The sequence below is a fragment of the Mustela erminea genome, chromosome 4 (assembly GCF_009829155.1).
Source record: "Mustela erminea isolate mMusErm1 chromosome 4, mMusErm1.Pri, whole genome shotgun sequence".
Classification (NCBI taxonomy): Eukaryota; Metazoa; Chordata; class Mammalia; order Carnivora; family Mustelidae; genus Mustela; species Mustela erminea.
Genome location: NC_045617.1, coordinates 133228713 through 133300801, shown reverse-complemented (window position 1 = coordinate 133300801; position 72089 = coordinate 133228713).

Below are 72089 nucleotides of genomic sequence, written 5' to 3'. Positions count from 1 at the left end.
TGAAGACATGGGCTGGAAATGTCTCATGGTCCCTCTTAACAATAGGGGGGCTGCCCACTCAGTCCTCAAGACGCATGTTCTATATAGCTTCTCTGAAGGTCCTGATGAGTTTGAAACCCCAGGTCTACACAGTGGAACCATTTAGATGACACACCTTCTGTTTTAAATATTGGTTTTGTTTTTAATCAGGTACAGCGAGGCCAACAGATCAGGAGATGATGACAACTGAAAAGATAATTTATTACCTTTCCCAGGTCATTCAGGGCTACATAGGGCAGCACCAGGGTGGGTCAGGAGGCCAGAGCCCGAGAGCAGGAGAAATGGGAACCAAGATCTTTATTGTGGTGTTCACAGGAATGAATGGGAGAGGTAGGTAAGCAGGCAAAACTTAATTTGAATAGTTTCAGTGGGGTCCTGGATGTAAGAGCTTCAGGTAGTTGTCTGATACCCTGTCCTGGGCCAGGGGAACTGTGGCCTAGAGAGCAAGGCCCTGATAAGGAGGCTGTCTGGGGGGGGGTGGGCTTGGATATGGGTGGTTTGCATATGAAAAGCATGCTCCCAGGAGATTGAGGCATTAGCTCCAGGACTCAACTTTAACCCTAAGGGGATGGAAGTCCCTCCAGGGTCAGCCCTGATATCAAAACCTTAGAAATACAGAAAACAAACGACCTGGATAACATACCCTTGCTTTTGGTTTCTTCTTTCCTTCCCTGTTTTCACTCTATGCTCTAAAGTCATTTTACAAATAAATTACCTTTACGTAGGTTATATTCTTATGCATTGCTTTCATGAAGGGGGTGAGTGAAGAGGGAGAGGGGTGAGGGACAGGGAGTGCAGACCAAAAAGATTCGTGCCAACCAACTCAGTCCCCTCTAGATTTCACTGAAATGTCTTGGGTTTTGACCCCAGGCCTATTCTAACAGATTCATTCTCCACGACTATATGGCCTACACGTTGCATTTCTAAAGAAAGGATTTGGGAAAATAAAGATGCCATGTTAAGAGAAAAGTAGGACTCACTGGAAGATGGATTAAGAGATTAAAGAATTGCAGGGGTTTTGTTTATTTTTAATTATATATTTTTTTAAAGAAAATATTGGCAACTGGAGCCTCTCCTTGATGATGAGTAAAGTTAAATTTAAAAGCCTATACTGAACGTCACAAGGGAAATGGGAGCTAAATCACAGAGTTTTATCAAGGAATAAGAAGTGGAATGAAACGCGATAATAAAGAATGTAATCAAATAATCCCCACGTTCTGTCAGACATCCTGAGTTCTGTGCTATTTGTCAGCCTCGAGACCAGAAGGAGGGACGCCTGGGTGGCTCCGTGGGTGTACTGTCTGCCTTCAGCTCAGATCATGCTCCCAGGGTCCTGGGATCAAGTCCCACACGGTGCCCCCCACCTTTTCTCAGTGGGGACCCTGCTTCTCCCTCTGCCTGCTTCTCCCCCTGCTCCTGTTCCCCCTCTCTCTCTTTCTCTCTCTGGCAAAAGAAAATAATAATAATAATAATAATGGCTCAAAGGAATTTCTTGCGTCTTTGAACCCTGGTCACCTGGGTGGACGTATATGAGTGTTACTTCACTCTTTCTCTTTCAAAATCCTGTGATGGCAATCCCACTACAAGAAGGAAAAAGCAATCCCCAATTTACGTTGCCCGATGTTGGAGATCCTGAAAACTGGACTCCCTACTCCGCCTGGAGCACAGCTTTGTTCTCGGTCTTCTAAGCACATGTCCTGCTGTAGCGTTTTCATAAACTAACCTCAACAATGGAAAACAATGAAGGAACACCTTTTAGAAACTCATATAACCATCCTCAAATCACTGTATTGTATAACTGAACCTAATGTGTGATGAACTTTGTATGTCGACTATATGACAATTAAAAAAAAAAAACTTTAGATAGCATTTACTTTTTTAATTACTGAAAATGTTGGAGAATTAAATATAAAGAAATGCTAAATTATTTTTCTGGCTTAAACAAACAGGGGGAAGAAAATATCTACCTAGATTAACTACCCTGGGTTTCAAAATGGGAAATTCTCTGGCACGAGTCATAAATTTTCCCTTTTCTGAGATTTCCCTGTATACTTTCTGAAGGTCTGAATTTGGAAATCCAAATACATCAGGGACTAAATTATTTAGAAATTACCCTGAATACCAGATTAGTGAGATTATCTAAAAATAACTGAGGTAATGTAATTCAGAAGGTAACTAATGACCTGTAAATGCAGGTTCTTCTACAACTTTCCCTTTAGGGAGTAGTTAATGTTTCTCAAATGGCTTCTGTGGGAACTGGGTGGTTCGAAGAATTGGAAATAAGAGATGATACAGTGATTTTGCCATTATGTCCTGACTTGCGCAACATATAAACTAACCATCTTTCCAAACAAATATATTCATAAATGCTTAAGGAATCCATCAAATGTTGATAATGGCCTGGAAATCTGCACTTCTAATCAGACCACAGGCTTCCTTGGCAGAATCCATTTTGCAGAGCAGGGAGCATCATTCCTTGCTTTTCTCCAGCAATGGGCTACGCTATCACTCTAGTGTAAAACTTCCACTGCAAACAAAAGTTCATCAGAAATTCTCTCTTCATTTGTACCTATTTCAATTGGCCTTTATGTAGGTAATCAAGTAATTTAGAGACTAACACGGAGAATGGAAGACAAGAGGATTAAGAAGCATTTACTACAAGGTGCAATGAGATAAGCACCCGAGGAGAGAAAAATAGAGCTGGAAGGGGTTTATAATTGTGTAGAGCCAAGTTCTCGACTTCCTGGACCTGTGCAAAATGAAGTGAGATGGGTTAAATTGACTCGCTGTATAGGTGAAGCTCTTCCACACCCCAGGTCTTGCCGCTTTGCCCAAGGGCTCTTTCCTCTGCCACACACTGCTTCCCCTCCAAAGGCATTAGGAAAACAGGCCATAGGATCTTGTTGCAAATTACTGATACCTGGGCCACAAAAATAGCAGATAGCAGCACTAACAATTGTCAACAAGGTGGTAACCAAAGGTTTCTTTAAAAATGGGCCAAGGTGGTCCCATTGTTTATACCCATCATTGATACACACACACACACACACACACACACACACACACAAATGTGTGTGTGTATATATGTATGTGTGTATATACATACATATACATCTATATGTATGTGTATATATATATGACACTAAGAAGTGAAAAATTACAGGCAAGTAACATGACTTCTCAGTACTTTTTATTTTTTTCTGATATCATACAGAAAGGAAAATGAAGGAAATAGGAAAATGACATCTCTAGCTAATCATTTCATCGTGCTTGCTAATCAAACTAGCTTCTCTGATGTTTTATAATGGGAGAAGTTTTAAGAGACATATCTGAAACTATCATCAGACAGGTGAGTCATATCTGTGAAGGCAAACCAAAGAGTAATGTCAATGTCTATCAGTAGGAGAGGAGGCTATCACTCTTCCAAAGGAATAGCCCTGAGATTATTCACAGTCCTTTGTAGTAGAAAGGATGCAGTCTTTGGAGTCAGATGGGCCTGGAACTGCTATCCTCCAAGCTATGTACCTTATCTCTTTTGAGATAAGCAAACTCAGGTGTAACATGAAACTAAATAATACCAATCTACTCGATGTTGGGATTAAATGGAAAAATATATTTAAAGTCGGTGACATGAAATAAATGCTTGATAAATGCCAAAGATAACTATTTTCACATGTTAACAAGAAAAAAATCAAATATGTATTTAAGATTATGTAATGTATCCCTATGGACCTGTTATTCCACTTTAATAGTGAAAAACTTACAGACAAATCTCGTTTCATCTAAACCTGCATCTACTTCCACCCTTGCATTATTTGGAAGGAAAGCCTAGGCATCATTTTTTTGTCTCCAAAAAGTTCAACATGTATACTAAAAAAGATAAAGATTCTTTTATAATATAAACCTAAACCATTATCACACCCCCAACATGATACTAGTTCTTATTATCAAGTATCCAAATTTCAAATAGTTTTGTGAGTATTATGTGGGGGTTTCCCCCAGCGTAATTGAATCAGGATCTAATAAGATTGGTTGATATGTGATCACTGTGGTCATGCTGATAAAGGTTGCTAGCATTGAATGGTATATGTTGGAGATAGAAATAACCTCCATACATAATATTAACCAATTGCTACAGGAGTTTAAAGAAGGTATAAGAGTATAATCCATGACTCCTAGATTAAGCCAAATCTCTCCTTTCTCTTCTGCTCACCTCACTTCAAAAAGATGATTAACTCAATTGTCCTGGGGAAAGTTCCTGTCCTTGACCTGTACCAGACTCACCCTGCTCTTTCTCTTAGTTTGCTGTGTGGACAGGCATGTCAGGGTCACCAGAGAAAGACGAGTGCTGAATGAGGAGATCTAAGTACAGGGGAGGTGGCATGGGCATTATGAAGGAGGCTGCTGGTTTGTTCTAGTGCTCAGATTTGAGGGGTCTATATATAGTAGGACCACATAGTCTCCTCCTACAATTGTATTCAGCAACAACTGAGTTCCCACTAATAGTGTTTAACAAAGTCTAGTTTTCTCTAGAGACATAATTATTTATAAAGAACATCTAAACAAGGAAATGGTCCATCTCCTGCTCTTGGGTGTGGGGAACAGAATATGACAGTGGACTAGTAGCTGCAAAGTAAGGCAGAAGGAAAGAGAAGAGAGGATGATAGGACGGTATGCAAACTCCTGGGCACGCAATCAATAAAACTGGTAGAGGCAACCTCTTACCCCCTTTTCTCTTTCCCCCATCACCCTCCAGATAAAGGTGACCTACTTATAAATAAGAATGCAATGATATATGTCCTTGCTTTCAACTGGAGATGAGGTGACAGATAAGGAGATAAGAGAGAAGACATTCTGCCAGCTGTAACAGCCTCCTAAAGTTGACTGTGTCTAGGGTGATGTCGTTTGAAGGCCCGAGAAATTTGTCAAAGATTGAACCGAAGAAATGGATGGATGGGAAAATCAAATAAAAGACATGCCTTTGTTACTTCTACATGATTCTATAAGTCATTAATCTGAACTTGTCTACAAATAGGATTCTTAAATATTGTCAAAGTTCATGGATTGAAACTTCAGTCCCTATTGAATAATAACAAGTGGTAGATTTGTTTAAATAAATTGAACCACCATGCAATTATGTGCCAGTTTCACTGAAGTTGTTCCAGACCCAGTTGAATTAGGCTATAAATAAGGCATTATTTAGGTCACACAGTTGTTCAAACAAAGCTGAAAAGGGTGGTTTCTCTCTTAAATATTGTGGCAACTGCCATAAATTATACACTTATGAAAGGAAGGTGGGTCTACTTTACATACAAATTTATTACCTTACAATAAATGAATCATGGGCTTAAAGATAAGAAGAATATCAAATCTGAGGAAAGTTATATTGGAACAAAGATTCTTTCTCTCTTTCTTTCTTTTGCCTATAAAGAAGTTTCTGGTGTATGATTCTCAGGAAACATTTGGGCACAAATATATAAATTAACAAAGTCATGATCTGTCCTGACAGAGATGGATTTCCACCCAGTGATTTCCTGGTAAAGGGCACTAATCGCCATCTGATTTGGCAAGACGGAACTGATAAGTCATCTATAAAGGCTCCTCTTTCTTTCTCTCCATCTCCCATTCATCACCAGGTTCTGTGGCGTAGGCATCTTGTGTATTTCTCAGCTATGCTCTTTTCCCTTCCAAGCTGTCTTGTCCGAGCTGTCAGTCTCACCACTGACTAGCTGAGCAATGTAGATTCTCTACACTTGTGCGGAGTGAGCTCTTAAAATGCATCTCTAAATGTATTCTATCACTCACCCAACCCACTCACTTAACATCTCTTCTTTTCCCTTAAAAACTCTTATAGGCTTCCTATTAGTTTTAAGGTAAAGACCTAAATACTCCCAGTGACCCACAAGACCTTTCCTGTCTCCAGCCAAGCCTTTGCCATGCCACTTCTTCCCTGCCCAGAGCACCACACTGATTTTCCTGCTGATCCTCCAACTAAACACCGTTTTTCTACCACAGGCCCTTTGAATATACTGCTGCTTTAGCTATGACTACTTCCCCTCCTGAGTTTGTCAAGCTACCATTTATTCAGTTCATACTCCTGATCTCAGCTGAAAACTTACCTTTTCAGGGATGCCTTCTCTAATCTCCTAGAATAGATAAATCCCTACTGTTTATAAACTCTGGCGATACCAAGTAACTAATCACCATAGCATTTGTCACCATTATATTTTTTGCACAGTCATTTTTTTTTTAAGATTTTATTTGTTTATTTGACAGAAAGAGATCACAAGTAGGCAGAGAGGCAGGCAGAGAGAGAGGAGGAAGCAGCCTCCCTGCTGAGCAGAGATCCCCATGTGGGGCTTGATCCCAAGACCTGGGATCACAACCCGAGCTAAAAGCAGAGGCTTTAACTCACTGAGCCACCCAGGCGCCCCTGCATAGTCATTTCTTTAATGACTGACCCCATCAAGAGATTCTCACTGCAGGGAAGGTAGGAAGTACCTCTGTTGTTGTTGTTGTTGCTTTCAACTTTATATCACAACACCTAAAAAAGTAACTGATACATAATTAAGTGCTTAAGTGCATGCATTCCTTCCTATAGTGAACAGAAATGAACAAATAACTGGAACTTTCAGGATGTTGATGAGAATATTATAGACACAACAAAATTTCTACTAATTTATTAAGGAGGTTTCATGATTTGTCAAAAGCAAACATACACAAAACAATTCAACCAGCTACGACTTATACAGAACCTCCATGTGTGCTCAGTACTCTGACACACTTTTTTTTTTTATTTTTAAATTTGATGTGTGATTTAGATAGAGCAAAATCCACTCTTTGCTGTGTGCAGTATAGAAAGGTTTGGTAAACACATATAACCATGTAACTACCAGTTCTATGATGATATAGATTAGTTCCATCACCTCCATAATACCATCCCCCCCATTCCTGGCCATTTGTAACCCCCTCATACCAACAACCCATGTTCACCACTGATTTGTTTTCTGTCTTTTTAACTGCTTTTTTTAAAACAGTCAGATAAGGCATACAGTATATAGTCTTTTAAATCTGCTTTCTTTCACTTAAAATAATGCATTTTAGCTTCATCTATTTTGTTGCATCTGTCAACAGTTTATTCCTTTTTTTGCTCAGTTTCATTTAATTATATGATGTAACACAGTTTGATTATCCATTCCTAAACTGAGTGACATAGTGACTATGTTTACTTTGTGAGAATTATGAATTAAGCCAATGACATGTTTTTTTGTGTGAACGTGGGTTATCATTTCACTTGGATAAATACCTAAAAGTGTGATCGCCAGGTCTTTCAAGAAGTATATAGTAAGTTTACTAGAAACTGCTACAGCAGTTTCTGAAGTGTCTGAAATACTTTTTTTTTTCTTTCTTATTCTAACCAGAAATGTGTAACAGTTTCAGTTACTTTACGTCCTTGGCAAACTTGGTGTTATTTAGCTTTTAATTTTAACTGTTCCAGTGGGTGCTAGTGGTATCTTATTATGGCTTTAATTTGAATTTCTATAATAACGACTGACATTAAACATCTTTTTATGTGCTTATTTACAGTTTCTATATCTCTGGTGAAGTGGCTGATCAAGACTTGTGTCCATTTTCCTATTTGATTTTTTTTTTTAATTGAGTTGCTGGAGTATTTTTTTTAACATAATCTAAATAAAAGTTCTTTCAGAGAATGTGATTTGCAAACTTTTCCTCTCACTATATGCTTTTCTTCTCATTATCTTTATAGTATTTTGGAAGAGCAGAAATTTTTAATTTTGACGCAATTAATTTGTCAAACTTTTAATGGATCATGCTTGCTTGTGGTGTCATGTCTAAGATATATTTGGATAACTGAAAGGGTGCAAAGATGTTCTCTATTTTTTTTTTCTATGAGACCCATAGATGTACTTTGTATAATTAGGTCTTATTTCCAATCTTTATTTAATTTTTTTAGAAGATTTTATTTATTTATTTGACAGAGAGAGAGAAAGAGAGAGAGAGATCACAAGTAGGCAGAGAGACAGGCAGAGAGGGGAAGCAGACTCCTGCTGAGCAGAGAGCCAGATGTGGGGCTTGATCCCAGGACCCCGAGATCATGACCTGAGCAGAAGGCAGACGTTTAGCCCGCTGAGACACCCAGGCGCCCCAATCTTTAGTTATTTTTTGTGTAAGTTTTGAGATATGTGTTGCATATGTGTTGCAAGTCTCTCTTTTTTGCATATGTATATAAAAAATTTCCAGCACCATCTGCTGCAAAGAATGTTCTTTCTCCATTAAATTGCATTTGTAACATTCTTGAAAATCAATCAATTACGTATTCTAGTCATAGGTTTTTCACTGATTCCTTTTTATCAAATTAGAATGTTCCTTCTATTTCTATTTTAGCTGGGATGTTTCATCATGGGTGAACATTAAGTATTGTCTATTTTACCTAAATTGTGGAATTTATGGACATAAAGTATTCTAGTATCTTCTTGCTAGTTATTCCATTACTGTAGAGTCTTCATAATATTCATTTTTTTATTCCTAATGTTTGTGGGGTTTGTCTTATATTTTTATTGGTTGGCAATTCTGACTCTAGGTTTAGCATTTTTATTAATCTTTTCATAGAACAAATTTTAATATGATTTCCCCTTGCTTTTTTGTTTTCAGTTCAATTGACTTCTATGCCAATCTTCATTATATTTTTACTTCTACTTCTATGAGCTTTAAATGCATTATATGTTAATTTAAAAATTAAAAAATAAATAAATACTGTCCATTTTCAAGTTTGTTAAGGTGATGTCTACATCTGTGATTTGAAAATTTTTAAAATTTTTTAATACAAACACTTAATGCTATATATTTTCTTATAAGCATTGCCTTAGTTCCCTCCATGTGCTGTGTTTTCTTCACATTCAATTTATTTTATTTAATCCTCATGTGATATTTAATTTGATCTATAGCTTTATTTTATTTTATTTTTTTATTTTTATTTTTTTTTATTTATTTTTATTTCCAGCATAACAGTATTCATTATTTTTGCACCACACCCCGTGCTCCATGCAATCCGTGCCCTCTATAATACCCACCACCTGGTACCCCAACCTCCCACCCCCCGTCCCTTCAAAACCCTCAGATTGTTTTTCAGAGTCCATAGTCTCTTTTACCCTAATGATCTATAGCTTTAAAACCTTTTTTTAAAATTGCAAATATTTGGGAATTTTCCCGAATAGCTTCCTGTTATGCATTTCTATTTCAATTATATTCTGATAAGAAAAGACCTTTTGTATGAGTTAAGTTCCTTTATTTTTTAAAAAGTATTGATTAGGCCAAGAATATGGCCTAATTTTGGACTATTGCTTAATAGTCCAAGTTTACTTGGAAAAATTTTTAAACAGTATATTCTGCTCCTGTTAGGTTTAATGTCTTATAAAAATGATGATTAGGTTAAACTGGTGGTCATCATTTGGGTCTTCTACTTACTAACTTTATGTCTATTTATTTTAATGATTACTAAAGGACGACTATTGGAAGGGACAAATTGTGGTTTTGATTATTACTTCTTTTGATTCTATGAATTGTTGGGTTATTTTGTATTTTTTTTTTAAGATTTTATTTACTTACTTGACAGAGATACAGTGAGAGAGGAAACACAAGCAGGGAAAGTGCAGGAGGGAGAAGCAGGCTTCCCATGGAGAAGGGAGACCAAGGCAGGGCTCAATCTCAGGCCCCTGGGATGATGACCTGAGCTGAAGGCAGACACTTAACAACTGAGCCACCCAGGCCCCCGTCTATGAATTCTTTTAACTGTTTTGAAGCTGTGTTTTTAAATGTGTATATAGTTAGATATTCATGTTTTCTTGCTGTTCAACATTTTCATCATTATGTAATGTCCCTCTTTATCCCTGATAATTTTTCTTGTTCTGAGAAATATACTTTATTTGATATTAATATAGCTATCACTTCAACACTATTCATTCACATTTACATGGTTTATGGTTTTCCTTCTTTTTGCTTTTTACTTTTGTACATCTATATTTCACATATATGTATAATTATATATTATATATATGTAAGTATATATATATAAATTGGTTTTCTTTGGACAACATACACTCACTTTTTTTTTTCTCTTTATTTAACATGATAATCTCTGTCTTTAATTGGTTATTTAGGCCATTTACATTTAAGGTAACTATTGAGATCTTTGGAATAAAATATATAACCTTGTTAGATATTTTCTGTTTGTTCCTTTGCATGCTTGTTTTTTTTTTTCCTCTCTTCTGCTACTTTTAAATTATTTAATTATTTTAAAATTCATTTTATCTTCAATGTTGATTTATGTATTTTAAATCTTTGCAATGTTTTTAGTAGTTTAAGCAGGATTTGTAATATGCATCTTTAATCAATCACAATCTACCTTAAAATAATATTATATCACTTCATTTATAGTGTATGAACCTTATAATATAAGATTGTTTCTTAACCTTAGTGTCATTTTTGTCACTCATTTCACTTCTACCTACAAAATAAAACCAAAGTGCATCACTACTATATTTGTTTGAGAAGTCAGTTATCATTTACAGCAACTAAAATTAAGAAAAAATAAACTTTATATTTATCTTCATTTATTTTTTAATTTATTATTTTTTTAAGATTTTATTTATTTATTTAACAGACAGAGATCACAAGTAGGCAGAGAGGCAGGCGGGGACGGGGGTTGGGGGGAAGTAGGCTCCCTGCCGAGCAGAGTCTGATGCGAGGCTCGATCCAAGGACCCTGGAACCATGACCTGAGCCAAAGGCAGAGGCTTAACTCACTGAGCCACCCAGGCACCGACTTACCTTCATTTATATCCTTTACATTCCTTTTTACTGCTTTGTGAGGATTATGTTTTTGCTTGTTATCATATTTGTTCTCCTTGAAGAACTTCCTTTAACATTTCATTAAAGTAGGCCCAGTGTAATATTATCTCTTTCCTTTCTTAGGGTTTTCCATCTCTCTGGTGAGATTCACTCACCATCTAAACTGGCATATTGGCCACCTCTTCTACTGAGGCCATTAACATATTAGACATCATCATTTCAAATTTTTTCTCTGATATTCCCAACAAATGTGTCACATCTGAGATTGATTTTATTGATTGTTTTGTTTCTTGACAGTGTAATATTTTTCTTGGTTGTATGTGTATTTTATCATTTTTAATTGAATGGTGGCATATTGGATAGAACAATAGGAGTGGAAGTAATTAACATGTACGCCTGGAATGAACACACATTTTTGGGGGGATTTGGAGAGAGGGCTAGGCTTTTAGTATAGTTTAAGTCAATCCCATCAGGAATTAGGTAGATTTTGTTTCATTGTTACTGTTTTAAGACTCAGTGCATTCAGGTTTAAGATTCTGCTAGCATGGGCTCCAGGTGGCTCAGGTGGTTAAGTGTCTGCCTTCAGTTCAGGTCATGATCCCAGAGTCCTGGGATTGAGGCCTGCATCTGGCTTCCTGCCCAGTGAGGAGTCTGCTTCTCTGCCCCTCCCCTGGCTTGTGCTTTCTCTCTCTCCCTCTTGCTCACACTCTCCCTAGGTAAATAAATAAAATCTTAAGGAAAAAAAAAAAAAAGATTCTGCTAACATTAAATTATAATTTAGGTATAGCTAGTTTGCCAGAGGATTTTTCTCACTGTTAAGATTTAACTTTAGGTCTTGAACCTGTGCCTCAAAGAAGGTTTCTCTCCATATTCTTGAGTTTCTCCAACCTGTGATTGTTACTTCATACTTGCTCGTCTGGGAAAAGGAGAAAAGAAGGATTATCTCACTATGTTTAATCACTAGTCTTATCCAGGCACTGAATCCCTGAGACTGAGTAATGGGGACCTCTCTGTTGTATTGCACTGTCCTTAGCAATGGAAGAACTCTGATTATGTGGAACCAAGACATATTCCTGCCCCTTTTCCAGAGGTATCAACCTCTTTATTTAAGAATAAAGAGTGTTTGGGTTTTGATTTTTTTTTTCCTCTATGTCTATATATGCAATAGTCTTCACCTGTAGTCTTAGGGGACAGATGTCCACCTTTTTAAGGTAACTTAATTCATTTGTTCTGTAGGGGTGATAAGATAAAAGGATCTGGGTGGGTTTTCATGCCTTTTTTGTAGTGGACACTTCCTTGTCTTAGTCTGATCAGGCTATCACAACAAAATACCATGGACTTGTTAGTTTAAAGAACAGAAATTTATTTTCTCTCAATTCTGAAGTCTTAAAGTCCACTAATAGTATACTAGTATGGTTGGGTTCATGTGAGGGTCTTTCTCTTGGCTTGCTGATGGCTGCCTTCTTGCTAAGTAGGGCTGAGAGAGAGAGGAAGAGGAAGCTGACTGGTATTTCTTGTTATAAGGGCACTGATCCCATTATGAGAGCCCCATCCTCATGATATCATCTAAAGCTAATTACCTTCCAAAGACCTTATCTCCAAATGCCATTATATCAGGGGTTAAGACCTCAATATATGACTTGGAAGGACTCAGTTTGGTTCACATCAATACTGCTACCTTCTTCCAGATCTGTATAACAAAGTAGGCTTTCTAGAGACTCTCATTCTGCCACCATTCTTGCTCATGAGCTCTCAGTAAGTCTGTGGTATGAATCCCCTTGGGTGAGAAGCTCTCAGAGATTGTAGTTTCCCACACTACTCCACATTTAGCTTCTAGTAATTCATTAGAAAATCTAGCTAAAATCATCCGTTTGGTTTGTATGTTGCTTGGAATCTGCCTCAGATAGGACAGTGTTCACCCTCTTTCCTTGGAGATGCCCATTTTTCATTAGCTTTTAAGTTAGTTTTTTTGACCTTGTGATTCCAGCTTTCTGGTGGATTTTAAAAGGCTGTGATTTTGTAAATTTTCTGCCTTCTTTTAATCTTGGGAGCTAAGTTTTTCCAGCTTTCTGCATCATAAGCATAAGATAAAAGTCCCCAACATATTTTACCAAGTACAATATACTATACACACACACACACATACATATATATATGGATTTTATCATAAATATATGGCTTTGAACAAATGAAATAGTATCAGAAAGCCTTATAAAGCAAGCACAAATACAGATTACTGTTTATAAATAAAACAGAAATTCAAAACTGAAGAACCAGGGAAAGGATGGGCAGGACTACTTTTGAAAAAGATACTCATTATTTAGGTAGGATCTGAGAATCTGAATAGCTTAAATGTATGAACAATTTATGTTCATCTCCTCAAGAGGAGACATATTTTGTTAAAAATAGAATGCACAGTAGTCGGTAATTTAACTGTTAGTTTCAAGTCTTTAAGTAGGTATGACTGATTGTAGCTAGCAACATTTTGTAAAACTAGGTCACATGTGTTTCTCCTTTCTTGGCCTTGAAAATAAAAGCAACAGTGAAAGAATGAATAGTAAGACAGTCTGAATAAGACAGAACAAAAGTACTGTCATCCTCACAAAAGTTGATTAATGAAGGATATGGCAGACATCAAGCTGTACTACTGAATGCAGTTTTAGAAAGGGAATCTCACTAAGAAATTTAGCTGCAGTTAGTCAATTGCAGAAATTATAGTAAACATGGCTAAACACTCCAATATTGGATACCAAATAACAAGAGTTGTTATAGTAGGCAAAAATCTTGGTCTTTGTTAAAGGATTTCAAAGTCCTAAGTCAAGAATGAACTATAATTCATCATTAATTTCCAGCAACACAAAGTATTTGGAAGAGAGAGAGAAAGCAAGCAAGCGAGCTATCTAGTTTTCTATTCCTATGAGTAAGGAGCCAGTTATCAGAAATTTCATATTGCTAAAATCTTTATTTCACTATAGGTCAATATAGAAGAAAGAAAATATTTTTTCTACAAAGGTCTATGTTGCTGTCAGATGGCAGCACATTAAATTGTTTGAAAAATCCACATCCTGGCATGTGAGTGTTTCTCAAAGCTAACTATTCATAAAATGTTGACATATCATTACTGTAACTGTCAACAGACATGGATACTGGTATGATCACATGAAATTCTATTCTCGAAGAGACCAGAAATCACAAGACTATACTGAGCATTTTTAGAATACTAGTACTCAAAACAAGGAAATAGTCAGATTTATCTAAATCTATAAGAAATATGATGAAAAAGAACAGCTTCAAAATAAGAAATTTTGAGATAGTCACTAAGTCAGAGTTTTAAATAGAACCACAAGTCATCAGAGGGGCCTATCAATTATATTTGCAAACTTAGTAAAGCATACAGCTTTACAGGTCACTGTACATAGAAAAGGTCCATTTTTAAATATGGAAAGTGCATATAGACCTTGACGGCATTAATCATGATTCAAAAAAGTGATACACTTTGATGTTCTTGGAATAGGAAGTTTTGCTCAACTCTTTTACACCATAGCAAAGTGAAGATTTTAATACCTGTTTTCAGACCGTCACAGGGGAGTTTAGTTTGAGGAAAAGTATAAATTATAGAAGTAGAATTCTCCTAGAAGTGATTAAGAAAAATAGTTAATTTAACAGATTTGAGGTGTTTTCTTAAATATCTCCAAATTGTTTATAAGCCCATACAAGTTATTAAATCTTTAAAAAATAAATACAATTATCTTCTTTCAACATAGGTATTATTCTCTCTTTCAGTAATTTGTTTATCATCAACATTAATTAGAGCCATCTATTGTCTCCTTATTTGGTGACAAGGAGTTTTGCATATGTTATTTCATGATCAATAATGTACAACTAGGTAAGTTCTATTATTTCCCAGAGAGGGGAAAATTCAAAAAGGCACCAGCAAGAATGGATATATTATCAGTCTACTCAGATCTTGGTGATTCAAGTGAGCAAGCTTTCTGGATCCCTGGCTCGTTTTTTATTCTGTTTTCTATTCAGCATACTATTAACTTCTGCAAATGTTTTCATATTTCCTTCCATGAAATAATTAAGCACTGATAATGCCTTCCATTTGACTTTTGACTTGTCTTTTTTACATTCAGAGTGGTTCTTGTTATATACCACTCCTGGGAAATAAATGAGAAAATAGTTGCTCAAATCATGTTCTGTGTTGTGGTTCATGTGAGGAACCTGGTTAAGAAAGGCCATCAGAAAAAATAATGACATAGAAGTTGGGCTATTTGATCTCTCTTGATTCCCATTTGCAATTGGTGAGAAGCCTAAGACTAAATTCTCATGTATCATGCAATTTAATCCTGGTTTCCCTAGGCCTCATCATATTGGATTACTGAGAATGTCTAATTTTAAGTGGTAGGGAAGAAATTTAATAGGAACGTCTCATTTAGACTATTAATATCATTATAGGTTAGTGTATTTGATGAGTTATTTCTCTGGTCACAGAAGTATAGTAAAATATCTGGGCAATATTTAGAGATTAAAATGTAATCAAAGAGTAAAGAACTGGAGAAAAATCCTATGTCAGTGTTACACAAAATAAGATTTCCAGATAATAAATTTCAAAAATGTTATTTTTTTTTTTTTTACAAAGATCATCTATGTGGTTATTAAAAATGCAGATTCTTGTCCCCAATCCAGGAAGCTATTTATTAGTTCTCAGGTGGGGCTACAAAATCTGTATTTTAATAAGCATAACCATGTTTTTGCTCTTAAGAGATTTTGAACTCTTGGGTTTCTGGGTGGCTCAGTCAGTTAAGCACCTGCCTTCAGCTCAGGGCATGAGCCCAGGGTCTTGGAATCGAGTCCAAAATCAGGCTCCCTGCTCAGAGGGGAGCCTGCTTCTGCTTTTCCTCTCTTCTCATGCTCTCCCATTATGTTAGGAGCAGTAATTTTTATCTACCCAGTCATTCTGCTATTCCTTTGATTCCAAGGATATGTAACTATAAGCCCATTTCCATTCAGTTGGCGTTGAAAATTATAAAATAAACAGGCTTTCCCAAAACAATTCACATTTTTTTGTAACTGAAGTAAACGATCTTTTCAGTATGTCTCAGCACACTAATTGTACTGATTTTCTCTCTATACACTAAATATATGATCAATAAATATTGCTGAATACTAATTCTTAAAGGTAGCATCATTTATCATGCAACCAAATCCTTGTTTCCAAGCAAAACATTGAGGCAAAAAAAAAAAGGCAACTTACTTAAGATGATCTCAGATTAACTAATCACAATATGCTCTTCTTTTGCCTGTTATTAGGTTGTGAAAGAGAACCACCTGAGTCCCAACTTGTAGTCACAACAAAGTAATTGGTACTAGACTTGTCCTCATACCAAAAACAACAATAAAATTACATAAAATATAAAGGCATCTCTTTTCATATATTGAGCAATAAGTATCTCATATCTGTGATTATTGAGAAGAGGATAAAAAAGTGATCTGAATCCTACAGTAAACCCACAACTATTCTGAGTTCCTGTTAAGATAATTATCCTGCCACAAATCACAGAAGACAAGTGTCCAAGACAGTAGTAGCTTTATTGCATGAAGGAGGCAGCTATCAGAGTCATGGGCTGCTAAAGTGGCTAGAACTACTAGTATAAGGTAGTCAGAAGAGGGAGCTTGACGGAAAGGAGCACCCAGAAATCTGCATGATGATTCATATAGCTGTGGGCTTGACTGAACATATACAGCACAAGATCCCACAAGGCCTGGAAGAGATCGCATGCAGGGCTGAGAATGATGCAAGAAATTATGCAGACCTGGGTGATTTTTAAGTTCTAGCCCTATCTGAACAGAAATCGCAACAAACACCATGGATAGTCACTAGAAACTCATGATAATCTTGCCTAACAAGAGAAGACCGTAGCTTATAAGGGGCATGCTATATAACTAAGTTCAAAAATAAACTAAATCAACAAAAAAATTAACATAAACATAACAAGTCCAAAATGATTATTTAATAGTTTAACTGCCTACCAAAACAAAACTCAAAATTCTCAAAAAAAACTCAAAAAGGATGCATCATTACCCCAACTTCTTAAAATACTATAATCTCTAGAATAAATAAAAAATACTAGAGAATGAAAGAACATGAAATGTTATCCATAGTCCAGAGAAAAAGGGATAAATAAGAAAGACCCTGAGATAATGTAGATGATAAACTAGAAGACAGGGATATTATAAATATATCTAAGAAGGCACAGATATTTTAAATATATTTAAAGTCTTGAAAAATATGGTCTTAATTAATGAACAGATGGGGCTCAGTGGATAAATAGAAACTATTTAAAACAATAAAAGTAAAAATTCTACGATGGAAATTATAATATCCATGATGAAAATTTACTGACTTTTCAGTAAATTAATAATCAAAAATTGAATTGATAGCAGATCAGAGACAAAAAAAAAAGAGGGTCACTCAATGTGAAAATAAATGAATAAAGTAACCTAATATGAAAACACATGTTTCAAAGTATTAAAAAGATGGCTAGACCTTTGTGACAATATCAATAAAATCCCCAAAAGAGGGGAGAGTTAAAGATATGTATAGCAACATCAAAAACAACAACGAAAAAAAAAAGCCAAGAGGTATATTTAAAAATGCAATATAGGAATAAAAATTGAATACTTTTTCTTATCTTAAAATAAAAGGAAAAAGTAGGAGTAGAGGGATAACAACAACAAAGATAGATGGAAAATAGAAAATGAATAGCAAAATGATACAGATTTAAGTCTAACAAAATAATTACATTATATGTAAATGGATTTTCAGAATGATGGTTGATTCATCATTAACAGATACATTAAGGTAATTTACCATTTCAATACATCTGAGGAGAAAAAAAAATCATATGACTATCTGTAATACAATTGCAAATTCTTGACAAATTTCAAGACCTGCTTCTAGTGAAATAATTTTTTAAAGTTTACAGGGCATTTTCTTAATACAAATACACACACACACACACACACACACACACACATACATATACAATGCATATACATATACATATACATATACATATACATATATATATAGAGAGAGAGAGAGAGTTTTCTTCAAAATAAGCTTTCCTATGTTTATCTGGGATACTTTGTGGAGTGACATTGTTTATGCTTACTGTGTGGGCAGTTTTACCTCCAACTGGAATCATCTGATTAAAACAGATAGGACAAAATTTGTGCTTGACTTTACCTGAAGTGATCAGTGACTATTATCACATCCCTGCAAAACTTAAAAGTGAGGGTTGTTATGGATTATAGCATTGACCCAGAATTCCTTCTTGTTGGTCAAGGTACAGTCTGTGAAATTGCTAATGCATCCTTCTTTACCTGGTTTAATGCTTTGGGTCACATGGACAAGTCATTTCAGAAATGTAAAGAGAAATCCACCTGGTTGTTTAAGGTACATTATGACTTTTTATGGGAATTGTTCAGTTAACTGGATCTGGAACCCCGTAGGGAATGGTTGAAGTCAATGCTACAGATTGCTCCCAACCTGCCGTTTGGAGTCTGTTGATCGTAGTCTTAATTAAATGTTGTGGAAGAAAAACTAAATGCATTTCTTAAAAAAAAAAAAAAAAGTATTTATTTAGGAGAATGAGTGCATGATGGGGAGAGGCAAACGGAGATGGAAAGAAACTTAGACACCCCAGTGAGTGCAGATCCCTACTGGGGATCCATCCCACAACCCTGAGGTCATGGCCTGAGCTAAAGCAAGAGTCAGATGCTTAACCAACTAGGCCACCCAGATGCCCCTGAAAGTATTTTTTTCTAGCCTCTGTTGATCATATTAATTTATAACAGCTGATGAAGTGGTATACTCATGTGTATATTTTCTAGAAGGCAAAATAGAACAAAGTCCAGGTAGATTTGCTTGTAGACAATTAAAAATTCCAAGTTCTCTAAGCTCAGGTTCCTCAGCTCTCACACAAACCCATATACAGCCTCCACCTCAGTCCCCCTGCATTGCTTCCATGAGACGTGAGGGACTAGGGAACTAACTAAAACATGACACTCATGCTTCTTGCTGTACTGTGAGTAAGAAATTCCTTTTTTATGAATGAAGATTCTTGTGTCTTTTTCTAACATCCATTTCATGGATGGTGAGATATTTTGTTACCTTGCAAGGGGGGGGGGATTATTACTATTTTTCTCATTTCTAGAAGTTCCCTGTAAGTCACTTTCACAACTTCCTTATCCATTTTTTAATCTGTTTTCTTCCTTATCATAGTCACATTTTCTTTGGCCTTTTGGAACATACCCAGAAAAGCCATTTTAAGGTTCTCATCTGTTACCTTTATCATCACTGCTAATTCTGGTTATCTTTCTATTATCTGACTCTTCTACTGTTTATAAACCCCATTTTTCTACTTCTTTGTCTGCTGAGTAATTTTTTTAATTAAAATTATTGAGGTATAATTGATATATAACTTTGCATTAGTTTGGGACATCTGGGTGACTTGGTTGATTGAGCTTCTGGCTCTTGATTTCAGCTCAGGTCATGATCTCAAGGTCACGAGAGGACTCTGAAGGACTCTGCACTCAGCACGCAGTCTCCTTGAGTTTTTCTCCATCTGTCCCTCTCTGCACTCATATTCTATTTCTCTCTCTAAAATAAATAAATAAATCTTTTTTAAAAATTGCATTAGTTCTAGATGTACAGTTTAAGATGTACTGAATAATTTTTGAGTGGATGATGGAATTTTACATCGTTGGGTGTTGGATTTTGTTATATTCCCTTTAAAAAGGTCGAATTTTGTTTCACTGTGCAGTTAAGGTACTTTGAATCAGTTGACTCTTTGAAAGCTTGCTTTTAAGTATACTGACATATATTCAGGGCAGTCTTTCTACCCTGGGTAATTCAGCCCAACCACTAAACAGACACTCCTGTGAGAATTCTGCCTGAAGCCATGCATGATGAAATCTTTCCACTCTGGCTGGTGGGAATGTAAGCTATTTACAGGCCTGGGTGAGCCCCAGGTCTGTTCAGACTTCTCCCTTGGATTTTTTTTTTTTCTTAGCCTCAGGAAATTTTCTCATACAAGTATGGAAGTCAGTACTCAAGGACTCACAGGACTTCTCTATCGGTCCCGAAGGTTTCTCTTTGTGTAGCTTCCTCTTCTTCTGTACTTAATCTTTGTATCTTTCTTTTAAAATTTTTAACCTATAACTGACACATAACATTGTATTAGATTCAATGTACAATCTAATGGTTCAATATTATAGAATGATTACATACAATAAGTCTACTTATTCTCCATCACCAAAAGGTTACACATTGGTATGTGTGTGACAAGAACTTTTAAGATTTACTCTCTTAGCAACTTATAAATATACAATACAGAATTATTGACTATAGCCATCATGTCATAAATTACATTCCCAACACTTACTTATTTTATAACTGGAGGTTCATACATTTAAGCACCTTCACCCATTTCACCCACCTCTCCCCCTCAACCACTGGAAATACCAATCTATTCTCTATATCTGTGAGGTTTTTTGTTGTTGTTTTGTTGTTGTTTTTTCCATCACATATAGGTGAGATCATACAATATTTGTCTTTCTCTATCTGACTTCTCTCACTTAACATAATCCTTTCAAGTACTATTCTCTTTCTTTCTTTCTTTCTTTCTTTCTTTTTTTTTGGCAAAAACACATTTCCTTCTTTTTTATGGCTGAGTAATATGGGTCCTTGGGTTCTATGTTTTGACTATTATAAATAGTGCTTCTATGAACTTGGGGATGCATATATCTTTTCAAGTTAGGGTTTTTATTTTCTTTGGATAAATACCCAGAAGTAGAATTTCAGCATCATATGGTAGTTCTACTTTTAATTTTTTGAGAAACATTTACATTATTTTCCATAGTGGCTGCACCAATTTACATTCCTACCAATAGCGCACAAGGGTTCTGTTTTCTTCTCGTGCTTGCTAATGCCTGTTTTCTCTTGCTTTTTGGTAACAGCCATTCTCACAGGTGTGGGATGAGATCTCATTGTGGTTTTGATTTGCATTTCCCTGATAACTGGTGATGTTGGGCACCTTCTAATATACCTTCAATTTTGCACTGTGATCTCCTCAATTCAGTGAGGCTCTTAGCTCAATCTGCTGGTGCTGAAATTTCTCTTCAACCTTCCCACTGCATTATCTTTTTAAAGATGTCTGTGAAGCTGATGAAATTAGTAGATCACTTTTGTTCTTTTTTGTTTTCTTTCATCAAAGGATCACCATCCTATACTGTCAGCTGTCCAATGTTTAAATCCCTTGTTTTACATACTTTGCCCAATATAGCCTGTTACTTAAGATTAGAGGGTAAATCCAGTTCCCATTATACCGTATTGATCAAAAGAGAAAGTATGATACCATACTTTACCATACTTTACTATGATACCATACAACTACTTTTGAACAATTTTCTCACCTAAATCTGAATGTATTCAAACACACTGACCCAGCAATTCTCATAGATATTTTCTCAAGATAAATGAAGACTTGTTCACAAAAAAACTTATGAGTATTTGCATGGTGGCTTCATTCACAGTAGCTAAAAACAGGAAACAACTAAAATTCCAATCAACATGAAAATGTATTAACAAATGTGGCATATTCATATTAGAAATATTATTCAAAAATAAAAAGTAGTGGGGTGTCTGGGTTGCTCAGTGGGGTAAAGCCTCTGCCTTCAGCTCAGGTTGTGATCTCAGGGTCCTGGGATCAAGCCCCGCATTGGGCTCTCAGCTCAGTGGGGAGCCTGCTTCCCCCTCTCTCTCTCTCTGCCTGCCTCTCTGCCTACTTGTGATCTTTTTCTGTCAAATAAATTTTAAAAATCTTAAAAAAAAATAAAAACGAGTAACTTACTGATACTACACAACAGCATGGATGAACCTTACAGATATGCTTGGTGAAGCAGGACTCAAATAGTACCTACTCTATGGTGCATTTACATGAAGCTCAAGAGCAGGCAAAACTAATTTATGGTGAAAAACATCAGAATCCGATTGCCTCTAAAAAGGGAGATTAATTAAAAAGCAGAACAAAGGAATGTTCTTGTGAGATCAAATGTTCTTTATTTTTATGGAAATGTTGGGTTATGAACTTACAAATTTTTCAAAGCTCATTAAATTTTTAATTCAAACTGCATGTATTTTGATATAAACTTTCACTAAAAAAGAATTACAAATGTTTAAAATTTTACATCTTAGCATTCTTTTTCACAGTGACATGAATCAGCAATTCTGAAATTGCTTTCTATGATTTCTATATATTTCTACACTGTGTATTTCTAAGGTTGGGGAAATTATTAAATATGCTGAAGATAACAGGAGCCAGTTTTCTCATTGTTGGAAAGTATAGAAAGGAAGAAGATTAAGTTTCACCCTGTTGTATTAGATTATAATTGGGAGGGTATCAGAATAAATCCACTGTTTTTAATATAGATATAAAAATGAATAGATGTATGTATCTCTGTATATTCTCTGTTAAAGAAGCAATGACATATCAGTATGTTAACAAAGGCTCACCACCCATCTTGATTTCTAAACATGAATCCCAAAGAAAAGGAAACAGATTTCCTTGGAATTAAAAATGATTTCGGCTAAAGTAGGAAAAAGACATGGTGATCCTAGAACATCATATTGATCCAGGAAACAAGGAAGTGCTCAAAGAATTATACAGATATGTCAAAGGATGTAGGATACAACTTGATGAGGTTCCCACTATTTGAATCTCAGACAATTTGTTTATTAAAGTAAATATGATAATAACATATTAGCATGTGGTGTGCTGATAAATTAGTTTTCCAAAAGAAAAAAAAAAAAGGTGGGGGGGCGGTCTTGATTGGCAGTATTTGCTGATTTCTGCAGTGTTAATATTTCCCCATATGGGTGATCTCAAACTACCAACATTATGCCACTGAAAACAGACTTGTAAAGAGATGCTTAAAATTGTTTTTCATGAGTAAGTGTGAGCTTGCCAATTATACCATCATTATGACCATAGAGTAAAATAAGAGTACATACATTTTAGCTGATATCAATAAATGAATGATCAAATCACTTAAGGGAGAAGAGATAGCTCTTGCTCACAGTAAAATTTTAACTGATAAATATAGAAGGAATGGTGGAGTAGAAAATAATGAATAGATGCTAACATGCATGAGGGAGTTTCATGAGGACTTCGAATGTGCACAATTTCAAATAATCACTCTACAAGGTATTTATTAATTACAAAAAGGAAAGAATCTCACAGTAGAAAGACATGATGGATATCACTGTAACCAAGCAATCCGTGTTCAGATCCCCAGCATGGGACAAACTGAACTCATGTACCTCTAGTTAAGATGCACTGGGGAGGACCATACCTTAGCTCTCATGCCTTCTATGTCAGTCTGAGATATCCAAAGAAACAGAATCAATAGGATATTTTTATATAAAGAGATATATTTTAAGGAATTGACTCATATGGCTGTGCACACAGCAAGTCCAGAATCTGGAGGCAGAGTGGAGGGCTGGAAACTCAGGCAGGTTTTCTATTTTACAGCTTTGTAGAAGAATTTCTTCTTCCCCAGAAATGCTCAGTTTTGCTCTTAAAGCCTTCCGTGGGTGGGATGAAGCCCCTACTCCCATTATGCTGGGTAGTAGCCTTTATTTAAAATCAACTGATTGGGGCGCCTGGGTGGCTCAGTGGTTAAGCCACTGCCTTCGGCTCAGGTCATGATCTCGGGGTCCTGGGATCGAGTCCCACATCGGGCTCTCTGCTCAGCAGGGAGCCTGCTTCTCCGTCTCTCTCTGCCTTCCTCTCTGCCTACCTGTGATCTCTGTCTGTCAAATAAATAAATAAATAAATCTTTTAAAAAAAATAAAATAAAATCAACTGATTGTAGGGGTCAATCACATCTATAATATACTTTCAAAGCAAAATCAAGACTAGCATTTGATCAAACAAATTTGCACCATAGCCTAGACAAGGGACGCATAAAATTTAACCATTATATCTACCAAAAAGACATAGCCTGATTCTAATCATGAACAAAACATGAGATAAATACAAATGGAGGGATGTTTTGTGAAATCACAGGCCAATGGTCTTCAAAAATTTCAAGTAAAGGACAAAAAGAAGAAAGGCTAATTAAGGTTAAAGTAGATCAAAGATACATGACAATTAAATTTACTGTGGGATCACAATTTCATGTGGAATTGGATGAAGAGCATTATTGGGAGAATTGATGAAATTAGATTACAGAGTGTGGGTTAAACAATTTTCCAATTGTGATCATTTTGCTGTGGTTATGTCAAAGAAACTCGTTCTCAGGAAGTCCACACTAAACTAGCAGAAGTGGGGTGTACACCACACCAGTTCTACTGCACTCTCTACAGGAGGCAAACAAAGGGCCTACGATGCCAGCACCTGTGAGCATGTTTCCTTATAGGACAGAAAGGACTCTGCACTTGTGATTAAGCAAAGGATCTTAAACTGGGGAGACCGTCCTGGCTTATCGTGGTGGGCCCAAAGTAATCACAGGGGCCTTCAAAGTGGAAGAATGAGGGAGGAGAGTCAGAATCGGAGAAGAAGTGAGGACGAAGTCAAGTTCAGAATGACACAATTACTAGTTTTAGAGTTGCAAGGGAAGCACAAGCTAAGGAACACAGAAGCCTCTAGAAACTAGAATTGTAGCCATCAATGGAAGCCCAGGAAGTTAAGTGACAGATTCTCCCTAGACCTATCGGAAGGCCCTCCTGGCACATTGATTTTAGCTCCAGAAAACCTATTTTGGACTTCTGAGTTCTATAAGAGAATAAATCCGTGTTGTTTTAAGCAACTAACTGTACGGTAATGTGCTACAGTAGTAATAGAAAATTAATCCACCCCCAAATGATTCTGGAAAAGTATGCATTTATTTGAAACCATATAGAGAGATGATATAAAATAAATGAAGCAAACATAAAACATCAGCAAATTTTGGTTAAGAGCTTCTAGAAGTGTCCTATACTACTCTTGCCACTTTTTATTTTTAAGTTTAAAGTAATATTAAAATGAACAGGGATGAAGTTAGGTCATGAACGTTTAAAGGTGGAGAAATGGTTACACTTGAATGAGCATATAGAGTTTGCTTCCCAAAAAACCAGGAAGAGGGCAGCTTACAGGGTATGAGCAGAATCGTATTAACTTCAGATGATGGTCGCTGGGAATAGGTAAGACAGACAAGAGTTTGCTTTTACATGTGTTTCAAATTCTTCCTAAAAATAAAAAATTAAAAAAAAATTAAAAAAAAAAGGACCATTTTACCTAAAAAAAAAAAAAAAAAAAATCTATGGAAGGGACAATGATGTAATACTAACAGTTCATGTAATAATCAGTCTATCTGGGGAGCTAGTAGCCTCAATCAAAAGCAAATTTGCACAAATTCTAACAGTCTAGGATCCTATCCGTTTAATATGCCCTATTTACTTGAACAGGGAAACCAGGAAACAAGAGGTTTTCCTCTGAGCATGTCAGCCAGCGGACATTAACCTTTCTCTTCCATCAATCCTATCCTCTCTAGTTGTTTGGCTTTCCGTAATGCTCATGGTGGACGCGACCCAAAGTGTTTAGAACTCCATTGAAACTAGCAACATTTGAAGAAACTAGATGTCACTTAAAATATGATATCCTCAGATAAATATCACAGGCTGCTGGCCTTCTTACAAAATGAGTGAACACAGAGTTTGCTTCTTCCTGGCTGCCAAACCTCTTTTATTTTCCTGGAGACTTCTAGTTAGCAGGTAGTTTAAGGAGACCACTGGGAAGGAACAGATAGCATCCATTTGGACTATCGCGGTCATGTGTTTCACCTTCCCCCTCTTTTTGAATAAATATATAAAAACGTTAAGAATATATTTGCATACCATTCAAAAAAAAAAAAAAAGATACCTAAAACAGCTCAAATAGTGAACCTAACTTTGTGCCCTTTCCCAATGAGAGAAACAAATGAGAACATTCATTTCTTGGCCAGATCCAATGAATTTAAATTTTCCATTAGCATATAATAGGTTTAGATTATAAATCCCTTTGAGCGTGGGAATCAGTGAGGGAAAAAACAACACTGCGAGCGATTGCTCAAATAAGCTCTGTTATTTTAGAATATACAGTGCCTGAAAAGAGAAAGATAATAAGCTTTATGTGTGTCCATTTTTTTTCCTTTTTTCTTCTTTTTTTGAACAGCAAGATTTTTTAAAAAGCCATTGCGTCTCTGAGAGATTCAATGACCATGTTTGATGACAAGCCAGATGGCAGCCGTTCTCTAGACCCTGTGCCAAGAAGCCTGACAGGAACCGCAATTTACCTTCCGCGGTGAGGCTAGCCGCCGAAGCCCAGCACAGCTGCGGGCGAGCCTGCCGGTAGGTGCGCGCACACTTGGTTCCCTCCCAATTTGGATAGAGCAGGTAAGAGCCTGAATCCGTACCCAGCAATTACGGAATTGGCATGCACTGCATTGTTTACTCACAGTAATATTCCTACTGGACTTTATTAAAACACCATCTGTTGTCAGGGCAGACAAAGAATCCAAACCGAAATACCTAGCAAGGCACAGAGAACCGGAGCAAAGTGAGGGCGTGCGCGGGTGCGTGGGAGTCACGCGTGCTGCAGGACTCCGTGGCGTTTCTGAGAGGCCGCGGTGCATCCCGGAGGTTATCCTTTAACATGAAATCCCCCACTCGCTCAGATTTTTGTTTATTGGTTTCCACTGCCGGCCAGGCCAAAGCAATTTGTGGTCCAAATGAGGTTGGCTGGGTGTGAGTCAGGCTGGAATTGGAGGCGGTGAGCGCATGTCTGCGTGTGGAACCGCATCGCATTCGCGTTACAACAAATTAAAACCAAAATGAGGCAAAGGACCGTCGTCCCAGCGAATGATGCTCGGAGAAAACTTCCAAGTTCATGTTCAAGAATATAGGCCGAGGAATAACAGATACCTTCAGTAATCATACCTCCAGGGCACAAGGAGGAGGGACTATTTTTTTTTTTTTTTTTTTTTACAATCAGCTGTTTTCGCTCACTCTTTTTTTAATCCTGCAGATGGGGATCAGATATTTCTAATACACAGCTGGTCTCTACAAATGGCCAAGTATAATTTTTCATACACCCGCATAGAATTCCAGGTGAAATTAATTAGTCAGAATTTCCCATCAGATAATAGACTAATAAAATGTGATGCAAGTAATTAAATATGCAAATACAAGAAAGACAGCATTAAAACTCCAATGTGTCATTTCAATTTTACAAAAAGACATCTGTCTATTTGGAAATTTCATGAAAAAATAAAAAAGAAGAAGAAACTGAAAATAAAAGTGTAAACAATCCCCTATTCATGTGGCAAAATGAAAGATGCAGAAAAATGATTCTCAAACAAGACTTGGATACCTTCTGGGTAAAAGAGTTGGCTCATTTAAAATATCTATTCAAATATTATGGAGCAAATGAATTTGGAGCATTTGGGAGAAGCCAAAGGGAAGCTGGCTCAGCATATGATGTCATTGTCCGCTTTGCCTGACACTCAGACCCCCAATATTCTTGCCAAGGTATGAGCAGTCATTTTAATTTACAGAAGTGCTGTTTCCCACTTTGCAAGCCGTACCAATATTTACAGAGAATCCAACAAATGAATGAAAAGAAACAGTTGTGACTCCTTCCACCTCATTGCCCATTTCATCTCTCAGCCTGCTCCTCACTACTGTCTTATTTAGATGCATTTTGTTGAGCAATGGATGGGGTTGGCAGCATTTGATACACCAGTGCCTATTTGCAGAACACTTTGCAATTCCAATTATGAATTTCCCCTTTCATAGCTGTGTTTTACAGAGGATACTGTGATCGACTGACTACATTCTGGAATTATGTTTTAAATGGGCTTCTAAATGCATGAAACTACCTATCGCGTATTTTTTCCTAAAACTGCCTTAAGATGGTTTTAAGCCTGTCTGAAACACCATAATTTTGTGCTGATGATAACTTGCTGTTTGATCATTAATGTAGATGTTTAAAAAAATTAAAAAGACATTATTCCTACCTTCAGGGAGCTTAACATTGAGCTGGGGACAGGAGATTAGATATATACTGAAACAACAGAAAATAATCAGGTTACATAGATGACTATGGAGCCAGCTTGAAGACAGATCTGCAGGAATTCAGAGGAAGAATCAAGCAAGGAAGGAGTTATGCCAGATCTGTCTTACCTGTCTTTTGAAGGTTGAAAAGATTATGAAGAGGTAAAGAGGAAAAATGAGACATGCCAACTGCAGAGAAAAATGGAGGGGCAGCCTTTGCAGAGAGGCAGAAGTGGGGAAAAAAGAAATGGGGGTCTTTAGGGAACATTAAAGTAGGTTCTTGGCTTACAGCAGCAAGGGGAATGATGACTTAGCAAGAAACACATAGTTCATCCTACCATCCACAAAGGGACCTACCTTCCTGAGAGCAAAATGAAGGCTTGCATGAAGGAAAAGTAATAAAGTCTCTTGGAAAATATTTTTAGGCTCAACCAAGTTTCAGTGTACAACACTATCTGTGAGTGGACTATATAAATACTTGAAGACCAACGTTTACCAAGAAAGGATGAATAGGTATATTGATTGAAATAACTGTAAAATATGAACAATGAGAAAATGTTACAGAAATGCCCTTGTTGTAAATGTGTCCCTCCTATGTGGGAAGAGTTTGCTTAGATGCTAAACTAGCAACTGAACCAAACTCTGTAAGGATGAATTTTTGGTGGTAACCATGACCCAGCCCAGAACAGGTGAGCTTTTGATCAGGACAGCAGAAGAATAATGTTGAACCTGAGCCATGCTTGAAGATTGGAGTCTAACTAAGGTCAAAGACAGAATAACTGTCTCTGGGTTGAGGTCTGAGGGTGAGATCAAACCACACTCGGAGTAGAAATACTGTCAAGTCTGAACCCAGAAAGAGCTGCAATGGGTTAAGAGGTGGGCATTTGAGTAGACTAAGGATAGAGGCCGTGAAAATGATGTGGTTATCAGAGCCTTGGCTTTATGTGGTACTAAGTGGAAGACCAACCATAGGTTTCCCACATAGGGAGGAAGGAAGAGAGAGAAATATATCATATTTTACCCCATGGTATATATTTCATTAAGGTTTTTCTTTCATCCTGATGAAAATTGATCCTACCTTAAACAGAAGGATGGACTGTCTGTCCTTACTATCATCATTGAATTATATCAGTATTTAATTAACATATGAAATTAGCAAAATCTATATTAGCCATCTATATTGAATTATTAGACAGGTTGAAAATTATCTTTGGGTTAAAATATTACAAAAGAATTATTTCTACAAGATAAAACTTAATCTATTCCTTACCCTCATTTGCCACAGTGCACACTCCATTGGAAAACTCAGTAGGAATAAGGTTCTGGTTTCGAGTTTACTCTTGGAGAAAATCAAGAAAGCTCTCTTTTGTTACACCACTTTTCTTCTACCTACTAATCCAAATATGTGTCCCCTCCACTAGAATTGGTGTCTTCACACATGGATTTTTGAAATTAATTTATGACACAAGTTCATCCTTTGCTCACCAAAAGTATTTAGTTTGAAAACTTCAGAATCCGAAGGGAATATTGGAACAAAATATATTCTTTAAAATATTTCCTCTTGTATAGCAAACAAATATGCAAACAATCTCAAGTGTTTTCTTCCGGGTATTCTTGCCAATCTCAACAGTTATTTCCTTACACGTGTATGCACGTGTGCGTATACCCATGCACACAGTGCACTAATATATTTTTTTATTTTGGTCCAAAGCAAAACAGAACCTATGAGTACAAAAGGGCTGTATCTGGTCCCCAACTGTGCTGTCAAGTAGTTCAAGTAGTGTGGGGATGGCAGTTTTAAGCTGTCACCACCCACACCCCCTTGTCCCTTGGCTGAGGAGTTTTGAAGCAACCGAATAAAAATATCCCACTGGCTTATGTTTGTAACACAGGGTAATGTGTTAAGAGTATTTCATCTTGGATGGCTAAAGAAATGTCCTCTCCCTATAATGCTGGACTCTGAGAGAAGTAGGACCTGGGCATTATACACTCAAACAAACAATAGCAAGAATGCCTCCTGAGTCTTTCCACGGGTGCTGTCTGTTGTGTTGAGATGACAAGAACTGCTGAACACAAATAGAATCTTCTTTCTTCTCCTCCTCTTCCTTCCCTTTTCCCTCTCCCCCTTCTACCCCCTCTCTTCCTCCTTCCTTCTCCTCATCCTCTCCCTCCTTCCTTCCTCTTCCTCTTCCCTCTTATCCCCTCCTCCTCCCCTTCCCTCTCCCCTTCCCCTGCTGCTGCTGCTTCTTCCTCCTCCTCCTCCTCCTCCTCCTCCTCCTCCTCCTCCTCTTCTTCTCTCAAATGGTAACGATAAGTATTTAGGCAAGGGCTTCCATAGTTCTTCTTACAGAAGAAGGCTGGATTGAAACATCATTGGTGTGTTGATCAGTTCTAAATTCTAACACTTCAGCAAAAAAGCCAAGACTCTCAGGGGCAAAGTCCAACAGGCCTCAAAGCAGTTTCCAGGCTCCTCCTCTCTGGCTAGTTGCTTGGGAATGATAACCTTTAAGAAAAGTCTTCAGATAGAATGAAGCATTGGAATATGTCTTTATATTTAAGAGGCATGGATACCAAAGCTCTATTCTTGGCACTGCCAGATTACTGTAGTAAGGAATGTGCTTTCATTGTCTTTTTGATGTGTCATGTGTATCAAATTAAGGGAGTATTCCTGCTCAGAGAGAAGGAGATGAGCTCTGAATCTCTTTATATATTGAATTATTAGGAAGAATGAAGAACTCTTGGAGAATATTGAGAAAACAGTTCAAGATTGATTTTTTTTTTTTTTAAAGATACACAGGTGGTGAATAGGAAGAATGTAACACAGGAAGGGTAAAAGAGGGCTGGAGAGATCACATCACTTGTAGAAGACCATACAGCAGACATGGCAGACCTGAATACCTTTTGAAACACTTTTATCAATATGTTCTGAGATGTTAAGTAACAACCTCAGAGCGCGAGGGGATGATTTGAGAAAGAAAGACAACTCTTCACGTTGCTTGGGGACTCTTTGTTGAGAAGTAAGGACCTGGATTTACAGAGACTGATGTGGCTAATCCAGAAGTCTGCTGAGTCACTGGGACAGTCTTGCCAACCAGTCGTCTTCAACGCCATCAAGTACTTCTTACACTGGATGAGTTATTTAATGAAATCCTGGAAGGAATCTCCATTCGTGTTATCTTCATCCCAGGCAGAAAGTCCAAATATCTGAAAGCAACTTCAAATGGAATGTTGTGAGTTGGGAAAGAACAAGAAAAAAAGGATGGGAAATGAACCACTGATAATGAAGATGTTATCAAAGAACAGGATTTGGTTTTTCGGATTAGACCAAAATGATGGATTCTTGGCAAGGCTACAGAATAACCGACAAAAGCAAGGAAGAGAATCAACCAGATCAAAAGACTTTTTTTTTTAATTTTATTTATTTATTAGACACACAGAGACAGATCATAAGTAGATAGAGAGGGGGAAGTAGGCCCCCTGCTGAGCAGAGAGTTGGACCTGGGACCCAATCCCAGACCCTGAGATCATGACCTGAGCCGAAGGCAGAAGCTTAACCCACTGAGCCACCCAGGCACCCCAATCAAAAGACTTTTAAGCTGGTATTTGAAGGATAAAATATATATATATATATATATATATTCTGGAGAAAACTTTAAGGCAAAGAAGTGTGGAGAGAATGCTTATAAAAGAAGCTACAGAAAGCTTCTAACGTGAAAACGTAGAGAATGAATAATGAATTGGGTTTGAATTTCAGTGGGGGAAAAAAAAAAAATTAGAGTCCAGAATTCAACAGATAGAACAAGACCAAGGATAAAATCTGGCTGACAATGAAAAAAAAAAAACAAAAACAAAAACAAAACTCTCTGTTTGAAAATAAGTAAATAAATAAATAACAGAGTAAATAGACCTTAAAGTAGAACAAATTCCTTTATCAAGAAATTAGACCCTTAAAATGAAAAATCCTTTAATGTATAACGCACATTAAAAAGCAATGGGGCAAAGATCAAAAGACAATAAAAAACTATTTTGGTATGGAAGTAGACTACAGGCTATCTTGTCACTTGGGGTTATGGAGAGTTTCCCAAACATAGATTAAAGCCAGATGTAGATGAAAGATACATTAGAGTCAGATAATCCCGCTGCTGGGGTATTTGTTCATTCTCATTCTTCTAGGAGCAGAACATCTGAGAGATTTTCATCTCGTCTACCTACATTTCCTTAAGTCAGTAATTAGGGGAACTTATTCAAAATTCCACTCTAAGTGTCATTTAATAATTTGAACTAATGGGAAGTGTGGGGGAGAGTGTCTGTGTCATTTTTTTGTTTGTTTGTTTCGTTATCAGGGACATAAATTAATGGTGAGGATAGTCAAACAAAATTCAGATGTAATTTGCTTGGGATGGAGAAGCAGGCCATGGATCAGGCAATAAGTAGATCTGGTTTAAGTCTCTTGGGCTCAGCTCTTTTGTTTCTGAGTGACCTTTACCAAATCTACTCTTTTAACTCATATGCAGTTTACATATATACAGAATACAGTGTTATTATCATATGCTGGACTAGACCAGAAAATTTGATTTCAGAAATTCCATAATTCTTACACCCATAAGGTCACTGAAATAGAAAATGACTGCAATCATTTCAAAATCTGGCAATTAACTACATCTGCATATGGGAAGAGGAAAAATGGTCATACTGGGCCAGTTACTAAGCAACCACTTTGTAGCACCCTATCTCACCAGGCTGGGAAGAGAAAAAAGAAACAATGCTCTCCTATTAGATCCTATTAACGTCTTTCAAAGGGAAACATAACCATGCAAAGATGGCAAGTCCTTTCTTTAGTGACCTGCTGATAAATGGGATTTTGCATTTCTATGATTCTTCTTCCCATTGTCCTGTATTAAATTTTAACATTTCTTGAGACTGACTACATTGGGAATTATGAAATCTACAATGAATGAATGAATGACTATATTAAAACCTAACAGGTAGTAGGGCACATATTTTGCCCTTGATATCACTCAGATAAAACGAAACGGAGAATAATATTATTATTATTACTACTATTAATATTATTTTTTATATAGGCTCCACAAATAGTGTGGAGCCCAGTGTGCGGCTTGAACTCATGACCCTGAGATCAAGACCTGAGCTGAATTAAAAAATCGGGGGCTTAAGTGATTCAGCCATTCAGGTACCCTAGAGAAGAATATTAATACTAATTTTGAAATGCTCACTCATGGTTTAGAAATTTTTATCTATTAAAATAAAAAGCATGTATTAAAAGCTAAAAAAAAACTGTGAAAAACGGGTGATATATGGAAGTGTTGAATCACTGTATTGTACACCTGAAACTAATATAATACCGTATGTTAACTAACTAGAATTAAAAACTTTTAAAAAAAGAAGCAAATGGGAAAAATTAAAGCCAAGAAATATGAATGTTTACTAAAGACACTCAAAAATATTCCAAAAACTATTCTTAGGAGAAATATTACAATTGCCAAGACCTAATGGGGATACCATGGTTACCCAAGACAGTATATTCTTTTTCTTGATTCTATTTGAAAAGTAAATTGGAACCATGATGTCAGAAAAATTGACCACAATCCTTAGGTATTCAATGTGTATTTTATTAGCCTAAGGAAAAAATATATATATATACATATATATATATATATATTTTTTAAGATTATTCTACAAACTACCCCATTACCTGGGGCACTTTTTGAAATGCAGATTCTTGGTCTTTTTAGCATTTCTACCAAATCAGATTCTATAGGTGATGTCCATGAATATATGGTTTTTAAAAAAACACCCTAGGTCATCCTTACTTAGGTTGGTGAAAGTTTGAGAATCATTGTGTACAGTTTTAAAGGTCTTCATTAAGACGATTCTGATATCTAACCTACAATGATACAAAATTTCACTTTATTAAATGAAATGTATTTCTAACCTGGATTGCTTTATTTCTTGGGTATAGATACTCTTTATAGATTTGATTGTATTGTCCATGGGAAGTTTAAAAATGTTACAACCCCAAGGGGTATAAAACTATGCCTATCTGTGATTGTCATCTTGTTCAGTTAATAAGAAATAATAACAATCATCATCTTGGGAAGTGACATGAATTGTGGTGACCATTTTCACCTTGACAGGTGAGCAGTGGAATCTCCAGAGATTCTTTTCTGAGAAAAGCATACCCAAAGCCAAAGTCTTATTCAAAGTTAAAAAAAGAAAAAAGAAAAGAAAAGTGTCGTGACCATATATACAATATAAGTCCAACAAAACTTGAGATGTATCTTTCCTTTGACTCTGCTTATGGAATATATAAATGAACGGAATTCATTTCCTTTTCTGATCATCTTAATCCTTCAGGTTTGTATTTTTCTCTTCTCATCTCTCTTTTTCTCTCTTCTTTCCTTTTCTTCTCTTTCATCCCTTCCTTTCCCATCTTTTTTTCTCTTCTTTTTCTTTCTCCCCAGGGAAGGAATAACATGGGGAAGGGGAGGTTTGGAAAGAGGGAGCAAACAACCAAACTGCTAACTGTTCCAGAAAGAAGTGTTTTTATAGTATAGGAATCCATTTGGGATCCAACAGAAGGAAGTAAACTAATTACCAGAAGCTAACCAGCTCCCCTCCCCTGAAGAAGGCATTCAGTATTGACCCTCTAAAAAGATAAAACCAGACACATTTATTATCACAGGGGTTGGTGCTTGCCCTGAACTAGAACAATGCGGAATGTGTTGGCACTAGCCCGGTATCATGGGCTACCTCTACGACAGCATCCATACATCTGAAGATGAGTCCGTCCCACTGCACAATGCAAACCTGCTGAAGCTGCATCACATCCGTGCCAGAACTTCTGTGTCCTTATAAATCATTTCCCAGCTTTTGCTAGTGCAACAGGAAAGAAATCGCTGGCATATAAATGTAAATGATTGCATGTCCTCTGGATTAGAATAATAATCAAGTTGAGTTACTGGCTATGCATGGTTCCCTGAGAAAGTCTGAGAGTGAGGAGTGGTTTTAAGGAGGTGGAGGGCTTGGCTTTTGCTGAACCATTCACATAGAATGAAAATCATAAGCCATCCCAACTGATCTATCACAGCTTTCTGGGTAGAAATTGCCATCAATATGAGGAAATATACGGGAGTGAGAATGAGTTCCACATACCAGGTCAGTGTGATGTCTCATTTCTTCATGTCCTATTGTGGCCCAAATAAAAGTAGTTGATCCACACCAGCAGAGCGGACACTCGTGGTGTGCTCAGCTCATTTCTGTTGTCCTTAATATGTGTTTAAGTACTTTGCAGGGATCAAGAGGAAACCCAAGGCAAAATCTCTCTGACTTTAGATTCCTAGTCTTGAGAAATGCTATTGCTAGGCCTGGATGGAAAGAAATGTATCCCTAAAAGCAATAAACTTCCCCATAATTTTGGAGCCTATGCAAGTCTCAATGTTGCTCTTTCCTCCTTCTCCTTCCCCTCCCCCCTCCTTCTCTTTATTCCTTTTCTTTTTCTTCTCCTCCTCCTCCAGAACTGTACATTGTGTTTTACTCAGTCCTAGTGATAAACGGATCAAGAATTCAAGTTCCTGAACCATTGGCCTCTCTTCAGTTTTAGAAGACAACACAGTGATGCATGTGGTCGATCCAGGAAGCACAAGCTTAAACCTGAATTCCATCAACAAAGTAACAGGGAAACTACACCATCCTCATTATTCTACTTTTTTTTTTTTTTAATTTTATTTGACAGAGAAGAAGAGACATCTAGAGAGGGAATACAAGTGGGGATTGGGAGAGGGAGAAGCAAGCTTCCTGCTGAGCCAGGAGCCTGATGCGGGGCTTGATCCCAGGACCCTGGATCATGACCTGAGCTGAAGGCAGAGGCTTAACAACTGAGCCACTCAGGCGCCCCATTTATTTTATTTTACTTTTTTTTTTTAATTCATCCTCATTATTCTAGAAGTTATAAGTTTAGTTTCCTCACTTGACAACAAATATTAGAACAGTAGATTAAAAATTACAGTTTATCCACAATTCCCTGGAAGCTAGTGGAAGTTATAATTGAGCTCTTTTCCAGAAAAGGGAGGATGTCATTATTACAAACCAATGAAGGAAATTATTTTAACAATAAAAAAAAGAAAAAATATCTGACAGATGCAATCTCATATACAGGACAAAATGTTTACAACTCTGCTTAGAAATCCGCATCCCCTACTCTTTCTCTTCCTTGTGCAGAGAGATTACAAATCTGTGTTTTCCTGAAATTCACTTATCGACAAAGGGGGAAAAATACGTCATAGGTCTTATAGATGTTTGAAGGGCCTGTGACCAATTTCATTGCAAACCTCAAATATTCACTTGAATACTTAACCATATTTAACAGGTTTTGTGAATTTGTTTTTATTGGTCTTTTCTCCTAATTTTATTCTCAGGCATTTTTAGTACCATTCATGGATTTATTTATCTATTTGTTTATCTACGTACACAGATACAAATGTACATGTGTACGTATATACTTCCATTACTTTTTATTATGATGATCGTTGTATGAAACATTTTTAAATATGATTCCATTATTTTACTTGAGACTCATTTGTTAGAATAGTTGACATTCAATGTTTCTGTTATTTCCATGCACTGCAACAAGCATACAGTCACATCTGTTAATGTATAATTAGAGTGCGTGTAATTGGGTGAATCAGTGTGCTTCCTGAATGAGCAAGTCAACCTTTTGGAGAATAAGATATTTATTATCTTCTGATCATGGCTCTATAACTATCTGCTGAGGTGGCTTTATGGACAAGTCAATCTCCTTGTTCAGGTATTTCTGTTAGGTTAACTTTTAAAGTACCTGGGGAATGCTGTATAGCTCCACTTTCCACAGTTTATCATGAGGTACAATCCAAAAATTACATGGTCCGTGCATAGCGATGTCCACTGCAGTATTGTCTGCAGTAAACAATAGTTTGAAACTATACAAATGCTCAACAACAGAGGGGGATAAGTACGATTTATCATATTGAATAAATATATAACCTTTGAAATAGTTTCAAAATACCAATTTTGACAACCAGATAGCAATTAGAGAAAGAAAGGTGGTAATATAGCTGTTAAGAATAAAAAGCAACAAACAAAAGTACTTTTTTGACTATAGTTATGAGGCATGACTACAGTCAAAACCTACACAAATGTCAAGGAAAATAGCAGTTTCCTCCCACCTGATGGCTTTTATAGCTTTTAGGTTGATAGTTTTTAATCTATTATCTTTATAATTGCAACTATTTTGGGATATCAACACACTCATCATTTTAGTTATTTTTTAATGACACGGTCATGGCGTTTCTGTGACACACTTTAGAACGAAATATATTCTTGAATAGATACAATATTCTTTTTCAAATGAAATTTTAATATGTAGAGTTTTCCTTTCTTTTCTTTTCCTGCTCCGGGCTTAGGATTAGTGGCAGATTCCACCTGCTTCCAGTGGTCCCACACATCATGCCCTGTCACCCCACCCCCACCCATCCTCCATCCCCACCCCACCCCCCCCCCGCCCCGTCCATAGTGATTTCAAGGTCTCTGGTAAAAGGAAAGTAGTTTCCCTCAACAAATGCTTAGTCTAGTGTTAGTATTCTATCACTGCCTAATGAATTGACACATACTTGGAGACTTAGAACAACACAAATTTATCACCTTACAATCTCCCAGGGTCAGGAGTTCGGGGTGGGCTCTCTAGCCAACTGTCCAGGATCTCTTCAGACTGAAATCAAGGTGTCCAGTGGTACTGCCATCCCATCTGAAGTTCAGGGTCCTCTTCCTCAGATTTCTGGAAGACTTGCAGCTGTAAGCCTGAAGTCTTTGCTTCCTTGCCAGCTGGCAGCCAAGGGTGTTTTTCACTCCTGGAGCCTACCTACCACTATTTGCACCCTAGCCCCCTTTCTGCCCCTTCAAGACGAGCAAGGAAATTTCTCCCTCATCTGCTCTGACTGAGTCTGACATAACACAGTGTTGTCTTGAATGTGACTATCCTACCCCCTTGCTCATACAAGATAACCTAATAACCTTATTTGCTGAAGGGGAGGGGATTCCAAGGGGGGGCACACATACAGCAGCAGGTGGGAATCTTGGAGGTCGGCTCAGAATTCTGTTTACTCCTATCTAGGCTATAAGAAGAATAAAGATATTAAAAGATTTCTTTTTAAGAGAAATAAATTACTACACAATTTATAGACTATAGAAATAAAAATAAATAATACAGTCCCTTGATTACTATAAAGCAAGGAGAAACAGAGACGTAGAATATATTTTAATGCAATCTGTCTGTGATTTGTAGGAATAACATCATTCCCTGGGTGAAAAACTAAAAAATGACATATTTGGCTTTCTGAAGAATTTTTTTTTTTTTACTAATATATATTAAATTTCTAAAGAACTTAGTGTCTTAATAAGGAATGAACTTCTAGTCTGTAACCTGCTGCCATTTCCTCAGAGGTGGGTGTCTGTTCGGTATTTCTCCAGGGTAGGTCCTGCAGTATATGGCAGATGCTAAAATAGAAGGGCGCACTCAAACTAAAATGCATCCTGCTTCTGTTCAGCTCTGTTCTACGTGTAAGAACACTGATATTTATATTTATATATATATATATTTATAAATATATTTATTTATAAATATATATATTTATATTTATAAATATATATAAATATATGATATTTGTATTATATATTATATTGTATATATTATGTATTATATTATATTATAAATATATGATATTTATATTATATATTATATATATTATATTATATTATATATATTATATAATAATATAATATATATATATATTTATAGATATATATATATTTAGCAGCCCATTTTAGTCTAAAGCATGGCAAGGTGGCCAGCACCATGGGCACACTCGCCAAACACGTGGTCATCTACTTTCTTCCACTGTGTGGATGAAGTGAAGAAAACTGAGAGGTTTTCTGAGGCTTCATGACTGATCAGTGATTTAACTGGGATTATAATGGAGCCTCTACGTCTGCTTGTGCGCTCCTAGACACCATAAAGGAGAAGGGAAGCAACCATACTACAAGTTAGAGTTAGGAAAGCAATCTGGATACAACTGAGTTAACGATGGGAGCTTCCCATTTAACTCCTCTGAGAGCGGGAAAACCAGGAAATACCATCTTCTTATCTTACCAGCTCTTATCTTCAATGAATTTACTGAGTGTTTAGACACAAACATAGACGCATGGGTGTTTACGATCTCAGCTGTCAAATTCACTCCAGTCAGCTCCATTTAGGAACATGATTTAGCTGCATTCTAGAATGGACTCGAACAGGTTTTCCAAGTTGGTTTCTTCTGAAGACAGAGGACCACAACCCTAAAAGCAGTGCAACAATACTTAGGGTGATTGCTCAACTCTCTGGGGTTTCTGGCAACTACCATTCACCTGGAAGCACATCTTTAAACCCTTATATTTTATTTTTTAAAGTTTTTAAATTTAAAATCAATTAGCCAACATATAGTATATACTTAGTTTCTGATGTAGTGCTCAATAATCTATTAGTTGTTTATAACACCCAGTGCTCATCTCACCACATCTCCTTAATGCCCATCACCCAATTATCCCATCTCCCAACCTCCTCCCCTCCAGCAACCCTCAGTTTGTTTCCTAGAGTTAAGAGTGTCTCATGGTTTTTCTCCCTCTCTGAGTTCTTCCCATTCAGTTTTCCTTCCCTTCCCTTATGGTCCTCCATACTATGCCTTATATTCCACATATGAGTGAAACCTTATGGTAATTGTCTCTCTCTGCTTGACTTATTTCATTTAACATAATTCCCTCCAGTTTCAACCATGTCAGTGCAAACGATGGGTGTTCATCATTTCTGATGGCTGAGTAATATTCTATTGCATATATAAACCACATCTTCTTCTTATATTTTTTTAAGATTTTATTTATTTATTTGACAGACAGAGATCACAGGTAGGCAGAGAAGCAGGCAGAGAGAGAGGGGGAAGCAGGCTCCCTGCTGAGGAGAGAGCCTGATGAGGGGCTCAATCCCAGGAACCTGGGATCATGACCTGAGCTTAAAGCAGAGGCTTAACCCCACTGAGCCACCCAGGTGTCCCAACCACATCTTCTTTATCCATCCATCTGTCCACAGACATCTTGGCTCTTTCCACAGTTTTGCTATTGTGGACATTGCTTCTATGAACATTGGGGTACAGGTGCCCCTCTGGACCACTACATTTGCATCACTACTAGGTAGTACAATTGCTGCTGGGTCTTAAGGTAGCTCTATTTTTAACTTCTTGAGGAACCTCAGTACTGTTTTCCAGAGTAGTTGCACCAGCTTGCATTCCCACCAATAGTGTAAGAGGGTTCACCTTTCTCCACATCCTCGCCAAAATTTGCTGTTTCCTGTCTTGTTAATTTTAACCTTTCTGACTGATGTAAGGTACTTTTAAACCCTTTTAGTTCATCTCCATGGTAATGGAATTTTTAGCTTGTTCCCCTGTCAGCACTGACTCATAACAAATAAACATGCTTGGAAGTTATCATTTACTCATTTAGTTTTGCTATAGTGCACAGTTTTTCTTGTTTGCCAGGAATTTCTGTTTTCCAGTTCAAATCAAAGCAATTTCATTGGATTAAGGACAATAAACATTTCCTTTCAGGAGCTAACCAGTACCTTCTCAAAATGTGTTTTCTGCAGTAAACCAGAATTCCTCCTTTCGATTCTATCATTCTCTTCATGCTGTTTATTTTATTTTATTTTTTAAAGAATTTTTGTTGATTTGTTTGACAGAGAGAGAGCACAAGCAGACAGAGTAGCAGGTAGAGGGAGAGGGAGAAGCAGGCTCCCTGCTGAGCAAGGAGCCAGATGTGGGGCTCAATCCCAGGACCTTGGGGACATGACCTAAGTTGAAGGCAGTCACTTAAACAACTGAGCCACCCAGGTGCCCTTCATGCTGTTGATTTTAAATGGTGAACACCTGTTCTTTCATTTTTAAAAAATCTCATTGTTTTTTAATTCCTTCTGGTGAACTCTTTCAAATAATCTCTAAAGGCATGTCTAATACCATGCCACACAATGGTACATCTTGGCATATAATTATTTTCAAACATTTTTAAATAAGGGCACCAGTCGAGTTATTATAAAAATTGTAGAAAATCATGCAATAATGTATTACCAAAAATTCTGAAAATACAGATTAAAACTAAACTACGTATCTCATCTACCCTAATGAATGGCTTAAGCTGCAGCCTCAGCAAGCATCAAAGAAGTGATATAGGTCCTTGGTCCACACACGTAAGTAATCATCTTTATCATTCTGGGAGCATGCTGCATCATGGATTCCTCTCTCTCTGGCCCCCCAGAGATTCAGATTCAGTAGGTTTGAAAGTTTTCATGCTCTTTGATAATATGAACACCACTGAGTAAGATGAATTTTCATACAATTTTCACCGATGAAGTCATCGATGAAGATTTTTATTCCAAATGTTTTTCTTTTTTCCAAATGTTTTTCTTTTATTCCAAGTGTTCACGGAGAAAGAAGGCACTCAGAGACATTTAGTATTACTTGTTATGAATAAAATTCTCTCCATCAGGGTATACACCCTAATTAGAGTTTTTATCCAATTAATGTCGGTAACATTCCTCAAGAGAATATAGAAAATTTGCACACTCTTACTACAAACTGCATTTATGCAAGTTTGTTTTTTAATCTATCTACCTATCAATCGATCTATGTGATTATCTATCATCTATCTGTCTACCTACATATCTATCTCACTTATTGGCCTGTATTTTGATTTGGGTTGCCCTTCCTATAATGCTTCTTAAATAACTGCCTTGCAAACCCATTTTAATAAGTATTTACTTTTCTTTGCTTTATCTCCTAAAATCAGAAAAATACTCTCAGCGATCCATCACTATGTATTTTTTTTAAAGATTTTATTTATTTATTTGACAGAGATTGCAAGTAGGCAGAGAGGCAGGCAGAGAGAGAGGAGGAAGCAGGCTCCCTGCTGAGCAGAGAGCCCGATGTGGGGCTTGATCCCGGGACCCTGAGATCATGATCTGAGCCGAAGGCAGAGGCTTAACCCAATGAGCCACCCAGGCGCCCCAATCATTGTGTATTTTTTACCTTCATTTCTATCCAGTTTTCATGGGTTCCTTTTATTGGTAAAGCGTGCTTGAGTTCGGTGACCTTACACATACTAATGATTTTATCCTAGAATGTACAGTTTCCAAAAGCAACACACTCCCATATACACACAAATACAACAGCAGAAATTCTCTCAACTACTCACACAGACTAATCTTAATATGGTGTGATCCTGTTCTCTGTGGATGAGATAGCTTTGGAAATAAATTTTCCCAGAAATGAACACAAGAGAAGGGGTAAAAAGTATTTCCAAGTGTATGTTCTCTTTGCTCCCCCAGTGCCTCTTGCCAAGAAGTATGTGTGGAATCACCATCCCTTCTGTTAAGGGCTTTCTTAATTGGCATTACTCAAGTATAGATAATTGTCTGAGAGTATGACCTTGTTCACACCAGTGAACTTGTTCTCCAGAGAAGAAAACATACAGGCTTCTTTGTTATCAAAGGGTGAAGAAATGTGACAATCTGGGAACTGGTTTTAGGGCCCCATCTGCTAAACCAGAGAGAAATCAAGATTTTACAGTTCTATAAATATTTTAGTGTATCCCATCATTTATGAACTGTGGCAGCTATCATAAAACGTCTCTGACTTTTGTTACAACTGCATATAAGGCCAGAAAATTGCATCTCGTGGTAAACCATAAAAACCTAAGTAAAAGCACCATTCCTTTCAGTATATTCTAAAAATATACAACCTCCCTGTCAGTACATGGCAGACTAGTTACCATCCCAGGATGCCTGTTTCTTTCTCATTTTTTTATCTGATCTTACCCTGGTCTTTCTGAGTCCTTCTGTATTTCAGTGTCTTTTTATGTTTCATAAATAACAGTCATCACCATAGAACAGCTGAAATAGATTTTACTCTGTCACAATAGACTGTAAGCAGGAGACATGGGATGATGGTAATGTGGCCATGCAATAAGCTCTCATTCTTGACCTAATGTCTAATTGCTCAGGAGGTGATTCCTGCTTGGTCTCCGCTGAGTTCCTCTAGAGTCATGATTAGAATAGCTTCGTTACAAAACGGTCAGCAGATTGGTAAGAGGTGGCTACGCCTCAGGAAACTCGATAGAAGAAAGATATATAAAGCTGACTGGGCAGTTAGAATTAAATTAGTGATTCATAGATCGTTTCTATAACTAAAAATAACATTTGAAAGAGTGACTTATACAATGTTTCATCTCCTTATTCCACACACTCTTGTCCTCTGACTTTTTAAAATATTTTGTGATATCTGTGATTGCTTAACTCTTAAACATGTTTTAATCCCTCTGATGACCTGTGAAACAGATAACTGCTTTGGGGATCATGTCACATTTCAAGGAAGACAGACTATTCCAGTTGGTATCATTTGAACAGGCAACAGATTATTTCTCTTATTACAAAGCTATGGGTGGATAGACCCATTAATGTTAACATGGTAATAGATCCCAGGATCTGCAGTCATGTCTAGAAGCCCGAGAGTTCTCACAGGATGCTCTAGGGATCATATTAGGGGAAATTAGCAATAATACTCTCCTCTGCTCTTTGTTTCTTACACACAGATGGATACATGATTCTCAATGTCCAAATTCTGCCTGGACATTTATCATACAAGTGAAATATTACTCAACTTATTTTTAATGTGGTTTCTGACCCCCTAAAATACATCTTTCCATTCTCATTTCCCTCCCTATCAATACACCATTTTCATTTGCTGTGAATGATGCCAGATTAATACTTGGATGGGAATGTGAGTTTGAGACAAGGAGAAGCCAATTTATGGCCCACAAATATGGTCTGGGCACCCCGAGATTCAGGATAGACTTCCCTGTGCACCTGTGTTCTTAGATATAAGTGGACCTTTCCCCCAATACTCTATAAAGCCTAGCTCTGACCTTAAAAAAAAAAAAAAAAAAAAAAAAAAAATCTAACTGTCAGAGCAGAGGAAGAATCTGGAAAGGAAAACCAAACAAAGAAAAACAAAAACAAAAAAAGACAAAAACAAAAAAAGAGCTGATCAGAATGGAGAGAGAATGGACAGAACCTCAGGAAAGCTCTTGAGGTCCTGGCAGGAGTTCTGCAAACAGAGGAGGTCCATGCTGGTGTGGAGGTCCAGTGACCTCCACTGCCTGGCACTGGAACTCCTTTATAGTGCTATGGGACACCTAATAAGGACAGGTGTCAGAAGATGCCACATGCCTAGATTTTTACAGCAATGACAAAAGGAGACAATGAAGATTTGTGACCAAGACACTGGTTGTCTGGAATGTTTGATCCAAAGCTTTCTTCATGTACCAGTCAGTGAATGTGTTTGTAGAACAAAACCCCAGAGTGAGAGAAGGGTCAGTACTGTATACCACATGATGGGGACAAGTTATCTTGATTTACAAAGGTGACATATATCACAGTCTTGTGAAAGGTTTACCGCGGAAGGTTTACCACTTGCTGACTCAGATGAGTTAATTCACTATCTCAAATCCTTAGTTTCTTCTAAATGGTTTTTCCCGAGTTCCCAGTAGAGTATACTGGCAGGGCCACGTTACTTGTTAAATATTTTGAATAGGACCCCTGTCTACCCATATTTACTGTGAGAATCAAAGTATGGAAGGTAATGAAACTCTTAGCACAGTGCCTAAAGTACTCAAAAAAATCTTATCTAGTGGTATTATCACACACAGTCGGTGCTCAGTAGACTTTGTCTGAATTAAGCTGAACAGTAGAGATATACAAAAATATTATATCTTTCTACTTATGGACAATGGTCCTGGATGGGGACATCTCAGCTATCCTAAAATAGGAATGATTTGAATGAGTGTCTAGTAATGTCAGATGTGGTAGTAAGCACTGTCTGATATTTGTTATAAAATTCTCTTATTAATGCTATACGTTTGGTATTTTTCCACTTACCTAATCAGGACACTAAGTTTGAGAGAGGTAAATTTACTTACTTGTGGTTATAGAACTGAATGGCAAAATTAAGATTTGAACTCAGGTGACCTGGCTCAAAACCAAAGACAAAGGGGAAAAGCAATAGTAGACTGATTAAGGCAATAGTAGACTGATTAAGGGAAAAGCTCCTGAGTCAATACTCTCTCTATCACAATAGAAAAATAACATTATAAATGTGAATAATTAAAATAATCAACATCTTACTGTTTTGTGAAGAGTATAAAGTTCTATAGTTTTAAAAATAAGTTTTATATTAGAGACTAGCAGCTAATCAGTTCTACAGAATACAAGTCCTCTTGGGGCAGGCCATATGGTGGCGTCACAGGGAAATCCCTGTGTGTTCTAAGGAAAGGACTCTCACCTGTTCCCATACAAAGGGACAGAAGGACATTGCAGGAACAGTCCACTAGTGCCTGCTTTCATTTCACTGAACATGGTGTAAGACCTTACGTACTGTTGCTGCATTGTTGTTTAACCAGAATTAGGACCAGTGAGTAGAAATTGTAAGTAAATTTAATTTCTTCAAATAAAGAATCTTCCAAACAGTTAGAGCAGCTGCTGGCTATCATCTATTCTAGAAGAGATTTTAGCAACGGTCAGAAAAGTAAACAGATGGTGTCTACATTGCCTTTCGACTCAAAATTCTATGATTCTAAGCAAGAAGGGCATTTATTTGAAAGCAGATATTCTCCTTTAGTTGATAATCCATAATCCCATTTTTGAAAAAGAAAATGAAATCCAATCTTTATAAAGAAAATATGAAGAAGCTTGGTCACAGATGAACTCATTTAATCATGTAACACAGACTCACTGAGCACCTGATGTGTTTTGACCAAAGCATGTGTGGTTCTGTCCTTGTGAACCATGCCGAACAATGTTGGCTAGTTTTAGACGATACATCTGGTATACCCAGACTACAGACACAGATTAGTGTCTAAAGTTTTTTTTTTTTTAAAAAAAAAAGACATTTCAAGATGGCAAAGTAGAGGTAAAATTTTAATCCAAATAGATTCTGGCATGTTTTTGAGATCCCTTTTGTGCCCTTCTTGACAGTCTGTGGTTGGCTGTGCTTTTCAAATCTGAGTGCTGACAAGACCACAATCTTACAAGAAAGAGCTCCCAGTTCCATTTCCAAATTGCCTGTGTGCGTCAGAAAGCGCAACCCCTCCTCTCTCTCTTCAGCTAAGAGTTTATGATGAGCCTGATAGAAAGACCGTGGGCTGTGGGAATTCATTTCCAAAGCAGGAAGTGAGACCAGGAGGAAACACAACAAAGCTGATGCATGTTGTGGTAACAAAATCCATGTCTGTGTTTAATCAAAGGGCACTGGTGAGTCACAACAAGGAGGGCAGGGCTCTGCATTCAGTAATCAGTGGCAGAAGCCCACATCAAAATGCAGCCCCATGCTTGACTTCCTGCTCGCCATTGTTCCAGACAGTCTTGAAGTGAAAGATGCTACCTAGGTGGCTGACGTTTTTAGCCCTTGTCTTCAAGTTCCATGGCTTTGAGAGAAATGCATGCCTCTAAACCACAAAAGCAGGACAGCACGGTTGTATTTTCCAAGAATAGTGACCTTGCTGGATTTGGACCAGTGACATTGATGGTTGTCTGGACCCTCCTCCTCCAGCCGCTCTGTGATTGGACCCGAGGGAAGCACTGTGTTTCCCTCCTTGCCCATGTTGGCATCTTGCCTGACTGAAGGGGCATCCCTCCCTCATGTAAGTTATCTCTCTCCCCATGATCTCAAGGGGAGTCCAAGGCAACATTGCCTAGGGCTTTGCATTCTGAAAATCTGCCCCTAAAAAATGTTATCTTCCTGTGGCACATGGGCCTCTGCAGGAAGTTTTCTTTTAAGAAAAGCAAGTAATTTTTATTCATCACAAAATGCCACCTAAAATAGGAACTATGATGTGCATTGCAGGGAAATCATTATACATGGAGTCACCGAGCGAGAGTGAAATCAGACATCCCCAAACTACAAGCGAAAGACTGTATCGAGAGTTGCTTTTGCAAAGGAACCTAAGTGGAATAGAGGTTAGAAAAACCATCTTGTTAAAAGGCAGGCTATTTTTTTTATTCCATGAATCAAACCAGTACTTCACATCAATTTATACTGAGCAAGTTTGGAGATTTGGAATAACATTATTTTGCAAATAGTCTATTGGCATGCCCTTACTCAAAATGGGGCTTTGTACAACTTTTGAATTTAGCCATGTATTTTTCTTCAAGATTTTATTTATTTATTTGACAGAGATCACAAGTAGGCAGAGAGGCAGGCAGAGAGAGAGAGAAAAGAAAGCTCCCCACTGAGCAGAGAGCCCGATGCGGAAATCGATCCCAGGACCCTGGGATCATGACCTGAGCCGAAGGCAGAGGCTTTCACCCACTGAGCCACCTAGGCGCCCTAGCCACGTATTTTAAATTACTTCTTTGGTTGTTTCATTTGGAATTTGAGTAGCTAGAGCTTTAGAATCTTTTTTTTTTTTTTTTTTTTTTTAGAATCTTTTTAAAATGTAAATATATTCTCATATTTTTCTTTATTTTCAATGTCCATTTTATACCTCGGGGTTGCCTATCTTCAGGGAAGAAAATATCATTGGTGGTTTAGTTACATTAATAGTCTTATTTAATATTTCCTACTAATAATAGTTGACACATAGCACTTATTAAATATCCAGCCAAGAGAATCTGTAATTCTGTACCCCAGATATGATGGGATGGGCCTCAGGAGGCTCTTCTCTACTCTCAGACAAATTGCATCCCCTTATCATCAATAGAAAAGTTTATGCAGCAAATCCAAGAGTTAATTATTATTTGACAGAGAGAGAGAGCACAAGTAGGCAGAGAGGCAGGCAGAGAGGGGAGGGAAGCAGGCTCCCCGCTAAGCAGATAGCCTGATGTGGGGCTTGATCCCACGACGCTGAGATCATGACCTGAGCTGAAGGCAAAGGCTTAACCCACTGAGCCACCCAGGCACCCCCAAAGAGTCAATTATTAACCTAAGTCCAATGTGAGGAGAATTCACCCTTAAGACGATTAGTCACCCAGAAACCCATAGCTCAACAGGCAGTTTTTGCTCACAATTTAGGGCTGCTGTTGTGTTCCGCTTAGGGGACACTGGAAGAAGCGTGCCAGTGCAAGTAAGGGACATTATAGACCTCCATGCGTGGCTTGTTTTTTTACGACAAAAAGAAACTGTGGATGGAGAAAGTTATTCTGAATAGGTGTCTACTCAGCATATGAAAGACGACAGCTTCCCTAGTTTCTGAACTTCTCACAAGCTCTTTGACGTGTAGACTTTGCAGAGTGATTTGTTTCTCCCGGTTTGGTTATTCTTGTGCGGATCGCATGTTGACTGGAGGAAAGCAACTTGATCACGTAATTGCATCCAGAACAAATACTCCTGTGACCCTATAGGCTGGCGTGGGTTTACAGCATCCTATTTCCACTACCTAAAGGAAGACCACCTTACTTCAAAGCAAAATAGAGACTGTTCTACTTTAGATATATTTTTCAAAACAACGCTTGGTATATCAACAAAAATTAGAGATAGGGAATATTAAAAAGTTTCCTTTGCCTGTTTTCATGTGTTCTTTCCTCTCTGTTCTCCTTATTTTTTTTTTTTTTTCATTGCAGACCTCACATAATGGTAAATGGTCCTGCTCTCCCATGAAACTGTAAACCCTTTGCAAACCCTAGAATGAGAAGGGGTGGGGGGGACCGACAATATCAAAGGAAAGGGGTTTTAGGATAAGGAATTGATTTTGCTGTGATAGGAAAAAAAAAAAAAAGTTTTGTGTTCAAAACTTCTGTGATTGTCCATAATACTGTGGGGTTCTGCCTGCTCTTTTTTATATCCAAGTGAAGAATCACTGGGTGGGACAGAGCACCATTAACCTAATGACTTGGAGTGCTTTGCCCTGGGCCACAATTTCCATTCTTACTTTCCTAGGACATAATTTGGTTTAGCCATGACTTAATTTCTTTAGAGGCCTGAGCCCAAGGGCCTTCAATAATTTCCGAGTCCACAGCACCATGTTGTTGGTAAATAATAAATAAATAAATAAAATCCAGGGATAACCAGCAGACATGCTATACTTTATAAATAAAACTTCAGACCAAGTGCCACTGACAATTTTTTTCCATAACTGTACCTTCTCATGGGTGTTTTTACACTTACTAATCAGATCTGGCATTGAAATATAAAAGAAATACATTAGTAGCAGTTTTGCCATCTAACCTTTGGATTGAGTGGGGACGGCTTAAGAACAAAACTTCACCGTTGTAAACATTTACACTTTGAAGAACTCATAATAGAGTTTGTTCTAAGCCATTAACATGCTGACGGTAACAATATATGGGTTTTTATTTTATATTACACTGTTTCGGTTAAACTTTGTTTTTTATCAGTGCTTTGGCCGAAGAGTAAATGATTTCCAATCTGCGTTCCCTCAGACAATGCACAGAAACATTTGGGAATGGCTTTCACATTCTGACAACCTTGCAATTTTATTTAAACAAATTCTTTTCCCCCAATTCCCTACAGAGAAGCTTTTGTACCCTTTTGTTGATCGTAGTGGACATATTGCAGAGCTCCAATTACCTCCCAGTGGACCACCCACCACAAGAAGGGTTTGTCTTTGCCAGCAAAGCAGCCTTGCCAGCCTCTCCCCTCCTGGATGCTGGAGGGAGGGCTTTGTCTCCGCTCAGGTCAACACTGACCTGGCAGCTGTGCTTTTCTTGATGGAGAACAACCTAATCAATTACCCCCAAACCCACTTGGCAGTAAATACATTGTCTAACATAATAACAATTAGGTGGTAAAAAGAAAACATCATAATGTTCTTTTGGATAGGAAACTGACAGCTTCCAGACAGGAGTGGAGGTTTTCTGGACATGAAATTGTAAGCACTTGCCATTGAAAAGAAGCAACTGAGTACAATAGGGTAAGTGGGTTCCAAGTATTATGAATCGCTGAGTATTTATAATCATTCCCTTAAACTGAGCACTTCTTTTGTATTCTTCTGAAATAGGTCTTTGGGTTAGAAAAATCTCTTGTTCATGACATAGCATTGGAAAGGGTTTTTTGGATTATGAGGTTTGGATGCAAGCTACATCAAGGTAAATTGTGATTGAAAATTAACATCTTGGGTAAACCATGTAGGTTCTGATTCTTTAAATTATTTTTCCAGGTAACTTGCAATCACGTGAGTATCATTTCTGGAATGATGTCTGCTCTTATATTCTAATTTCTTTTTGGTACTTCCCTGCAGAAGTAAAAATAATTAAGTTTTAATAACCAAATGCTATTTCAGCCAGTATAGAAAAGTATTTTGAAAACATATCTATATTATTATAGTCACCAGTTACCATAAATTTATAACTTAAAATTGTTTAAGTTTTATGAATTATTAGAATAGCAGAATAAAAGTTTAAAGAATTAGATGTAGTCTCAATTTATTTTTCTTCGCTAACCTAAGAGTACATTTTTCTGATTCACTTTTCTCATCAAAAAGAAATATACATAACTCTGGATTTACATCTCAACACAGAAATGTGGGAAGAATTTGGGATTTATGTATTAAAAAGAGTTTAGCTTGGGGTGCCTGGTTGGCTCAGTCGGTGGGGCACAAAACTCTTGATATCAGAGTCATGATTTTGAGCCCCATGGGTATATAGATTATGCAAATAAATATTTTAGCACTTTCAAATACATAGTCTTGAGAATACAACTAAAATATTAATGGCTTCTAGGGGCGCCTGGGTAGCTCAGCGGGTTAAAGCCTCTGCCTTCAGCTCGGGTCATAATCCCAGGCTCCTGGGATTGAGCCCCACATCGGCTCTCTGCTCGGCGGGAGTCTGCTTCCTCCTCTCTCTGCCTGCCTCTCTGCCAATCTGTGGTCTCTGCATGTCAAATAAATAAATAAAATCTTTTTAAAAAATTTAAAAGTTATTAATGGCTTCTTAAGAAATGAGTCACAAAGAATCATATTTAAAGATAAACATAGAATGTGTTAACTGACTTTGTTCCTGCTCTTTGTTATCACTCAAGACCCAATGTTATTGCTCAGTATTTGGATATTTTTGAACCATATACCCACTATTAGAATGGAAAATACCAGATTATTGGACTTATGCTCTTTCTCAGCTGGTCATACATTAGAATTAGATATTGCTATTATGTATGGTAGAGGGAAACTGATACTCTAATAACCTTCCTCCTACTCTCTTGATCTACAAACTTGCTCAATCCCAACACTGCACATGCACACACACACACACACACACACACACACACACACACACACTCATGCATGTACTCCAGGATCAGGATGGTGTTTCATATTGATGAGCTGTATTTTGCATTGCAGCATTTGGAGGCATTTATTTTAAGACAGTAAACAAGCTGGTGTTTTGTAGTTTGGAAGGAACTGATGGTAGCAACAGTGTGCCCGCATACACATTTACATACATCTAGTTCCACTAGTGGATTCTGAACATTTATCACCACTTAGGGAACCATTAAAGTAAGATTTACCCATTCTTTATATAAAACTGAAGTGTAACAAACATACAGAAATGTACACAAATTGTACCTGGGCTGATGGATGTAATGTCACAAGATGAACACACCTTGCAGCCAGCAGCCAGATGAAGAGATAAAACAAACCTCATAGTTCTTAAGCTCAATATTTTCCACAAAGATAACCATTATCTTGAGTTCTAGCATCATAAATTACTATTTTTAGGACTTTATATAAATGGAAAATCTCATAACATACACTTTCTATCTGGCACAGTTTGCTCAATATTATATTTTGGGGATTCATCCAAGTTGTTACATGTAGCAATGATGAACTCTTTCTCAAGACTCTGATAGTATCTAATGAACAGATAATAATTTATCTGTTCTACTTTGGGGTGGTTTTCATGTTGAGCTAATCAGAAATGGTGATTTTATACAAATGTCTGCTGGTGAAGTTACATAGGATAAATATCTTGGGGGGATTGCTGAATCATAAGGTATTTATAGTCAGTAGTTTTTGTGTTTCTTGTTTTTTAAGGGAGACTTCTGTTTCTTTATTCTTTATTTTTTAAAGTTTTTATCTAAATTTCAGTTAGTTAACATACAGTGTAGTATTAGTTTCAGGTGCACAATATTGTGATGTGACACTTCCATATAACACCCTGTTCTCATCACAAGTGCCCTCCTTAATCCCTATTACCTGTTTTACCCATCTAGAGTTCGGAGTTCAGTCTGTTTCTTAGTTACAGTCACTTTTAGTAGATGCTGCCACCTGTTTTCCAAAATGGTTATACCAACTTCTACTTCACTCTTCAGTTCATGAGAATTCCAGTTGCTGGAATCCTCACCAGCACTGATAAGATCAGATTTCTCATTATAGTCGTTGTGATGTCTGCGCAGCAACGTTCCACTGTGCATATTACATATTACATCATGAGTATAACAAGTACCCCTTCAAGTATTTTGCCACTGTGGGGTCTTTTTCCTTTGACTCGTAGGAGTTTGTTATAAAGTCAGAATATGACTTTATTTATTGGGTATGAGCATTTTAAATATATTCTTCCCATTGACAGCTTGCATTTTTATTCTCTTAATATTGTCTTAAGGGCAAATTAAATTTTTAACATTAAAGTAGTCCAATGTCTTATATTTTCTTTTCAGAATTGAGGGTTTCCATGTCTTGTTTGAGGAATCTTTGCTAAACCAAATGTCATGAAGATACTATTTTATCTTTTCTACTAAGACTTTTATTGTTTTATCCATCACATTTAGATCTAGAGTCTATTTGGAAATTGCGCTTGTGTTTGGTGTGAGGTAAGGATTAAGATTCATTGTTTTTTCATATGATCTCTAATGATTCCACATTATTAATTGAAAAGATTATTCTTTCTCTAACATACTGCATTTCATCTTTATCTTGAATCACATCAAGAGGTATGTGTGGATCTATTTCTGGATCTCCCATTCTGTTACATTTTCTATTTGTCTATCCTTCCACCAATGAAGCATTTCCCATTACTGCAAAATGTTAACATGTCTTCATTTTAGGTACTGACAGTTCACTAGCTTTATTCTCCATATTCAAGATTATTAGTTATTCTTGATCCTTTTTTGCTTCACATATTTTTAAATGAGCATTTTAACTTATACCTACACATACATAAATACATAAAGTCCTACAGTGTTATATCTTTCCACTTATGTAGGTCTTTCTCAATAATGTTCTGAAATGTTCTGTGGAAAGACCTTTCATTTATGTATTATTTTAACTTAAATATTTGATGACTTTTTCATGTCATCACAAATGACATTTTAAAAATATTGTTTTCTACTTATGTATACCAGTATATAGAAATATTATTGGTTTTTATGTTGATCTTTCTTCATCTGATCTTTTTTAATTTCTTTTTTTTAAGATTTATTTATTTATTTGAGAGAGACAGACAGAAAGAGAATGGGAGAGGAACAGAGGAAGAAGGAGAAGCAGACTTCATGTTGAGCACAGAGCCTGATGTGGGGCTCAATCCCAGGACCCTGAGATCATGACCTGAGCTGAAGTCAAGTGTCAGATACTTAACCTACTAAGGCACCAGGTGTGCCTGATCTTTCTTAATTTCATTTATGAATTTTACTCATTCATTTAGATTCTATGTGTAGAATCATGTAATCTTCCTTTCTTCCTTTCTAGTTGCTTTTTTTTTTCTTTTCCATTAAACATGGATGAAAATAATAACAGTAGATTACTTATCATGTTTCCGAGCTCAAGAAAAATGTTTCAATATTGCATTAATGAGCATTATTCCTCATATAGTTTTATTTAAATACGTTTACTGGATTCAAGAAGTCTTTTCTACCCCTACTTTCAAATATTGTTATTGTGAATGAGTATTGAATTTAATAAATTTTTTTATTTATCATATTGATCGTATACATTTTCCTTTTTTTCTATTAACGTGATAAATTATAGAGATTTTTAAAATGTTGAGCCAAACTTGTCTTGCTAGAAAAAAGAAAAAGGCCTAAATTTTTCATGTATATTGTCATTTTTATGTTTCTTTGCATTCGATTCTCTAATTTGCATTTTGTTTAAGATTTTTATATTATGATAATGAAAGAAATTGGTCTGTGATTTTTCTTACTATAATCTCCTTTTTGATTTTCATATCAAGGTTATGCTGACATCATAAAAAGCTTTGATAAGTGGCACTTTTTGAGTATTTGGGGAATTAATTGTTGTGTTATCTGGGGTTAGTTTTAGGGAAGAGCTTAAGTTATAGTTTCAGTTGCATTAATTGATGTAGAAGAATTCAGGTTCTCCATTTCTTCTTGTTACTTTTGGAGACTTTCTTCTTATCTAGAAGTTTTTAAATTTTTCCTAAATTTGTAAATATATTAATGCTACAATTGCTCATGAGGCCCTCATTTAAAATATCTGGGTTTTCTTTTTGTAGTTATTTATACTTTGGCACATGGATTATATGAAAGTATATTGCTTTATTTTTAAAGTGCAGGATATTTTCTAAAATTATTTTTGTTATTATTTATTTCTTGCTTTCTCCACTGTGGTCAAAGGAATATACTCTGATAGTTTTGGTCATTAGAAAGGCAATGAGGTATGCATTACCACACTGAATGTGATCAGTCTGGGTGAGATCCAGGTGATCTCAAAATGTAAACTTTTTTGGGGGGAGGGGAGTTCAGTGTTCTAGATATGTTACTTAGATCAAGTTTGTTAATCATGACCTTCTATAGCTTTACTAATATTTGTCTGCTCCTACTATCAGCTTTTGGCAGAATTTCATTGATGTGTTTCACTTTGTGATTTTTTTTTCATTATTTCTTTTCATCCTGTCAATTTTTGATTTCTATATTTTGAACGTTATTAGTGCCTACAAGTTTAGATCCTTTGGTCTTCTGGAAAATTGTTGCTTTTATCAGTATAATTTGTTTCTCCTTACCTCTAGGAAAGCTTCTTGTCTTAAAGTCCAATTTGCCTACTATTAGTATAGCTACAAATATAGCTTACTTTTGTTAATATTTAACTATTTTAAAAATCTCAAAAATACACATTTACTTTGACGTATAAATGTTGTTGGAAAGAATGATTGTTGAGGATGTTCTTAAACTCTGACTCTTAAATTCAGAACCCAGCTAACTAAAGGCAGTATCACGCCTATAAATAGGACTGACATACCACATTAAATACTTAGTCAGTAGTCTTCAATAATATTGAATGTAATAATGAAATCAAAACTATTGTGCAGGAAGAAACAGAAAAAAATTTCAGAGGGAACTTAACTGAATCTCTTTTCTTGGAAAAAAAAAAAAATCAAAAGGAGAGGGATTTGTATTCATGTGAGTAGAGATGATGACCATGACAGGAGAAAGGAAGTTGTGATGCCTTAAAAGTGCTAGAATTTAATTAAAGACTTGGGGGGGGGGGCACAACAAATGAGCAAAGAGAAGAAAAAAAGAGAGGGCGAGGCAAACCAAGAAACAGACTCTTAACTGTAGAGAACAATCTATGGTCACAAGAGGGGAGGTGGTGGTGGGATGCTGGAAATAGGTGACAGAGATTAAGGAGGGTACCTTTTGTGATGAGCACTGGGTGTTTTATGGAAGTGTGGAATGATTCTATCGTACATCTGAAAATAATATTAAATACTATGTTAATTAACTGGAATTTAAATAAAAACTTAAAAAAATGAGGGAGGATATGGGAATACTCATATGTTTAACTCTCAAAGGGGCCAACAATTTGTAGGCTGACAACATGTTTGGCCCTTCCCTTGCAAAGGCTGAAATTATCCCAGGTGTGAGAACCAAAGTAGTAGGTTGGACAATTGTTTGTTAGCTTTATTGTGTAATGCAGTTCAATAAGAAGTTGGTGGTGGCTGGGAGTGAAAGGCCACTAATCGTCATCCAGGGTGGTGCACCCAGGAATCTGTCATTTATCCAGCCCTGAAGTATCTGCTGGAGCTGGTCTGATCTCCACACTGGGAGGAACAGTGGTTTACAGTTACTGCGATTGCTGGCATTCTGTGGAATTCCGTAGGTGAGTGAGTGGATGAAAGAGAGCGGACCTTACTGGAGACTATGCGGTGGAGTCATTGGAAGACACAAGAATATAATGCATTTCTGATACTGCCTTGACAGGAAAACTACCTTCCACTTCTAGTGAGGTTGAGGACATTAAAAGAAGAGGATCTCCAGGTTAGGGTAAAAGAGATCATTTGCTTCATGTCCTGGCAACTGACAATAGCTTATTTTTTGTATTTGAGTTTATTAGTATACTTACAACCAAAATACTTGGGTTGTTAATAAAGAATGAGGCTTTGTACCCTAAATGGAAACAATGAAGTCTGTAGATCTGTGAGACAGTTTATATGGCTGCACCATTTCCTCTGTATTTTCCTGTACATACTTCCTATACTCTTCTCCAAACTTGTTAGGTTTGTTGATGGTTTGGTTGGTCATATGTAGGCTATGATTAGGTCGTGAAGCCTTATTCTTACTCACAATATTTTACTTATAATTGGTGTGTGTATTTGCATCAATGATCCTACCAAATTCACAATATTGTGATATCAGTATGGAGTTTCAGTAACTTGAGCAAATATCCTTAAGGCAACTGAATGGCAAAGCTGAGACTCAGACATAGATTTCTTTGCAATGTCCCACTTTTTCCTCCACACAGCACTGCCTCCCTCCATTGCTGAGTAGGTATATTTTAGGCTGTCTGGCCAGGCCACAGTCCACCTACTTTTCTGAGAAATGTCTCTGTTCTGTAGGGACTAGCCCATAGAAGCTATGTCTGTTCTTACTGTGCTCCCAAGCCATATGTGACTGGAACAGTGATGAGCAAAGCATGACCTTCCAAAATCTACCTCTTAGAGTTCTTTATTTGAGATACAGTTTATTTGAGGATAATAGTTGAAAGCTATGTGAAATGAAGGACAGATTTATAGTGTAAAGGTCAGTAAAGTTCTGCTACCTGGGATTTGTCCTGGTTCCTGCACTCTCTGGTATCAGGTTGCATTTTAATTAACTAACTTATAAAGATTTGTCTTACTATAGCTCAACGCTCTGGTCTCCTTTACTACAACCCTGCCCTCCAGGTAGTTGCCAGTGTTCGTCTGTGCTCTGTGAGTTCTTATCCAGAATATATGCATAACTTCTGTAAGTCAATAAGAAAAAGACACACCAGTGGGAAAATGGTTGAAGGACTTGATGAGGATGAAAATAAGATGGTCATATTCAATTTGTGGAAATCTGTTCAAGCTGGATCTGGAAATCTGCACACTTTTTTCTGTAAGTATGTTATATTTAAATACAAAAATGTTCTTTAAAAATTCGTTAGTATGGGACATGTGGTGGCACAGTCAGTTAAGTACCTGGCTTTTGGTTTTGGCTCAGGTTTTGATCTCAGGGTCGTGAGATCAAGACCCATGTTGGGCTCTGTGCTTAGCACAGAGTCTGCTTGAGATTCTCTCTCCTTCTCCCTTTGTTCCTCTCCCTGCTCTCTTGCTCTGTTGTCTCAAATAAATAAATAAATCTTTGTAAAAGATTTTATTTTTAAAAAATAAAAATTCATTATTACTTTTTAACAGACTTAAAACGTACAGAATCATTTAAAATCATATACTCCGACTCATTAAAAAAAGTTATCAGAGCATGCCAGTGAAACATGGAGCTTCCTATATTACCTGATGGTGAAAATTAATTTGGGAGAGTTAAAGAATTATAACGTATGTTTAATTCTAACTGCACAATTAGGACTGTGGCAGATAGATCTAAAGTGATCCTCTGTGATCCTTGTATCCTGGATATAGATATATCTATATATAGAAATATATCTCAAAGAGATCAAAGATATATATATATATATATATATATATATATATACACACATATATATATGTTTTGTTTTTTTTTTTAATAATTTCCTCCCTTTGAGTGAAGGCAGAACTTGTGGCTTGCCTCTGCCAAGAGAATATGGTAAAGGTAATGGGCATCACTTCTATAATTATGCTGCATTTCATAACATTTTATTTTGTTCATGAACATGCTCTGAGATTTCCTCTTACTGACTCTGAAGAAGGGGCCATGTTGGAAGGCCCATGTCAAGTAGCTGAGGGAGGCCTCTAGCCAAAAGCCAGCAAGCCACCAATCCTAAAGTTGCAAGGAAATGAATTCCATCAACAATGAGAACAAGCTGTGTCACTGAGCCTCCCCAGCTGAGCCTCCAGATAAGAACACAGTCCTACCCAACACCTTGTCAGCAAACTTTAGAGGACCCAGTTAAACTGTGCCCAGACTTGTGATCTGTGAAAAACATGAGATAATAAATGTGTTTTGTTCTAAGCTGCTAAGTTTATGAGAATTTGTTATGCATCAATGCCAGCTCTGTATTACTGGCTCATTAGTTTTTGAGAACTTCCAAAGTTTTTCTTCTTGGTTTCTCAATGTTGAGTTAAAGAACATGGTATAGAACAAACAATATATATTTCCTTTCTGCTTAGAAAGAGCTCACACTAGTGATATAATAATTATTGCTAATGCTCTAAAATAACTACTAAGGAATTATATAATACAGATTTACCATGAACATAGAAACCAATTACAAATTTGAAACCTGGCATACAACCCCTTGGAAAAATGACAAAAATTTCTTTGTATCCTTGATTGCCTAAGCAAGATATTGATTGTTTCTCTGCCATGTCTATGTTTTCTGCCTTTAGCACATTCAAATTCAGACATTATGGGTAAATTTGAAATGTTGCAGTTAATGCCCTGCATTAAAAAAGAAAATTAACTCATTAATGAATCTTCTTTTTTAATTTTACTTTTATTGCTACTGAAAATTGTTTACTTTTCTAGGGAAAAATTACATATATATTTATCTTAGATATGAGCCCAAATCTGAAAATGGAGACCTGAACTTTACTGTATTTCAGGTCTAGCCTTAAATAAACCACTGCTTCTTAACTCTGGTTCTGAGGAATGGAGTTGCTCTCCTCCTTAGCCATATCTACCTTTATTGAATGCAAGCCTGTAGGGCATTAGGTAGAGTTCTGCGGGGAAGTACTGACTCATTCCAGACTTTTCTACAGGCCTTCCGACTGGTTGATATATATGTGCCCTCAGGTGCACAGCTGAGTTAATTATGCCCATTCCTTCCTGGCAGCCCATCATCATTGAAGCATGCAATGCCTCTCTCTTGTTTGAATCATTGTTTCTCTCACTCCCGTTCTCCACTCCTGTTCTGTTTTCCTTTCCACATGCAACCATCCTGATGTCTTTGATGGGTATTAAACCACAGAATAACTTTGCTTCTTCCTTTTTGCACTCAACACAACCAGAAATAGCACTGTGATGAGCTGGCACACTTAGTCCCTTTATGAGCCTGTTTGAGAGTCTCATTGGCACCTATATTCGGTTACACTACACTTGATTTAATTCGACTCTTTGCTTTCGAGTACTACGTAGAAAGATTATCACTCCACCCTCACACTGGTAGTGGATGAGGAAATCAGGGCTTCATTACACTCTCCCTGCTAATGATTGGCATTATCCTGCTTTCCAATGGCCAACATCCTAGCAGGTTCAAAGGGATCTCACTGTCTTAATATGCAAATGTCTAATGTCTAACAAAATTTGTATGTATCTTCATGTTTATTTGTTTTTTGAGTCTTCTGTGTTTTTGTAGTTTGCCTATTTTTCCATTAAGCTGCCTTTCCTTTTTCTTGTTGGTTTATGGGAATTTCCTATATAATCTAAATACTTATTCTTTGTTGATTTTAGATATTGCAAATACCTTTCCCAAACCTGTCATTTTTCTGTTGCCTTTGTACATGGTGTGCTTTGTTGAGCTAAAATCCTTACTTTAATATAATCAAGTTCACTGATTTACAACAAAGATGTAAAATTTATGAAATCTATGCAAATAATGCCCTCCTAAAGCAGAAATAAAGGAAGATCAAAGAGAAATCCACTGCTTTCTGGTTTTGAATAATCCAATGAAAGCAAATAAGTAAGGATATAAAAGACTTGGCTAGCTTAATCAGTAAGGTATACCTCATAAATATATCACACTTCATATTCCCTAATATATAATATGCTTTCTTTTCCATTATATACAGAACATTCACAACTAACTATATATGATATCACAAAGAAAAAAATTCTCAATAAATTTTATAAAATATAAATAATTCCAACAAAGCTGTCTTTTCAAAGTAACTAAATTTAAAAATTAGTATTAAGACCAATAATTAAAAAAAAAAGTCTTTAACTTAAAAAAGTTAGGTAGGTTTCTAATAAGTAGATCTTGGGAGAAAGGGCTTAATCAAACCAACATTTCAGGATTTATAAAACTAATCATAATGAAAACTGCATACCAGAATCTATAGGAAATAATGAAAATAGTGATGAGAGAAAAATCTAAAGTTTCAAAAACTTACATAACTGAAATTGAATAATAAAGATAAAGAATTTAGATTCATTACTAAAAAAGCTCTGCAGAAAAGATCACAAATTGAAATAAAACCAAGCATCAGGAAAATATTATAGATATAAGGTTGATTTAATGAGATATAAAACAGAATAATTCAGGGCACCTGGCTGTCCCAGTCAGTAGAACATGCAACTCTTGATCTCAGGGTTGTAGGTTCAAGCACCATGTTGGATATAGCGATCACTTTAAAAAATAAAATCTTTTAGGGGTGCCTGGGTGGCTCAGTGGGTTAAGCCTCTGTCTTCAGCTCAGGTCATGATCTCAGGGTCCTGAGATCAAGCCCCACATCGGGCTCTCTGCTTGGCAGGGAGCCTGTCTCCCCTTCTCTCTCTGTCTGTCTCTCTACTTGTGATCTCTCTGTAAAATAAATAAATAACATCTTAAAAAAATATAAAATAAAATCTTTTAAAAATAATAATAAAATTGGGGGAGGAGTCAAGATGGCGGAGAAGTAGCAGGCTGAGACTACTTCAGCTAGCCGGAGATCAGCTAGATAGCTTATCTAAAGATTGCAAACACCTGAAAATCCATCGGCAGATCGAAGAGAAGAAGAACAGCAATTCTAGAAACAGAAAAACAGCCACTTTCTGAAAGGTAGGACCGGCGGAGAAGTGAATCCAAAGCGACGGGAAGATAGACCCCGGGGGGAGGGGCCGGCTCCCGGCAAGCGGCGGAGCAACGGCGCACAAAATCAGGACTTTTAAAAGTCTGTTCCGCTGAGGGACATCGCTCCAGAGGCTACCCAGGGCAAAGCCCACACGGGGTCAGCCTGGCCTCGGGTCCCGCAGGGTCACAGAAGGATCGGGGGTGTCTGAGTGTCGCAGAGCTTGCGGGTATTGGAACGGGAAAGCCGGCTACAGAGACAGAGCCGACAGTAAGCTCGCAGCTCGGTGTTACCTTGAACCGGTCGCAGGCTCGATGAGCTCGGAGCGTGGCCGGAGGTCAGGCAGACGGGAGTGACTGGGCGCTGTTCTCTAACGGCGCACTGAGGAGTGGGGCCCTGGGCTCTCGGCTCCTCCGGGCCGGAGACCAGGAGGCCGCCATTTGTATTCCCGTCCTCCGGAACTCTACGGAAAGCGCTCAGGGAACAAAAGCTCCTGAAAGCAAACCCGAGCGGATTACTCACCCCGGCCCCGGGTAAGGGCGGTGTAATTCCGCCTGGGGCAAAGACACTTGAGAATCACTACAACAGGCCCCTCCCCCAGAAGATCAACAAGAAATCCAGCCGAGACCAAGTTCACCTACCAAGGAGTGCGGTTTCAATACCAAGGAGAGCAGCAGAAATCCAGAGGAGGAGAAAGCCAAGCATGGAACTCATGGCTTTTTCCCTGTGATTTTTTTTAGTCTTGCAGTTAATTTAATTTTTTTCTTTTTCATTTTTTGGTTTTTTTTTTTTTTCCTTGCCTTCGGGTAATTTTTTTTTTTTTAACTGTTACCTTTTTCTTTTTTAATGATTTTTTACTAGTTTATCTAATATATATATTTTTTCTTTTTTACATTTTTCTTAGGTGTTTTCTCTTTTTTTAAATTCTTTTCTTTTCTTTTTTTTTCTTTCTTCTTCTTTTTTTTTTCTTTCTTTCTTTCTTCCTTTTTGAACCTCTTTTTATCCCCTTTCTCCCCCCTCACGATTTTGGATCTCTTCTAATTTGGTTAAAGCATATTTTCCTGGGGTTGGTGCCACCCTTTTAGTACTTTACTTGCCCCTTCATATACTCTTATCTGGACAAAATGACAAGACGGAAAAATTCAACACAAAAAAAAGAACAAGAGGCAGTACCGAAGGCTAGGGACCTAATCAATACAGACATTGGTAATATGTCAGATCTAGAGTTCAGAATGACAATTCTCAAGGTTCTAGCCGGGCTCGAAAAAGGCATGGAAGATATTAGAGAAACCCTCTCAAGAGATATAAAAGCCCTTTCTGGAGAAATAAAAGAACTAAAATCTAACCAAGTTGAAATAAAAAAAGCTATTAATGAGGTACAATCAAAAATGGAGGCTCTCACCGCTAGGATAAATGAGGCAGAAGAAAGAATTAGTGATATAGAAGACCAAATGACAGAGAATAAAGAAGCTGAACAAAAGAGGGACAAACAGCTACTGGACCACGAGGGGAGAATTCGAGAGATAAGTGACACCATAAGACGAAACAACATTAGAATAATTGGGATTCCAGAAGAAGAAGAAAGAGAGAGGGGAGCAGAAGGTATACTGGAGAGAATTATAGGGGAGAATTTCCCCAATATGGCAAAGGGAACGAGCATCAAAATTCAGGAGGTTCAGAGAATGCCCCTCAAAATCAATAAGAATAGGCCCACACCCTGTCACCTAATAGTAAAATTTACAAGTCTCAGTGACAAAGAGAAAATCCTGAAAGCAGCCCGGGAAAAGAAGTCTGTAACATACAATGGTAAAAATATTAGATTGGCAGCTGACTTATCCACAGAGACGTGGCAGGCCAGAAAGAGCTGGCATGATATTTTCAGAGCACTAAACGAGAAAAACATGGAGCCAAGAATACTATATCCAGCTAGGCTATCATTGAAAATAGAAGGAGAGATTAAAAGCTTCCAGGACAAACAACAACTGAAAGAATTTGCAAATACCAAACCAGCTCTACAGGAAATATTGAAAGGGGTCCTCTAAGCAAAGAGAGAGCCTACAAGTGGTAGATCAGAAAGGAACAGAGACCATATACAGTAACAGTCACCTTACAGGCAATACAATGGCACTAAATTCATATCTCTCAATAGTTACCCGGAATGTTAATGGGCTAAATGCCCCTGTCAAAAGACACAGGGTATCAGAATGGATAAAAAAACAAAACCCATCTATATGTTGCCTCCAAGAAACTCATTTTAAGCCCGAAGACACCTCCAGATTTAAAGTGAGGGGGTGGAAAAGAATTTACCATGCTAATGGACATCAGAAGAAAGCAGGAGTGGCAATCCTTATATCAGATCAATTAGATTTTAAGCCAAAGACTATAATAAGAGATGAGGAAGGACACTATATCATACTCAAAGGGTCTGTCCAACAAGAAGATTTAACAATTTTAAATATCTATGCCCCCAACGTGGGAGCAGCCAACTATATAAACCAATTAATAACAAAATCAAAGAAACACATCAACAATAATACAATAATAGTAGGGGACTTTAACACTCCCCTCACTGAAATGGACAGATCAAGCAAAAGATCAGCAAGGAAATAAAGGCCTTAAATGACACACTGGACCAGATGGACATCACAGATATATTCAGAACATTTCATCCCAAAGCAACAGAATATACATTCTTCTCTAGTGCACATGGAACATTCTCCAGAATAGATCACATCCTCGGTCCTAAATCAGGACTCAACCGGTATCAAAAGATTGGGATCATTCCCTGCATATTTTCAGACCACAATGCTCTAAAGCTAGAACTCAACCACATTAGGAAGTTTGGAAAGAACACAAATACATGGAGACTAAACAGCATCCTTCTAAAGAATGAATGGGTCAACCGGGAAATTAAAGAAGAATTGAAAAAAATCATGGAAACAAATGATAATGAAAATACAACGGTTCAAAATCTGTGGGACACAACAAAGGCAGTCCTGAGAGGAAAATATATAGCGGTTCAAGCCTTTCTCAAGAAACAAGTAAGGTCTCAGGTACACAACCTAACCCTACAGCTAAAGGAGCTGGAAAAAGAACAAGAAAGAAACCCTAAACCCAGCAGGAGAAGAGAAATCATAAAGATCAGAGCAGAAATCAATGAAATAGAAACCAAAAAAACAATAGAACAAATCAACGAAACTAGGAGCTGGTTCTTTGAAAGAATTAATAAAATTGATAAACCCCTGGCCCGACTTATCAAAAAGAAAAGAGAAAGGACCCAAATAAATAAAATCATGAATGAAAGAGGAGAGATCACAACTAACACCAAAGAAATACAAACTATTATAAGAACATACTATGAGCAACTCTACGCCAATAAATTTGACAATCTGGAAGAAATGGACGCATTCCTAGAAACATATAAACTACCACAACTGAACCAGGAAGAAATAGAAAGCCTGAACAGACCCATAACCAGTAAGGAGATTGAAACAGTCATTAAAAATCTCCAAACAAACAAAAGCCCAGGGCCAGACGGCTTCCCGGGGGAATTCTACCAAACATTTAAAGAAGAACTAATTCCTATTCTCCTGAAACTGTTCCAAAAAATAGAAATGGAAGGAAAACTTCCAAACTCATTTTATGAGGCCAGCATCACCTTGATCCCAAAACCAGACAAGAATCCCACCAAAAAAGAGAGCTATAGACCGATATCCTTGATGAACACAGATGCGAAAATACTCAACAAAATACTAGCCAATAGGATTCAACAGTACATTAAAAGGATTATTCACCACGACCAAGTGGGATTTATTCCAGGGCTGCAAGGTTGGTTCAACATCCGCAAATCAGTCAATGTGATACAACACATCAATAAAAGAAAGAACAAGAACCATATGATACTCTCAATAGATGCTGAAAAAGCATTTGACAAAGTACAGCATCCCTTCCTGATCAAAACTCTTCAAAGTGTAGGGATAGAGGGCACATACCTCAATATCATCAAAGCCATCTATGAAAAACCCACCGCAAATATCATTCTCAATGGAGAAAAACTGAAAGCTTTTCCGCTAAGGTCAGGAACACGGCAGGGATGTCCATTATCACCACTGCTATTCAACATAGTACTAGAGGTCCTAGCCTCAGCAATCAGACAACAAAAGGAAATTAAAGGCATCCAAATTGGCAAAGAAGAAGTCAAATTATCACTCTTCGCAGATGATATGATACTATATGTGGAAAACCCAAAAGACTCCACTCCAAAACTGCTAGAACTTGTACAGGAATTCAGTAAAGTGTCAGGATATAAAATCAATGCACAGAAATCAGTTGCATTTCTCTACACCAACAGCAAGACAGAAGAAAGAGAAATTAAGGAGTCAATCCCATTTACAATTGCATCCAAAACCATAAGATACCTAGGAATAAACCTAACCAAAGAGACACAGAATCTATACTCAGAAAACTATAAAGTACTCATGAAAGAAATTGAGGAAGACACAAAGAAATGGAAAAATGTTCCATGCTCCTGGATTGGAAGAATAAATATTGTGAAAATGTCTATGCTACCTAAAGCAATCTACACATTTAATGCAATTCCTATCAAAGTACCATCCATCTTTTTCAAAGAAATGGAACAAATAATTCTAAAATTTATATGGAACCAGAAAAGACCTCGAATAGCCAAAGGGATATTGAAAAAGAAAGCCAACGTTGGTGGCATCACAATTCTGGACTTCAAGCTCTATTACAAAGCTGTCATCATCAAGACAGCATGGTACTGGCACAAAAACAGACACATAGATCAATGGAACAGAATAGAGAGCCCAGAAATAGACCCTCAACTCTACAGTCAACTAATCTTCGACAAAGCAGGAAAGAATGTCCAATGGAAAAAAGACAGCCTCTTCAATAAATGATGCTGGTAAAATTGGACAGCCACATGCAGAAAAATGAAATTGGACCATTTCCTTACAGCACACACAAAAATAGACTCAAAATGGATGAAGGACCTCAATGTGCGAAAGGAATCCATCAAAATCCTTGAGGAGAACACAGGCAGCAACCTCTTCGACCTCTGCCGCAGCAACATCTTCCTAGGAACAACGCCAAAGGCAAGGGAAGCAAGGGAAAAAATGAACTATTGGGATTTCATCAAGATCAAAAGCTTTTGCACAGCAAAGGAAACAGTTAACAAAATCAAAAGACAACTGACAGAGTGGGAGAAGATATTTGCAAACGACATATCAGATAAAGGACTAGTGTCCAGAATCTATAAAGAACTTAGCAAACTCAACACCCAAAGAACAAATAATCCAATCAAGAAATGGGCAGAGGACATGAACAGACATTTCTGCAAAGAAGACATCCAGATGGCCAACAGACACATGAAAAAGTGCTCCATATCACTCGGCATCAGGGAAATACAAATCAAAACCACAATGAGATATCACCTCACACCAGTCAGAATGGCTAAAATCAACAAGTCAGGAAATGACAGATGCTGGCGAGGATGCGGAGAAAGGGGAACCCTCCTACACTGTTGGTGGGAATGCAAGCTGGTGCAGCCACTCTGGAAAACAGCATGGAGGTTCCTCAAATTGTTGAAAATAGAACTGCCCTATGACCCAGCAATTGCACTATTGGGTATTTACCCTAAAGATACAAATGTAGTGATCCAAAGGGGCACGTGCACCTGAATGTTTATAGCAGCAATGTCCACAATAGCCAAACTATGGAAAGAACCTAGATGTCCATCAACAGATGAATGGATCAAGAAGATGTGGTATATATACACAATGGAATACTATGCAGCCATCAAAAGAAATGAAATCTTGCCATTTGCGACAACATGGATGGAACTAGAGCGTATCATGCTTAGTGAAATAAGTCAAGCAGAGAAAGACAACTATCATATGATCTCCCTGATATGAGGAAGTGGTGATGCAACATGGGGGCTTAAGTGGGTAGGAGAAGAATCAATGAAACAAGATGGGATTGGGAGGGAGACAAACCATAAGTGACTCTTAATCTCACAAAACAAACTGAGGGTTGCTGGGGGGAGGGGGTTTGGGAGAAGGGGGGTGGGATTATGGACATTGGGGAGGGTATGTGCTTTGGTGAGTGCTGTGAAGTGTGTAAACCTGGTGATTCACAGACCTGTAGCCCTGGGGATAAAAATATATGTTTATAAAAAATAAAAAATTAAAAATAATAATAAAATAAAATAATGCAAAGATAAATAAAATCATTGTTTCTTTATTTTTAAAAATAATAACAAATTATTAGGCAAAGTAATCAGTAAATACAATAAGAAGCACAAATACACAAATGAAATGATGAGGTGGAAGTATACATCAAAGAAAGGAGAACTTTGATAAAAAGTCATAAGCAACTATATATAACTCTATTCAAATGAACTTGAAAACCAGATAAAATGAGGGATTTCCTAGAAAAATTTAATTTAACCAAAAATTGACCCTCAGAGAAACAATACATAAACATGTCCATTTGTATAAAAAGAAACAAAACTTTAGAACTACGACACAAAATGCACTTTATTACTCAAAGACCAGATGGTGCTACTCCAACACATATGAAAATAAGGCAGTCTTAATTTTAAAATACATTAGTGAGGCACCTGTCTGGCTCAGTAGGCAGAGCCTGTGACTCTTGATCTCAGCACTGTGAGTTCAAGCCCCACACTGGATGTAAAGATTATTTAAAAATAAAATCTTTAAAATATATATTAGTATACGATTGCTGTGTAACTAACAAAGTGGTTCATTCAGTAAAGCATCCGACTCTTGATTTTGGCCCAGGTCCTGATCTCAGGGTTGCGAGACCAAGCCCTGTGTTGGGCTCTGTGCTTAGCGCAGAGTCTGCTTGAGATTCTCTCTCTCCCTCTCCTTCCCCTCTCCTTATTCACACTCTCTCTTTTTCTAAAATAAATAAATAAAATCTTTTAAAAAATAATAATAATAAAAGTAAACTTAATAAAGATATTATACAAAAAATAAAACTATAGACCAATCTTATTTATTAATCATATTTAAAAATCACAACAAAATGGCAAAAAATCAACAATACATTCAATAACATGACACAAGTGAGCAGAATATATTGCAGGAATGCAAAAATGATCCCATAATTGGGAAATCTATTAATACATTTTATTTGTTTTATGGGAAAAAGTCATATTTTTCTTCAGTTATCAAGAAATTTTATTACTAATTCCAGATTAAATCATTCAGCCAAGTAGGAATTGGAAACTCCTTGATAGCATAGCATCTGTGTATAACAATTCTAAAGCTAGCACCCTACATAATGGGAACAATTGAAGAGATCATTTCTAATATGAGAAACAGACAAAATACCCACTATATCTAATACTACTAACATCAAATTGGTATATTCTAGGGCAAAGAGATTTTTAAAAATGTAATGTAAGAAAAGGGAAGTATCTGTATTCACAAAGTATAAAATATCATATCTGGAAATTTTCTAAAAATGTAAGCGGATATCAAAATACGATGACTGGTGTGCAAAAGATCTATTGGAGGATCTCTTTGAAAGATAAGGTGGGAGGAAGGAACAGTACACACGAAGGAATTCAGACCATCATGCAAGCATAATGGAGAAATGGGGAAGGGAGGGAAGGGAGCATGGCAGCAAATCTCATACTGCGGTCTGGCTCAAGTTAGGCCTGTGCTGAGGGAGAGTCTCAGTGCAAAGACTGCCTGTTGGTTTAACTTCACATCAGACTGGAATGATCCAGTAGTACCACTTCTTTATGCCCAGTCATTGGCTGTCTGAGCTGTGTATCTCCATCGGGCCATGAGTGACCATTTTACTCAATAAATGGTCATCAGTAACCATTGATTCAATAACATAAAAGATTATTAATTTCAACCACATAAAATAAATAGATTTGTAGAATAAGAACAAATAAAGGAAAAGTTATACATAAAGACAAATGATAAACTGGGGAGAAAGCATTTGTCATTGATAAGGGGCTAATCTAGCCAATATAGAAAATGTTTTTGCCAGTGAGATTAAAAAAAAAAAAGGAAACTTCTAAATGCTAAAAAAAAACCTGAACAAATCAACCATAGACATAGCCTATAGGAAATATGCACATATTTATCATAAGGGAAATGCAAGCTAAAACTATTAGTTCTTACTTAACAGATAAAGAATTTGAGGACTGGACACTGTTGCTGAGAGTATAGGAAGTAATTATTTTTATCTATTAGTGATAGAGGTCTTAAATAGTACAATTCAGATGAAGAGGAAATTTAGTAAAATGAATATTCATTTGTCCTTTACTTTGGAAATCTCGTTTGAAAGATATGACTGAAGATATATTTCTAAAAACACAAAACAACATATGCACAAGAATTATTCATTGTGGTAATAACAAAACATCGGAAGCCACCTAAATGCCAATCCATAGTGTGGTACCTCGGTGGCTCAGTCCGTTAAGCCTATTCCTTCAGCTCAAATCATGATCCCAGGGTCCTGTGATCAAGTCCTGCACTGGGCTCCTTGCCCAGGAGGGAGTCTGCTTTTCCCTCTTCCTCTGCCTTACCCCTCCACCCCACAACTCATGCTCACCCTCTCTTTCTCTGTCTTTCAAATAAATATTTTTTTTCTTTCCTTTTTTTCTTTTTTTATTTATTTTTTATAAACATACAATATATTTTTATCCCCAGGGGTACAGGTCTGTGAATTGCCAGGTTTACACACTTCACAGCACTCACCATAGCACATACCCTCCCCAATGTCCATAACCCCACCCCCTTTCTCCCAACCCCCCTCCCCCCAGCAACCCTCAGTTTGTTTTGTCAGATTAAGAGTCACTTATGGTTTGTCTCCCTCCCAATCCCATCAAATAAATAAATTTTTTAAAAAAATTTTTAAATGCCAACCCATAGTGAACAGGTGAAATAAACCGATGGAGTCTTATGAAGGCATGAAACAAGTAAGGAGACCTCTATGAAGTGCAAAGAATTAATAGCTACAACATAGAGTTAAGATCCAAATTGTGTACACAGGAATCTACATTTTGGGGGACACCTGGGTGGCTCAGTCATGTACCATCTGCCTTTGGCTCAGGTCATGATCCCAGCGTCCTGGGATTGAGCCCCACATCGGGTTCCCTGCTCAGTGGGGAGTCTGCTTCTCCCTCTCCAACTCCCCTGTGCTTGTGCTCCTTCTCTTGTCATCTCTCTCTGTTATAAATCAATAAAATAAAATTTTAAAAAAAGTAAGCTACATATTTGTGCAACAAAAATTAGCATTTGTTTTTTCCTCTTTTTAAAGAACTCATTTTTCTGACTATACATAGCTAGTGGGATACATTTGGAGGACAAAAAGAACTACAAAGAAAGCCTGAATTATTTTTTGTTGATGGTGATTATGGGTGTGGAAATTCTAGAACCATGTTTTGGTGGATCTAAATTAAAAGCATGATGATGTAGTTGGGAGTCAGTATTATTACTGTAAAGAGGAAAATTAAAATGTTAAAAATAAAAAATGAGGAAGTTAAGGAGAAAACAGTGATTTTTTGATTGAAATTGGAAGTATCAGTATGAATTTCAGGCTTTTCAGAATTCCTACTTCCCTGTTCAAACCACTGAAAGGGAACCAATGATATTCCACTTACAGTGAGCCCATCTAACCTTGAATTTTTGCTTTTAAAATACCATTCTGTGCTAAGGAACCAGGGTTCCTTGGAGGATGGCTGATTCAAGAAAAGTACTAGGTGAGCCTGAAATTTTATTGCCAGGAAGAAAGCAAGTGCTCAAAGATTAATGAGGACATGGCAAAAATGGCACAAGAGCAGCTTGAAGTGATTCCTAGTGGCCGAATTTGTACATTTTGAGAAAAAGAACATAGTAGATTATAACACATCAAATAAAAGATATTTGCATTTATGTCTATACCAATACCAAAACTGGGAGGTAGTGAGAGAGAAAAAGCTCTTCTTTAAAGAAGAAGGACAACCAATGAATACTGAAAAATGATCAAATTAGAAGGAAAGAAAACACTATTTTTCCATCGTCCTATAATAATGAGTTTACTCAAGGCTATTTAGTGGATACCTCCTTCCCTGATGAAATGTTGGGGATAGAATAGGTTATTTAGGTAATCTTAAAATCTAACATAAAGATTATTATTTTCAAAATAGGAAAGGGTATCTTTATAATGGGGAGATGTTTGTCATCACCGCTAATAGGTGCTATTAATGTCCCCCAGATCTCAGTTGCATTTACCACCCCCCCCATTCTGTGTTGATTGCTAAGAGTGCACACCTGGCCATTTCTTTAGATAATTGCCAGATGCCAAAGGGAACCATCTTGCCCTTATGTTAAACCAGCACACATCCAATGATTCACTACCTGAGAGTGCAGAAGGCCAGCCCCATCTGCTCAAAGTGGGAAATACTTATACTCTAGGGTATACCTTTTTCTGCCTTCACGCACTCAGCATGGATCAGACCAAGGCTAGACCTCACCTGAAATCACCCTGTTGCTTGCTTCTTTCCCTTCCCTCTCCTGCTTCACACACTTTCATACATGTTCTTTCCGCATGGTACTTCTTCAATAAAGCTTGTGCACCCTAACCCGTGCTTAGGCTTTAATTACAGAAAACCCAAACTAAGACATGACCTTAACCAAATAATCAAACTTCAAGCTTATCACTAATACAAGAAAATATTAGTTTGTGCTTTGAAATGTTATGCCCTTGTAATTTTCAAAAAAATACTTAACCTAAATCTAATTATGAA